This window comes from Metopolophium dirhodum, chromosome 1 (assembly GCF_019925205.1).
Source record: "Metopolophium dirhodum isolate CAU chromosome 1, ASM1992520v1, whole genome shotgun sequence".
NCBI classification, from domain to species: Eukaryota; Metazoa; Arthropoda; class Insecta; order Hemiptera; family Aphididae; genus Metopolophium; species Metopolophium dirhodum.
In genome coordinates, this window is record NC_083560.1 from 29,054,656 (window position 1) to 29,126,744 (window position 72,089).

The following is a 72,089-nucleotide window of genomic DNA, read 5'->3' on the forward strand; positions in this document are numbered from 1 at the left end:
CCACAGAAATAGCCAGAAATAGCGCTACACATTTTTTTGAAAGGGGGGGGGATGTATTCACTATAATTTGCCAACTATATTATTCAACATACTCAATGACTCACGTAGTTTACATACTTTAAGTAAAATTTCATATTCTGAGCGTAACGATGAATGTATTGATTTTATAACGATTTGTGTTTTTTATTTTATTTTATCTGTGTACACGACGAGTAGTCGAAATAATGCTTCAATTTTCAACTTCAGTATCTTGTTTGACGGGAAAGTGAATCTAGTTTGTACATTTGGGAAGTCACAATTTAAAATTCCCAATAATTTACAACATTACCCGGAAAAACAAAATTAAATAAAGGAAAAATTGATTTCTAACATACAACGGCGGTGTTACAGCATAGGACCCTGGTGGCTCGGGACCCAATTTACCTACCAATGTATCACAGTTTCCGTTGTTTTTTAGCGACTAACTATAGTGTCTTGATAGTCTTGTCTAAATTTATCTTTACGGACACCACTGCTAGCCACCCATCACGTTCTTCCCAAACGTTCGAAAAAAATAAAAAATATTGTTTAAAAATCACGAACACCTCTCACTTAACATTTTTACACAATATCCTTGACGAAGTTATTTTATTTTTTTCATAAATTATAATTAAAGAAGTTAACTAATCTTAAAACACTTTAACTGTATGTATTTTTCAAAAGTTCTTAATATTATACTTATAGTTAATACATTGTATGTTTCAAAAAAAATAAAAAATGTTCTACGTAGGTAACAAAGAAATGAGGATATAATTTACTCAAATTATGATCAACATTTCTTCTTTATAATTTAATACTTTTATCTTAGCATTTTATGATCGTGTAAAACAGTTATGTCCAACCACGTTTAAAGGTAAGTAAAAACAATTTCCAATCTACATCATTGTCATAAAATACTAATTTTTTTCTATGAATATCAATAAAACTTTATTTGTTGGGTAAAAAAGCTTGAAAAAGAAGGCTCAAACTATATTGTTATGATGAAATTTGAAAATTATTAAAAATCCTTCGACACAGTTTTTTATATAAGCACAAAATCTTTACAAAATACTGAAAAATCACCAAAATTTGCTAATTATTTTAAGTTAAATATTCATAAAAAGTTTTTTTTTTAATTTCAGATTTGAAAATGTAATACAATATTGTTCATAAGTTCGTCTACCTTTATCAAAGAAAAATGTCTATAAGCAAATAAAATAAACTTTTTTGAACGTTTGAAGTTTATATTTTTACAATATTGGATATTCACTCGATTTCTCATGTAGCGATTTTGATATTTTGTTGTTACTCAAAAACGAATAACTGTTGATACATGAAAATTTTACAGAGTATAATTATTTTTATTTTGTAATTTTATTTTTCTATAATTATCAATAAAATTTTATTTGTTGGGTAAAAAAGCATGAACATTTAATACAAGGCTCCTGATGTATTGTTACAATAGTTGTTGGAAAGTGTTAAAAATATATAGAATATAATAGGCATTTAAAGTTCGATTTTTACAATATGTATCAAATTTAAAATGTAATAATTCTTTTGTAGTTAAAAATGTATAAAATGTTCAACTTTTAAGGTTGTAGATTGAAAATTTAAAACAAGGTTCCACGTAAATAGGTTATTTATAAATTATTTTATTGACAATCATATCATTAAATATACTGAGAAATATACTAAAATCGTAATTCTCAGTTATTTAATATGTAATTTTTTTCAAATTATTTAAACTTAAAAGAACTATAAAAAAACTTGTTTTTATATTTATATGATTTTTTTGTCATAACGAAACCCACTTACGTGAAACTTTAAACTTTCAATCCTTAGCTATAAAAGTTGTACATTTTATATATTTTAACTACAAAATCAATTTTAAATGTTTGATGCACTAACTTGATTCACTTTCCCCTTCGAACAAGATACCGAAGCTGAAAATCGAAGGTTAGGTTATAAGTACCACGTTATAAGTACCACATGCAATAGATAACCGTTCTGATTATCACAAAAATAGTAATAATTGTTATCAAATGAATAACAACATAATGTTATTTTATTATTCGCCGACTTTTGAATCATTCGATTATTAAATATTAGGTAGATATTTGAAATTTCAATAGAAATACAACTCCGTTCATAAGTTTTAGTAAAAAATTACCATGTGTACTCTTTTTAGTAAAACATCCAAATTATCGCCTTGCCACATTACGTTAATTTTCATTTGTAAGTATTATTTTCTAGTTGTACTGATTATATTTCTTAATAATATGGGGTCAGACTAATTTGTTAATTTTTTCACAAATATAGATTTCTAAAATAGAAAATACAAGTAAATAATGGCTATAAATCTTCAAATTAAATGATTATCCGATTGCTATATTGTACAAAATCTGCGGTAATCATTTCACAACCAGTGATTATAAATAAGGCTCAGTAAATAATAGATATTATTGCCAGAAGCTGTCTCAAAACATAATCCAAACCACTTGTCTGGGATAGAGAAGTAATATAAACAATATAAAATACATTTTAATAATTTACAACAACACTTTTACTACTCTGAGCATGACTAGTAAATCATCTAAGAGGTAAATTCATTTAATATGATTCATGTATTAGGTATTTTTTACAACTTGACATTTTCAGAATATTATATTTCTTTGACGATCGGTTAGAAAAACATGAACAGACAAACTAAGGATTTGGAGACGTTACATTTGATGATTTTTATTCACCCAGAAGAGCCTCAGAAACCGAAAATGTCTAATTCACACATACTTATGTAAGTATATTACTCAAGTCTCTGATTTTAAATGTTTGCCAAAACCAAATGTAGCTTAGTTGTTTATCGTTTTCAGTCCACTGTATAAGACTATGCATATTATGGTTTTATAAACTGAAATATATGATGTACCACATACAAGGAACTAAGAAGTCGCGCCAATGTTTTTAAATAAAATTATTTGTCTATGACTAATTTATAATTATAAGAAAACTTAATAATAAAATGGCAGATAATAGGTTACCAAGTCAGAGTTAAATATTAATCAACGAATAATGATTTTAGTAATCTTGTGTTAATTTAAAAATACTATTTGTGGGTACTTGAATCTTTTAAACTGTGTTATTATTTTTGATCCCACAATGATTATTTAAAATGCTATTTTTTAGGCAAAAATGAACTCAATCTACTGTAATACTATAAATTATATTTTTAAGCTGTATACTCTAATAATGTACATCATAAAAATGATAATTCCAATTTTAGTAAACAGCAAAAAATCATTCTATTTTGACATCATTGTATCAGAGTATCATTACTCTGTATCATAAGATACATTGTGCCAGTTTTATATTGAATAACATATGTCAGATGAATATATTCAAAATTGTTTATGAAGGTTCCACTGAGGATGCATTTGCCTTTTCTAGTCATCGTGGTGGGAATGCAACACTTCATCTAATAAACCAGCAGTATTATATTATATTTGATGACTTTGGATACAAAGCAATACATTAAAAAATGTAATATTTGTCAATGTGTCAATCCAGCTACAACACTGAAAGTGATACCTGAACTATACCCAGTTCCTTTACCAAAAAAGGTATATTACTTTTAACTTTTAAATTAAAAATTATTAAACTAATTTGTAATTACCTAATAAAATATAATATTTAGGTTTTCAAGCATTTTGGAACAACCTAATTACATTGCCAGAAGTGGGTATCGGTATGCAGCAGTTGCCATTGATTATTGCAGTAAAAGGTGTGAGGTGTTGTCATTTTCCGAACAAGAGCAACTACTGTAGCTTATTATATTTATGGTGAAATAATAATAATTATTATTTGTTGACATTCCTACCAAAAATTGTGATTAGCGACCAGTGTCAGGAATTTTGTAATAATTGACTGGAACTATTCATAAAGTTAGTTCACCATACTATCCACAAAGATTGAATCGCGCCATTTTAAATTATTTGCTCAATGTATGTTAACTCTTTTTGTATAATAAATATAAAATAATATATTATTAAAACTACAATAATATCAGTTTTAGATATATTGAAAATAAAATTTAATGGCCTAACGTTTTACAAGGTGTTTTCTTTGCAAACCGGGCGTACTACAAACATAAACTAAATATTCGTCATTTTTTTTATTATTCCAAAGAGAGCCACTACTTCTAGTTGACTTCAAACTTTCCCAAATGAGGATAGTAGTATAAGCGAGGACAATATTTTTACCGGAGAATTCAACAAAAACAAGTTTTAAGAAACTTTGCAGAGTAGTCTATCAATGAGAGGAATGTCATATTTATACTATTTTTTTATAATTACAACATAATTAATATTTTGATATAAGAAAAAAAATATTTAATATAATATAAAAGTCTCATAGTAGGGTTACTATATATATCGTCCTCCCCACATATATTATTTATTTATATTAATTTATTATTACAACTAATTTGGAGGTCAGTTCCAAAATAGATTTGTTAAATAATCGTTAGAAGTTTTAATATAAATTAAAATATTAGGTTTTCTGTTGTTTATATTTTGTATAATTTTTATATCTTAGATAGTATAAGTTAGTAATGGCTTTTATAGGAATTGGTTGTTAGTATCTTTCAGAAGGTATTTTTAAATTGTTACTCTTTTTTGTATTATTATAAAAGCCAAAAACTTAAAACCAAAAAAGAAAACATAAGAACTTACACAATTTTTGAGAGATACCTATTATTATAACACAATAGGTAGTCCAAATTTAAATTAATTAATCCTCATTTTCACAACACGCTATGTATAATAAAATTATGGTGACATAAAAGTAATTTAATATTTTGATGATGTAGGTACACAAATAATTATTAAATTTTTTAAATGTTTAGGTAGAGAACAGTTGCAATCATATTTAAAACAAAACAGAATAGAAAATGTATGTAAATATTAATTATTCCAAATAAGTATTTACAAGTATACAACCATTGATAAAACCTATAACTGATTGTAATAGAAGTTTGCGGTACTGATACCGAAATAATTGCCGCTGCTATTTATTTTAAAACTTCAGTATATATATTTAGTAGTCTGACACACACTTAGTGGCTTTTTAAGAATATTAATTAAAAAGGTAACCCAAAACTTGGAGAAAAATGTTTGTATCTAATATACCAAAATAACACACACTATGAAGTAGACACAGATGTAATTGAAAGTATTGAAACGTAACGTAACGATATCGTCGTTCGAGATTTTTAAGATTTAAATTTTACTCTGAATTTTGATCGTCCATACTGTAAAATGTTAAAGCAAACCTTTGGGCATTTTTAACTAAAAAACACGGCTCAAAAATGTCATCGGAATATCTAGATTTGTACATTTCTTTTGTTTATATTTTTTAAAAAAAATTGCAATTACTATCACTACGTAATTGTATAATATTTTATTATTTACTACATAGATTTTTAAAAGGAAGGACCTAATAAATAACAATATAATCTTTGTAGTTCGTAATGGTTCATTCATTAATATTATTAGATACACTATGTTGTCATTTTTTTCCCGATTTATTCATCCATAATATTTTAATTAATAAGTTGCATATACGGCAGGAAAGTACAGCGTTCTGGGGATTTATAAAAACGTAAAATTGCAAACTTCTAAAATATTGATTTGCGCAAATTTGTTGTTGCGCCATTGGTCTTGACTTGTTAAAATAAATGTTTCAAAAAAAAAAAAAAACCAAAAAAAGTCAATTGGTAGCTATTTCCCCAGTAATTTAATAACTTAATTTTTTCAAAGTTAACTTTTAACTTAACAAGTTATCGAAAAAAAATTTTCCAAAATAGAAAATACAAGTAAATAATGGATATAAATCTTCAAATTAAATGATTATCCGATTTTTATCTGGCACATAATCTGCGGTAATTATTTTACAACCAGTGATTATAACCAAGGCTCAGTAAATCATCTAAGAGGTCAATTCATTTAATACGATTCGTGTATTAGGCATTTAGATAATTTTTACAACTTGACATTTTCAGAAAATTATATTTCTTTGGCGATGGGTTGGAAGAACATGAACAGACAAAAAAAGGATTTGGAGACGTAACAGTTGATGATTTTAATTCACCCAGAAAAGCCTCAGAAAACGAAAAATGTCTCACACATACTTATGTAAGTATATTACTCAAGTCTCTGATTTTAAATGTTTGCTAAAACCAAATATTACTTAGTGGCTTATTGTTTTTAGTCCACTGTATAAGATTATACTTATTATGGTTTTAAAACCTGAAATATATGATGTACCACATACAAGGAACTAAGAAGTCGCATCCAATGTATACACAAATTTCAGACAATGACTTACTTGAAGATAATTCTGGCGGCTGTATGGCTACATCATATTGGAATGAATAATGAAACTCAAAGAGAATATTATGAGAATATAATTGATAGGATTTTATTTCAAACTATTTTACTGTGCTATTAACGAACATACCCACCTCTTCACGGGACACATTGTATAATATTCTTATCGAAGGGCTCAGCACGTTTAGTCAATATAAATTAATAAATAAACAATTTTAGGTTACAATCTTAAAATATCCATAGCTTGCTTTAAAAGTAAAATACTAATAAAAGCTTAGGGCTACTCTATGAGGTTCTTTAATAATTATTTTTGTTTTTAAGTTTGATTATAATATTATGGTATTTTACTATACTATTAAACCTGACAGTACATAATTGGATCTACTGTCCTCACAATTGCATGTTGCTCGTAGTTCAATGAGAGAAAACAAATGGTGCACTGACATATTTTTAACAAAGTTTAAGTTTTTTATACAATACATTTTGTTTAGCAGGAATCCAATTTCAATTACTCAGAGTGCCTCAAAATATTTAAATTGCAAAGAGAATAGGTATACATAACTAGTTTGGACTATAGGGATAAGACATTTTAGTGGAATTACTTTGAAATTATTAGTTTTCTTTAATTACTGTAAAATCTCATACCTAATTGAAAAAATTGATGAGAATATACGGTTATCAACTACATTTGTTTTTAGAAACAAAAAGTTTTTTTCAGAACTAGTTCCGTCACTATTGATCTGATTGTTATAACAATTGGATCTGTATTTTGGTAGGTACATTGGGAGTTGTGGAAACTTGATACATAAAGTTTTATTGAGGTGTGTAAACATGTGAACATTCTGAACAGTGACTGTGTTCTGTGCAGTGACTGAATAGATTATTGAGAAATGAGAGGTCAGTTTGTTTACGGTCTTCTATTTGAAAGCGACTAATTATAAACGTATAGGTTTTTCCGTGGAGTACTGCATCTACCGACGGTCTGCACTCGGCTTATCTTAATATTAAATAAACACGATGTTTATGTATACTATTTATAACCAACCTATTAATGTATTTAATCATAGTACATAATATTTTGTACACAATGTTTTTGTTATATGAATAAAGAGGTACACACAAATAATTGTTATTTTATTTCATTTTCACTACAAATACAATTTTCAAACATATCATTATAATAAATAGATACAATCATTTTACTATGCCCCTAAAAAGATTCCTGTCGAGCCGGGGCTCAACCGGCTCGCCCCGTGCGCACGCCTATGGTTGTTTCAAGCAATGGTTATTGCTAGATTTCAATGTTAATTATAAAATTAAATCATAATTAAAAAATATATATATTTACCTTTCAAATACCTACTAAAAACATTGTATCAGCTATTTTATTATTATTATGTTTATAGATTTTACACACAAATTTGCCTGTGTCTTATTCTAAACAATTGGATCAAAAGACATCTCCAGCTGTTAACACACATATAATTTGTGAAGACGTGACTATTGTACAAGATTTTTTGCCTAATGCTTCTTCTGTCAAAATGGTTTTGGTGAGCTGATAGGCTGATAGTATGTACATTCATTGATAATACTAATATTAATTACCAAATTTAATTAAGTATGTAAATTATAGGTTTACTGGTCGTCAAACCTGTTCTCATTCATGGAACTTACATCTCAACAAGAAAAGACAAACTTCTTCGAAAGAAAAGTGAGCCAACACCAATTACCTTCAGTTAATGTAATTTGTAATTTAAAATTTAGAACTATATGACTAATGTATTGTTATTTATTGTTATACTTGCAGTAGGTTTTGTAGTTACTAAATAAAAAATAAAAATAAATAAATAAAAACATAATATAAGATGTAAAATTTTGTTTTATATGTTGACGCGGCTACGACGGTTGTGGTAGGTGGTCCGCGGAGAGCCGGTCGTTGGTGTGGTATGTTGGGTGGCACACTCGAGCGTAAAAAGAACAAACACAATTTCGGGTGTCGATGGTTGGGTTTATTTTTCCCGTACCGGGTGTACGTAGATATATATATATAAATATATGTAGCAAAGAAAGATATAAAAAAAAAAAGAACACAAAATGACGGCGGGCTATATGCAAAATATAGATCTCTCTCTTTGTGGTCGTGTGGCTGTGCTCACGACGTGGGTTACGTTGCTAGTGGTAGGTCTACGACGGCCGGTACTCGTTCTACGCGACTCGCCTTCCCGTCCCACCTTGTGCCTTTGTGGCGTGGTGGGGGAGTTGGCGTTGTCACGCTGTAGCCCGTAGTGGCGGTTGACGAAAAGTGTAGACTGGTCGCTGCGGTACCTGTACTTTGTACTGGTGGCCGCTGCGTACCGCGTCATACTCCCCCGCCAAACCGTCACACGGGGTACACTTGTACCGGTGTCTGTGTGCTATTAGGGGAGGGGGTGGCTTGTACTACCTCTGGCTTTCGCTTGAGGTAGACTTGCCCGCGCCCGTGTGTGTTACTGGGGGTGTTTTGGGGACCCTACCGGAGTGTAGAACGAGTGTGTGTCGTCTAACTCCGGCATCCCCTCGAACGCCACCAGCCAATCTGCCTCGGTTATGTCCACCGTGGCCTCTGATTGGTCTGGTGACTCCTGGCTGGTGGGCTGTCCCGGCTCCTCGGACTTGCCGTCCTTGGATGCCGGTTTGTCCACCTCCATCGGTGTTGGGTTGGCCGGAGGCGTGCCGGCTGCTTCCGGGTCTGAGGTTGGCGCGGGTTGCTTGGCAAGCCGACGTTGTTGGCTTGCCTCGCTTTCCCTGGCTTTCCTCTTTTCCTTTAGCTGCTGGAATTTCCGGCGGTTCCGTGCCTGCTGCGCCTCCGTCCTCACCTTTCCCGTTGGGCCGGGGAGTACCCCCGTTTGCCTGGGTACCGGTGCCGGCTCCGCAGGTGTTACGGGGGCAGGTGTCGTTGCTGGGGGTGGTGGCCTTGTCAGGGACGGTGTGCGGCTGCCGGGTGTTGATGTTGATGGTGGTCGGTGTGGCCGCAACCTCCGCTGGATGTCCATCGTACGGTCCGCCCAGCCCCGGTTGTAGATGGCCGCCCGCACTGGATCCTGCAGGAGTTGGCGGGTAGTCATCCTCGCGACCTGGGCGGCTGTTCGCGGCTCATCCTGGCCACCGGATACCAGCCCCAGCCGTTGGATTAACTCGGCCACCTGCTGCCACTTCTCCTGCTGTTGGCCGGTCATGTTGTCTGTAAATGATTATTATTACAGACAATTGTTTATTTAATGTTGGCCTATCGGTGCCCGTTTTAAGCATGACACATGTATTTTCCGCGGTGGTTGTTGGTCGGTTTGGAAGACTCCTTTCCCGACCTGTTTCGCCAGTCTTACCGGTCCCCACCACTTTGGTGCGAAACCGGCGTGAAAATCTTTGTGTGCCTTAGATAAGTGGTGTGCTTTGTAGTAGACTACGTCGCCCTTGCCGAACTTCACCGGTGTGCCGGTGTTCGTGCTTGGTTTTACCACTACCTTTTTGCCTAAAATACGTTTCTCCCGCTCTACCCTCTCTTCCTGTATTTTTTTGATGTGTACCGGCGCCGCTTTAGACAGCGCCCAGTCTCCGGGTCTCTTGCACTCTCTGCCGAGGACAAGGACCGCGGGTGGGTAGCATGTCTGTTCGTTACACCTGTTCCGTATCGAAAATAGGATTGAGGGTAGTTTCGTGTCCCAAGATTTATGTTTGCCCGTTACTAGTTGTGCGCGTAACCCTTTTTTTAAATCTTGATTACGGCGTTCGACTGGGTTGGCCCTCGGGTGGTAGATTGGGGTCGTCCAACCCTGTGCCCCCCAGCGTTCTAGCGCGTTCATCATTTCGTTTGACACAAACTGTGGGCCGTTATCACTGAGACACACGCGGGGGTAACCGAAACGCGAAAAGAACTCGCGTTCTAACGTTTCGATTATTGTTTTAGAGGTTGCTGTTCCTAAGGGGTAAGCCTCGGTCCACCTACTAAAACAGTCGGTTGCTACCAGTATGTACGATTTTCCCTTACCAGAACGTGGGTATGGGCCCATGAGATCGACACTGATAACTTCCCATGGTTCACGGGGGGTTCTTGGTTGCATTGGGTCGTTTGGACGTGAGTTTAGTGGTTTCGTGCACGCACATACGTGGCACGCACCGACATATAACCTGACGTCGTTTTTTTGACCTTTCCAATAGTACCGTTGTCGAACCGCCCGGTACGTCTCTTTCCAGCCCGGGTGGTTGGATAAGACGTGATCGTGACACCTCCAAATTGCATGTTGTGCTTTGGTTTTTGGTATCACGACGGGTGTGTGGGTGCCTACGTTTACGCGTAAGAGACCTTCGGAAAAAACGTATGCGTTTGTTCCCGATTTTGTGCTCCTAGTGTTCCGCGCTGGCCCGTCCCACCTGTGACCGGCGACTACTTCGCGGATTGTGGCGTCTTCGGACTGCCATTTTTCGAGAGTCGTCGCGGTGAGTGGTGTGTCGTCACTAACGTGGTTATCGAACATTGAAAATATTCGGTCAGATTCGAGGTCAACACTGGTTGTCGGCGCTGTGGGCGCCCCTACCAATTTTTCCTCAAGTCGATCTTCGTCTACAGGTGTGCCCGGTGCCGGGTCACGAGATAACAAATCTGGTGCTTCGTTTTGTATTCCCGGGACGTGTACCGTACTAAAATCTAAATTAGCTAGTTGTAGTGACCAACGTGTTAATTTTGAATTTTTGTCTTTAGCCCTGTGTAACCATGTTAGTGCCGAGTTGTCGGTTAGGAGTTCGAAACGTCGGGTTTCTAGGTATGGACGGAATTTGTCTGTCGCCCAGATTATCGCTAGGCACTCGCGTTCGACCGCGGCGTACCTTGTTTGCGTTTCGCTAAACTTTTTGCTTGCGTAGGACACTATGCGTCTTTCCTCCGGTCTGTCACCCCGTTGGAAAAGTACCGCACCGGCTCCTATTTCACTTGCATCTGTTTGCAGACAAAACGGTTTGCTATAATCGGGTGGCGACAATTTTGGTGATGTGACTAGCGCGTTTTTTATTGTTTCGAACGCGCGTTGTTCTACCTCTGTCCATTTCCACCGTACTCCCTGTTTTAATAAATTAGTGAGTGGTGCTATGGTATCCGCGTAATTATCTACGAACTGGTTGTACCAGTTGCACACGCCCAAAAATTTACGTACGTCCCTAACCTTTTTGGGAACCGGAAAATTGTCAATGCATACCAATTTTTCCGGTTGTTTTTGTATGCCCTCCGAGTCTACGATGTGCCCTAAAAATGAAATTTCGCGTAGACCGATTTTACATTTTTTTGTGTTGCACGTTAGTCCAAACCTCTTGAGCCGCTCGAGAACCTTGTCTAAGTGGGCCTGGTGTTCGTACTCGTCCCTTGAAAATACTACAATATCATCCAGGTAAACTTGTACGAAATCATCCTGGTACCCCCTCATGACCTCGTTCATGAGTCTCACGAAAGTCATTGGACTATTCTTTAGACCGAAGGGGAGGACTCTGAACTGATATAGACCTCTACGTGTTCGGAATGCCGTATATTTTCGTGCATTTTCGTGTAGCGGCACTTGCCAGTACCCCGACTTCAGGTCAAAAATGCTGAATATTTTCGCGCCCCGCATTTGCCTAATCATTTTGTTGAGATCTGGCATAGGGTACGCGTCGGATTCCGTAACGTCGTTAAGCCTCCTGTAGTCGACACAGAGACGAAAAGTTCCGTCTTTTTTCTTTGCCATTACTACTGGTGCGGCCCATGGTGAGGTGCTTGGTTCTACGAGCCCCTGGAGTTCCATATCGCGTACCATATCGTCGATAGCAGTTTGTTTCTGCTGCGGATATGGGTATGGTTTGAGCGCGATTGGGGACGGGTCTTTTAGCAGAATTTCGTGTTCAATTAATTTGGTACGTCCTACTTTTTCGCTGAATACTACCGCGTATTTATTTAAAATCTTGGTTAGTTTCGCGCGTGTTTCGGGGTCGTTTCCGAATTCTAATTGTGACAGGTCGGGACGAGTGGCGGGTGGTTGAGATTTCCCTTTCCAACATGTCGACGTACGAATTTGCTTACCCATGTGAATTGTGCACGCGGCGTAATCCCAAGAGACTTCGTTGTTAACAAGAAAGTCGTGTCCTAGTAACGCGTCGCAATACAAATTGTCTAGGATGGTCGCTTCGAATTTTATATCGAGTGTACCTATCCTAGCTTCGAATGTGGAGGTGCCACTGGTTGTTGCAGTGCGACCGTCCGCCATCCGGACTGTGTTTGTTGGTCCGTGGGTGGGTGTTTTGCCGTATTTACGGGCTACTGTCGGGTTTACGTATGATTTTTGTGCCTGCGAATCTAATAGGGCTGTTACGAAGCCTGACGGAAATTCGAGTTCGACCGCGGGGGTCGGAATTTTGTCTTGGCATGTTCGCGTACCGTTATTAGTCGTATTGCAATTGGTCGAGCGGGACAACTGGTTCTGAACCGCGATGGAGACTGTCTGGTCGGTGGTGTTAACCGCCATGACCATACTGTCAACATCGGTTGCCTCGTTGCTCGCCTGTTGCCTTACGTGCGCAGACTGACCTAATGCGGGGATAAGCGCGGTGTGTGTGCTTGTGTCCCCGTCACCTGTGTGGGTGAACACCCGTGTCTCTGTTGCCTTTGTCCCTACACCTGTGGCTGCCCCATAAGCCGGTTGTTGTTGAACACACGTGTCACCGGTGAGGTGAGTGTGTTCAATGGTGGGGTGGTGTAGGTTGGGGGTCTGTGAACGGGTGCCGAGTGGTGATTGGACGGAAAAAATGTTCGTAGTTGGTTGTTCTGTGTGTTGAATTACCGAACTACGCGCTTTTCGATTACGCTTATTTTTTTCGTGTGTACTACCGAGAGTGGGTGGTGATGAGTGGGGGGGTGGTGATGAGTCGATGAGGGGGACTAGTCCTCGTCGACTCCCCCGCCGTTTCCCGACGTGGTCGGTCTGTTTGGACACTTACTGTTCCAATGGAGTTCCCCACAATATCTGCACGGCCCCGGTGGTGTATTATCAGTTGCTTTCGCAAAAAATTTTTTTTTGACCGGGGGGGCTGTTTGTGGGGTTTCCACCCCTTTTTTAGTTTTAGGGGCCCATTGTTGTGGGGGCGGGTTGGTGTTGTCCGTTACCGGGTCCAAAACGCCTGCGATGCGTCGCAGCTCGCTGAACGTCAATGGCCGGTGTAGACGTATGTGTGTACGGAAAGTGTCACGCGTTAGTCCGGCGATAATACCTACCAACTCCGATTCGGATAGGCCGGTATTTACGCGGCGCGCGAGCTGGTTTTTAATCAGCACAAATTCCGTTAACGACTGTCTGGGCGTTTGACGTGTTGACACGATGTCGGCGCGCAATCGAGACTGAATTTCGGCGTTATTGAAATTTTCATAAAATTCCTCCCTAAATTCTGTCCAGGATAGGTCGAGTGCCCTGATAGAATTGTACCATGTACTCGCCGTTCCTTTTAATTGCGTCTCGACCGCCCTGCACCAACCCGATGGGTGTATACGCGCTTGCGTCAAAATCGACTCGGTATTGTCTATAAACCGTACGGGGTCCTCGGCCCTAGTTCCTGTGAACTCGGGTAACGAGGCTCTTGCTGTACGCAAGTCCTCGTACGGTATTAGTACCGAACGTTCCTGTACGCGTGCTTCATATGACGCGTGTTGTGACGCGTGTGTGGTGTGACCCGTATAGTCGTGTTGACCGTCGCGCGTGAAGAACGGTCGGTTGTTCGTGGCGGCAGTGTGGCTGGCGCTCGGCTGAGCGCCGCCTTCGTTGCGCTCATACGACCTACCCGACTGGTAACTATCGTGTGTGCGAGTTGTTATGTGTACGGGTGACGGGTGGTTGGTGTACCGCGGGACTGCAAAGTCGTGTGGCTGCTGCGTGGCGGTCGTGCGCGATTCCGTAAAGAACCGCGTCATGCTTGCCTCGAGCGCCATTAGGCGTGCCTCGAACGACGTTGTGTCGTTCGTTTGTGGCAACGCCAGTTTTAACTTTTGCAGTTGTTCCGCTGCGGTTTTGAAAATGTCGGTATCTAATGGGTGTGCGGACTGGCCCTGTTGCATGGTCAGCTGGTTGTCGCCGTCCTCTGGCCGATCGTCCGTTGGTCCTTGACTTGCCGTATGGCTTGTCGAGATACCTCTAGCCGATGGTCCGAAAATCTGACTGACGTCCGTGCTTAACAGCGTTGATCGAACGTGTGGTTGTTGTCCAGTACCGTCCCCTAATCCTGTGATTGGGGGCTGCACTGGTTCGAACCTCACGTTCTCGGGTACTAGTCCGCTTTCCCTAAGGTGCTCCTCTAGCCTGACATACACATCCGACTTCGACCCGGACACACTGAGTCCGCGGGCCGAGCACTCGCTACGCAGCTCCGCCGACGATAACTGTTGTAACGTTTTACCAGTCATTATGTATGATTTAATTACAAATGCTGTCGTTAAGCAGTTGGTCGGTGAGGTAGCTTGTGTTTGGTGTGTGTACGTGGTTTAGAGACTTTTTTTTTTTGACGTAAATTTTGTGCGCTGTTTACGGAAGTTTATCAGCGATTACGTTAGTAGGTCAGCTGTTGACGGTGCCGCCGTTGCGTTCCCAGAATAGCAGAACTGGGTCGACGTACTCGGCGGCGGCAGTTGACGGCTGCAGCGGCTGAAACCGGTTTTGGCCTGCGCGCTGTGCTGTTATCGACGGTAATGTCGCGGGACGAAAGGTAGGCGTTGCGGAGGGGGTGGCGGTTGTTATATAACTACTTCCCAATCCGTATCACGGTTATGCACGGCTGCGCGGGATTCCCTGTTACGTGCTAGAAATAATTCTTACGTAATGTTCACTGGGAATCCTAGCTAACCGGCAAACACACTCCTGGCTAAACGTCTTAATATTAACTTAATATAAGCAATCTACCGAGGTATGTGTCAGCGTGAAAAAACTCTTACCTTTACGCTGTCTTGAGGCGATGATTCCTCTGCGGGGAGCCAATTTGACGCGGCTACGACGGTTGTGGTAGGTGGTCCGCGGAGAGCCGGTCGTTGGTGTGGTATGTTGGGTGGCACACTCGAGCGTAAAAAGAACAAACACAATTTCGGGTGTCGATGGTTGGGTTTATTTTTCCCGTACCGGGTGTACGTAGATATATATATATAAATATATGTAGCAAAGAAAGATATAAAAAAAAAAAGAACACAAAATGACGGCGGGCTATATGCAAAATATAGATCTCTCTCTTTGTGGTCGTGTGGCTGTGCTCACGACGTGGGTTACGTTGCTAGTGGTAGGTCTACGACGGCCGGTACTCGTTCTACGCGACTCGCCTTCCCGTCCCACCTTGTGCCTTTGTGGCGTGGTGGGGGAGTTGGCGTTGTCACGCTGTAGCCCGTAGTGGCGGTTGACGAAAAGTGTAGACTGGTCGCTGCGGTACCTGTACTTTGTACTGGTGGCCGCTGCGTACCGCGTCAATGTCTGGATATAACAGAACTTTTAACCGAATCTTATGATTGATATGTAATTTCAACTTTTTAATTTAAGTTTTACTGTATTTTATTTACATTTTATAATGATTAGAGCGCATATTTATTCAGGTTGATGGTATATTATGCTATGTGAGTACAGACATCGTTTCATGAACATAACAATTTAAACTATTTAATTTTTGGGCTGCATATTTCGGCAATAAACTTTAATATTCATTATACCTATATCGATTCCTTTGATCTTATTCGTATGTCGTAGTTCAAGTTGAACAGATCTTCAATCCACAGCAAATAGTTAAGTCGGAACGGAATGGTTGGTACTAGTCCACCAATTGACAAATCCATGTCTAGCTCGAAGTCTTTCATCAACAGTATAATGGTCAACAATATGAGGCCGTCCTGATTTTTGAAGCCGGAAACGATTTTGCCGTTCAAACCCTGTAGTTAAACAAATCGGCAGAAAACACCGAATACCGGGGTGGAGGGGGGGAATTAATTCTTATTAACATAATATTGTTAATTATATTACGTACCCACGGTTTAAGTAATCATATATTAACTATGTACTGCACGCCACACGTTTCTAATAATATTTGACACTATAACTAATAAGGCAATTAGTATAGTATAACATGCGGAGGTCGTTGCAAAAGCGTAAAGAAAACAATTAAACTATAGAAGGTGTCGTCATACGTATCTTTCCTGGAATGCAAACCCCCATACGAAGGATACGAGTCGACCAGCATACCAAATACGAGACCCGAACTCTGTCTCATGACCAAGCTTAGCCACTACTACGACCACCCACTCTAAAGGACTCAATCAAAGAGCTCGTCAGACGGTTATACAATATGGGTTGAGCTAACCGTTAGACGGTTTAGGGACATTCAGAGTCAGGTCGTAACACCACTCACAGTTTAAATTTTCTTTTACACCATAAATTATAACATTGTATTTTTGTACATGATTAATAAACGTTCATCATAACGTACTTCATATCTGCGTTGATGTATATATCGACGTCGGTCGGGACGTAACAATTATTAGAATTTTGAAAAAACCAACAACCTTTGTTTTTTTACAACTGACGCGTATTTATTGAACTCTGGATACTTTACCGACAGCTCCTTTATTGCAGGTGGTTTACGGTAAATCTTTCGTGTGTAGCGTTTAAAAACTAGATAACTTTTTCCTCCAAAAATTAATAAATAAAATAATAAAATAGTTAATATAAATAATTTATGCATTAAAAAAAAGTCATATTATTTAATACAAATAAAATAATAATACCTAATAAAATATTATCACATTTTTACCATCATCATTAACAACTAAAAATTTTTCTTCGGAAGTAACCTCATCAAAGTAACCAAATGTACCTCTTCAATATTTTTTGGCAGGTTCAGCACCAAAAAATGAAGGGCTTTTTTTGAATATCAGTATTATCAAAATTTGAACAATCGGAAGAACTCTGTCCTAATTCCTTTTTTGGTCGTGAGAATAAATCGTCAATTGCTTTTTGCTTACATGCATTATTCACTATATTTTGTCGATACACTTTTTTTGGGAGATGACAAATGATTAGGATTTAAATGTTTGTGTAATTCATCGGCTACTATTTCTTCAGTTTTATTTGTGTATATAACTGCTTGACAAGTAGTCAAACATCATCGCCAACGTGATAATCCAGATTTTGACTCGTGCGCTAAAAAAAATTTGTAAACATCACGAATTTTCTAAGGTTTTCCGCGAGACCATTTAATAAACGTCACTTTTTCAGACATGTAAAATATTTAAATTTGATAGAAACACAAGAACTGTTAGCACATCCAACACTATTATAGACACTGGTCGACGTACAATGTTGACATTATAATTTTATCAAGATTAATAAAAAAATATAAAGTGTATTTGTATTTATTGTATTTTTTCTGTGGGAATTGGACCACCCCCCCCCCCCCCTATACAAAATTCCTGTTCACACCACTGTCGTATACATCCGTGTCTGTCTCACTCGATGTGTGTAATCATAATAATCAGTGACAACCGATACACAATATAACATATAAAAGTATATATTATGTATAAACAAGGCATGTGCCTGTTACAAATTAAAATGTTGTGGTTACAAACCTAAACAAATGATATAGAAATCGTTGACGCAGATTTCTATTCAAATTTCTGATATTAGCGTAACGGAGCTGAGTATCTTTACTAATTGATGGCTGATATAGATAGCCGAAGAAATCAGAATGTAATCATCAATCGATATAAGCAAAAAAAGGGATCCTAGCCTTACTCTATCTTTATAATACGGAACGTAATACTACAACATTGACTAAAATATTGGAGGAAATTAGACATTATTTTAGTCGAAAATAATGTGGAGGAATTTGGAAACCAACTTTTTTTGTGGTGGTAAATAAACAGTGAAGAAAAACGGTATCTCCGGAACTGCCCAATATTTCTCGGGTGCATGAACCGGTTGTTCGGTATCGTCGATACTTGATAAGACCCGTGGTGGAAAGCAACAGGCAAGCGGGGATCGGATTAATTAAAAAGTATATATAAATATTATTATGGATTAACGAGCGTTGCATTTCTCGTTGAATTCTCGACGGACGACAATAATAATTGCTTTATCTTTGACGATAATAAATAATAAAAAAGTGGGTCAGTGGATTTCGCTCTGCTGTACAGTCGGTTACAAGTGGATCATTGTATTATTCGTTTCTATGGTGATAAGCAAAGCGTTAATAATTAAAATCCCATTTTTAGCGGTTTTTCGTAGGTTGTCGGTGGTTTTTCCCGTGGCATCAAAAAATTATTGATAAATTCGAAAAATGACCTCTCTAAAGTACCATCTTGATCCAATTTGCCAAAAGATAAGGTACTATATGTTGAAATCATCAAGCACTCCTTTTGGTAAAAATGTTTTATATAGGATATAAAAAAAAAATTAAAAAATAAACACCATTGTAAAACCACTAGCTTACTAGCACTACGCTTTTTGAGCTTTTAAATTTTTTCAAATTTTTAAACTGTTTTTCAGTTAGAAATTCATAAAAGTTTTTCCTTTCAAAGCTAAGAGAAGAAATTTTAGTAAAAGGTTCTCAACAAAATGTTCTACTTATAACAATACTATTAAATTTAGTGTTAAGTAACAATATTTTTTTATGAGCGTTTGAATATATAATTTGTACAATATTGTATATTTTTGTAGTAATTTGTTAAATTCAACAAGACCTTAAATTATGTCCTTAGCTGGCTGGTATAAAATCATATCAAGTGTCATGACTTTTATTTTTTATTAACTCACTAACACACAGTCTTCACAGTATTAACTCATGTTACAAGTGCCTATGAGTATTAGGTATTCTATATTTTATTAGATAATAATTTTCTCGCTCAAAATAATTTGCACATTTTCAAACTTGAAAACTTTAAAACGAGCCACTAGGCGACGAGTGTTTATATGCCGTTAAAAATTTGTGAATCATGCAAGCGCTTCGGTGGTGTTTTTTGTCGTTATGGGACGACTGGTTGAGATAGCGGTGTGTTATCGAGCGTATACGGTAGGATTTTACAACGATAACATCTATAAATAGTATATAAAAATTCATTAGAAGACAATGCGATCACTATACGACAATGTGAAGCGGGCCTTTAAGTAGAACATAAATTGTACAGCTATGCGAGTACTTCAATGTGATAATTACAATACGAATTTCTATGTTACATCACAAACCTATATCGTATGCACTTCGATACTGTTATATCACATAAGCATTATTTTAAAATAAATAAATTGTCTATAGTCAATGAGATGTTGCAAATTATTTCTCCTATAACCAATAGCAACCATTGATAAACAAATATTTCCATCGTAAGTCTCAAAATCCTGTACAATATGGATACTTATCATGTTGAATGGGACCAATATTTGAAACAATAATCTTAATGATAACAAAAATCTATATTACACGTAAAAACTAAAAGTGTTTATTACACTGGTGGCGATTATGCGTGATCGATAGGTGTACAAATAATAATGTCAACTTCACGGATTACCACCCTTGAGCTATTGACTTCAATCCAGTGCAAATATTTTGCAACTTATTTCTCTGAAGGACTTAAATTATAACTATAAATTTAAATATAACTTTCCGAATTCCGTTTACTATTATTTAGTTCTTATAGATACACAATTAAGTTTTTTAAGGTTTTAGGAAAAAATATCTGATTATTAACATTTCATAGTACAAAAATAAATCTCGTGTTTACTGTCCTATGTTTATATAGTTGATACTTGATAGTAGTATAATACAAATTTTGTAATTACATTTCTACTCGGCCTATACTCGATAACCGGTTAGTGTTAAAATTATTATTCGGCCAATAATCAATACCCAGTTAGTATAAACAAATTTATATCAATAAAGACAATATAAATATACGACAAAAATCTATTATACACGTAAAGCTAAAAGTGTTTATGACATCGGTGGTGGTTATGTGTGATGGATAGTTGTAAAAAAAAAATAAAATTATATTATGTTGATGAGATCTTTTCTCATTCCGATTGGCCACCGTGTTTTAGGCGGCAGCTTGTCGTGAATGGCGGCGTAACGGCATGGGACCCTGGTGGCTCGAGACGTAATTCAACAACTAATATTATTATCGATGCGTGGTTTTGTGTGTAATAAATACACTATGCCGTTTAGAGTCCAACCCATTGTCAAAGAAATATAATATTCTGAAAATGTCAAGTTGTAAAAAATACCTAATACATGAATCATATTAAATGAATTTACCTCTTAGATGATTTACTAGTCATGCTCAGAGTAGTAAAAGTGTTGTTGTAAATTATTAAAATGTATTTTATATTGTTTATATTACTTCTCTATCCCAGACAAGTGGTTTGGATTATGTTTTGAGACAGCTTCTGGCAATAATATCTATTATTTACTGAGCCTTATTTATAATCACTGGTTGTGAAATGATTACCGCAGATTTTGTACAAGATAGCAATCGGATAATCATTTAATTTGAAGATTTATAGCCATTATTTACTTGTATTTTCTATTTTAGAAATCTATATTTGTAAAAAAATTAACAAATTAGTCTGACCCCATATTATTAAGAAATATAATCAGTACAACTAGAAAATAATACTTACAAATGAAAATTAACGTAATGTGGCAAGGCGATAATTTGGATGTTTTACTAAAAAGAGTACACATGGTAATTTTTTACTAAAACTTATGAACGGAGTTGTATTTCTATTGAAATTTCAAATATCTACCTAATATTTAATAATTGAATGATTCAAAATATGTCGGCGAACAATAAAATTACATTATGTTGTTATTCATTTGATAACAATTATTACTATCTTAGTGATAATCAGAACGGTAATCTATTGCATGTGGTACTTCTGGCCGATGTGGCGGGAATTAAAATTTTACTGAAGTCCTAAACTTCGTAAACGCTGACTCCATAAGCACGAATTCAGCGGACGTGAAACGTCACCTGGGCATATTATTGTTTGCGTCTTGTGTAGCCAGATTAAGGTAAACAGATCATATTTAGCATCGTTAATTTAATAAATAGAATGAAATGACCTATTATGAAACTATTAGCGAATTTATGATTTTTGTAATAATTTTTTTTTTTAATTTTTGCTGTCTGTATACAAGATAAGTAGTTTAAATAATGGCTATATCTAAACCTATAACCAGAAGTAATTTTTTTTTAGAAATATTTTTGAATGTTTTCACATTATTATGATTTTTCCTGAAAATTGTATGTACTTAAAAATATACATAATACGAAATATGCAAATTCAAACTTTAGTTTGTAGTTTTAGAATTTCTTAACTTTTATAGTAATCGTGTAACGGTTTATTTTTTTAATCGGATAACTATCATATATTATTATGAAGGGTTCGCGAAAAATAGTCGAAATATGTAGTCAAAATTGTCAAATATGATCAAATATATTATGCAGGTAAATTTTTATATTATTTTTGTAAAATGCATATAACATATTACAATTTTGGAAATAAAAATGTCAAAAATAAACATATATACATAAACATAATATAAATATATTTATACACGAGTTTAGTAATTGGAATATATAATATTGATTAATATGGACACAATTGCATGTTGTCTTTGGCATTTTTAAACTATCGTGAAATAAAATAAATTATTTTTTAAAAATATTACCACATAGACTGGGTTGAATAATAACGAACAATGTCATAATATGAGAACACGTATATCTACTGATTTTCATTTTTTCGTACAATCTAAAATCTATATGTAGATTTGTATTACCACAGAAGTGTCACAATGAGACTCATATAAAATCTGATGTACCTAACGTACCATATGCGCATACAGGGGGAATTAAAGGGCAAGCCTTCACCAGCAGTTTAACAAAGCCCCCCCACAATTTTCTAAATTTTTTTTAAGCTTATTCAATATTATAATAGTAGGGCTTCACCTAATCTCAACCTATAACTAAATATAATTTTTTTTAAGAAATATTTTTGAATGTTATCCAATTATGATTTTCCCTGACAATTTTACGTACATATAAAAATAAATTATACGAAATATGCACGAAAATGCAAATTCAAACTTTGCATTTAATAACGCCATTTCATAAACCAAATATATAACTTAGATAGAATAATCGACGTCCACCACAAAAAAAAACATTCAAATGCAAGAAGTCCTGAACCCTACAGTCATATATTATATTATAATTATTACGTTGTAACATTGTGGAAACGTTGAAGGCAGTTACGTTAGTGATGGACCTCATAAATGCGCGATTTCTTTGTCAAAAAGGAATGTTCCTAAATCCAACGATACGACGTATCGACAATTTTTTTATATTGGTTTATGGAACTCTCTGTAATCTAGTAGAAATATAGAATAACTTAATAGTAAGTTATCAAAAATGTCGATAGTTATTAGTAAAAATCACCTACTTAATAAATTATTTAATGTCTGTTACTAAATTATAATAAATAAAAGTCGTTTAATAAATTAAATTATCTGGATAAATTCATCTAGATAACGGTGATTTTTATCTTAGATAACTGTGTAAATATAATAATCTCTATTTATCTAGATAAGATAAAAGATAAAAGAATATTTATCTAGATAAACTCAACACTGCTATTATGTACAAACCGACTACGAGGGATCGATCGACCCACATTTTAGATTCTGAGCTGAGCGATGAATGTATATCTATCAAATTTAAAATTGATTTTGTAGTTAAAATATATAAAATGTACAACTTTTATAGCTGAGAATTGAAAGTTTAAAACTAGATTCTACGTAAGTGGGTTTCGTTTTAACAAAAAAATCATATAAATATAAAAACAAGTTTTTTTTATAGTTCTTTTAAGTTTAAATAATTTGAAATAAATTACATATTAAATAACTGAGAATTAGGATTTTAGTATATTTCTCAGTATATTTAATGATATAATTGTCAATAAAATAATTTATAAATAATATATTTACGTGGAACCTTGTTTTAAATTTTCAATCTACAACTATAAAAGTTGATCATTTTATACATTTTTAACTACAAAAGAATTATTACATTTTAAATTTGATACATATTGTAAAAATCGAACTTTAAATTCCTATAACTAAAAAATGATATTCTATATATTTTTAACACTTTCCAACAACTATTGTAACAATACATCAGGAGCCTTGTATTAAATGTTCACGCTTTTTATTCAACAAATACAATTTTATTGATACTTAGAGAAAAATAAAATTACAAAATAAAAATAATTATACTCAGTAAAAGGCTAGCAGTGGTGTCCGTAAAGATAAATTTAGACAAGACTATTATGACACTATAGTTAGTCGCTAAAAAACAACGGAAATTGTGATACATTTGTAGGTAAATTGGGTCCCGAGCCACCAGGGTCCTATGCTGTAACACCGCCGTTGTATGTTGGAAATCAATTTTTCCTTTATTTAAATTTGTTTTTCCGGGTAATGTTGTAAATTATTGGGAATTTTAAATTGTGACTTCCCAAAAGTACAAACTAGAGTTGAAAATGGAAGGATCATTTTGACTAATTCGACCACTCGTCGTGTACACAGACAAAATAAAATAAAAAAGACACATCAGTATAAAATCAACACATTCATCGTTACGCTCAGAATATAAAAATTTACTTGAAGTATGTAAACTACGTGAGTCATTGAGTATGTTGAATAATAAAGTCGGCAAATTATAGTGAATACACCCCCCCCCCCCCATCCTTTCTAAAAAAATGTATAGCGCTATTTCTGGCTATTTCTGTGGATTTTTGTTTTATTTATTTTGGTAATCACTCGGTCAGTACTCACTTTTCAATGTATCGTGGTGTCCGTGATCGTTGATCGTAGTAATATTTAAAACATTATAAAATATAAACCATGTCTTGAAAAAATACGTTTTCAAACGTAAAAAAAAAATTGTCAAACAATTAGTATAATGAAGCAGTTTGCTTAATTTGTGAAACACATTATGGTCATAGGCTGTCAAATTTACGTGAATATTTGCGACGAGTTCATTAAACAAAATTAGATACGGATAAACACAATATGGAGTTAGTGAAAGATTTAGATCAAGAAGAAAATAATGACAGGCCAAGTAATTCAAAAACTGTATAATTAACTCTATAATTACATATTACACACAAAACCACACATCGATTACAATACACAATATTGGTTGTTGAATTGCGTCCCGAGCCACCAGGGTCCTATGCAGTAACACCGCCGTTGTATGTTAGAAATCAATTTTTCCTTTATTTAATTTTGTTTTTCCGGGTAATGTTGTAAATTATTGGGAATTTTAAATTGTGACTTCCCAAAAGTACAAACTAGATTCACTTTTCCGTCAAACAAGATACTGAAGTTGAAAATTGAAGCATTATTTCGACTACTCGTCGTGTACACAGACAAAATAAAATAAAAAACACAAATCGTTATAAAATCAATACATTCATCGTTACGCTCAGAATATGAAAATTTACTTGAAGTATGTAAACTACGGGAGTCATTGAGTATGTTGAATAATATAGTTGGCAAATTATAGTGAATACATTCCCCCTTTCTAAAAAAATGTGAAGCGCTATTTCTGGCTATTTCTGTGGATTTTATTTTATTAATTTTGGTAATCACTCGCTCAGTGTATCGTGGTGTCCGTAATCAAATATCCAATCTTTTTATCCAACAAATACAATTTTATTGATATTTAGAGAAAAATAAAATTACAAAATAAAAATAATTATACTCTGTAAAATTTTCATGTATCAACAGTTATTCGTTTTTGAGTAACAACAAAATATCAAAATCGCTACATGAGAAATCGAGTGAATATCCAATATTGTAAAAATATAAACTTCAAACGTTCAAAAAAGTTTTATTTTATTTGCTTATAGACATTTTTCTTTGATAAAGGTAGACGAACCTATGAATAATCTTGTATTACATTTTCAAATCTGAAATTAAAAAAAAAAACTTTTTATGAATATTTAACTAAAAATAATTATCGAATTTTGGTGATTTTTCAGTATTTTGTAAAGATTTTGTGCTTATAAAAAAAACTGTGTCGAAGGATTTTTAATATTTTTCAAATTTCATCATAACAATATAGTTTTAGGCCTTCTATTAAATTTTCAAGCTTTTTTACCCAACAAATAAAGTTTTATTGATATTCATAGAAAAAAATTAGTATTTTATGACAATGATGTCGATTGGAAATTGTTTTTACTTACCTTTGTGTGGATGGACATAACTGTTTTACACGATCATAAAATGCTAAGATAAAAGTATTAAATTATAAAGATGAAATGTTGATCCTAAATTGAGTAAATTATATTCTCATTTTTTTGTTACGTAGAACATTTTTTATTTTTTTCGAAACATACAATGTATTAACTATAAGTATAATATTAAGAACTTTTGAAAAATACATACAGTTAAAGTGTTTTAAGATTAGTTAACTTCTTTAATTATAATTTATCAAAAAATAAAAAATTAAGGAAAAACGGGAATTTTCACGCTTTTCGAGAAAATCGATTTTGGTTTTTGGTGTAACTCTAAAACAAATGACCGTAGGTACATGAAATTTTGACTGAATGTTTATATTAGCATTTTCTATACACCATAACATTTTCCAAATATTTTGATTCTTTTTGAACTGTTTATGAACATTGTTAGTTCTCAATTTTTTTAGTTTTTTTTTCTATAAATATCAATAAAATTTTTGTTGAGTAAAAAAGCGTGGAAAACTAATGCAAGACTCCTGATATATTGTTACAATAGCAGTTGAAAAATATAGAAAATACATAGGTATGCACAATTTTTTTCATAAGCATTTAAAGTTCAAATTTTGACAAAATTTATCAAATTTAAAATGTAATAATTATTTTGTAGTTAAAAATGTATAAAATGTTCAACTTTTGTAGCTAAGGATTGAAAATTTTAAACAAGGTTCCACGTAAATAAGTAAATATATAAATTACTTTATTCACAATAATATCATCAAATATACTTAGTAATATCATAGGCTGACTTACAGTTTTCGCTTAGAATCGTTTTTCTTATACAATGATATTATAACATCCATTACAGTGACCCACTTGTAACGTACTGTACAGCAGAGCGACATCCAATTACGCACCATTTTTAATTTCTACCTTCTAAAAGTACTAACTAGATCCAATTTGCGTCCAAAAACATACTTCAGGCATCAAAGTTTATGATCAGAGCATTTTTTTCTACCAGAAAAGTCGAGAAGTTACAAACATTTTAAAATACCTCAAATAAACGTCTGAAATTAGTAGATTGGACAAAAAAAAAAAAAAATTGTAACTAATTTTCAAGCCCCCCCCCTCCCATTGAAAAATCCTGCGTACGCAACAGCAATATTACAATACTATCTACAAAAATAAAACAACTGGAACAGCCTGACTGCAGCCGCGAAGGCTATGAAAGTTATTTTAGATTCATTTTTGGAATTTATTGTGTAATGATACACGTCAATAGATTCTATTGGTAGAAGTTCCGGAACACTTAGTAATTTGTTTATTTTTTAAAACAAGGATAGTAATAAGTATTAAAAATAGTCTTTAAATTAAAAACATTAAATTTATTTGTATTGAAAAAGATTTAAGATTTTAATATTGAAGTAACTTGTTTTTTTTTATGTTAAACTTAGTTGAGTATAAACATACAGAATTTTTTTCATTTTGTTATAAGTTCCTTAATAAAAGTTGTAACATGAGTCTCTTGTTTGGTAGTTTTAAATATACCCACCTGGGTCTTCTGGGCCTCAGTCCGCCTCTAGAGGTAACATGTTTTATTGTCCAACTTTATTGTTCAAACTCTATAGGATGGTTTTGTACCATGTATAGTTCTGGTTCACGTAGGCCCCGAATTTCTGGCCCCTGTATGGCTGTATTATAATATTATTTTATTTATATGATAAACATGCGACGAGTAACTTTGTGCATGCGCAGATCAAGCACCTAATCAAAAGACTCGTCGCTGATATTGGCAACAACTTTTTGTATGGTCGTATGGATATAATACGCCGTAGCTCCATCCATAGTATATGATCTAAGATACTATCGTACAACCACTGTTAATAAGGCTGCATGTCGGCGAAGCCGGGCTTGAGCGTTCAGTCCAGTCCATCGATAACCGGGAAGTTCATTAGCCTGCCTAATATTTCCGTTCTCATTTTCAAGTTTTCAACTGTCATTAATATTAATTGTCTTCATAAATTATACAATACTAAATAGTATTTTACGCATAGACCTATAAACTAATGGACAGCGCTTAGAGAGAGAAGTCATGGGTACGATATAGAGTGAGCGAGAAAAGGAACAAAGTAGTAAAATATATCTTACGGTTCCTTATGTGGGTTTTATGCGGACTTCTTCAATACTTTATGTTCTTTCTATATCAGTTATATGGTTATAGGCGATCGCCTAGCATCGATGGCAGGGAGGAGTGGAATGTGCTGTATATTAGTTTATAGGTCTAAGATTTTACGTCTGTGTTGTGTATCTACTTATTATTTGTTTATTATAAAGCTTGTATTCACCCAAAAATGCGCGGAAGTGTGTGGTGAATGGTTTTAAATCAAAAGGTATGTAACGATTATAAAGTCAATAGCGTAATATATACATAATCATTTAAGAGACTATAATAACTTTTAATAATCAAACAATTTTTCTATAGGTACATTTTATTGATATTAAAAGTATATGATTGTAAATTGCTGTTTCATAACTGATGGCCAATTATGAAACAAAATGTTTCCAAAAAAAGAGTGATTTTTAAAGTCTACCTGATGGGTAAACCTATATTGTCAACTATAATATCATTGTAAATAGCATAGTAAAATTATAGCATTTTTCCATCTAATCACATTCTACACTAATAAAAGTATTTTTTGATATACCTAGGAAAGTATAACTACTTTCATACATTTTAAGTCAATCAGTATTATATTATTACAGAAAATGGGTATTTTCATTTTTATTTATGTAGAAAAAAAGATATGTTGGTACCTAGATTTACTGATAAATAATTTTGTAGTTATATTTAGTTATTACTTAATATTTTTGTTCAGTAGAATTGATTTATGTTGTTATCTTTAATATTGGAGTGAATTTACCTATATTAAAACTTATATAGCCTAAATGTAAAATATCTAGGGGATGAGATTCTCATAAGCTTTTATTAATATTGTAACTATAAAGTGGGTAATAACTTAAATAACTACAAATAATATTACTGGTTTAAAACGTAAATAGCAATAAAATCTTATGAGATACCCTAAATCGATTCTGCTGGATGAATATAATATTTTCATATGTTCTACATTTGTAAGATGGTATTATCAAATTCAGGTTTGGCGTCTTCTTGATATTAATGACTATATTAAAATTATATTTATGGCACAAATGTATAGTATAGAATATACTAGTACCTACTACCAATTTGTAGTTTGGTTTTGTAATTGATGTTATTTGTCACCGGTTCCCAAATCCAAGAACTGACATGCAAAGACTGGTACAGTGGATAAATATAATAGGTTTGAAGCACTTGGATCCCATAACAGTCGATAAAAAAAAATATATGTGTGAGAAACATTTTGCTAGTGATTGTTCAAGTCCTGGCACGAAAAGGCTTAATTCTAATGCATACATTACGATCAATTTGACAAGTATGTATTATAATAGCTTATATTTTGGGTGTTATAATTGGGTAAGTGTAGTAACACCCTTCATAATAAGAGAAATATTTAAATTTGTTTAAGACTTAAATGTCAAATCGCCTATTTGTACTCCACAATTAACAGAACATGTGTCTTCTGGCTCTGCAATTTTAGGAGACTCTTGTGAACGAACCAAATTCAATAATTCATGTTTATCTGGAATCACAATGATTTAATAGGTATGACACCTATATTATACTTTTTTTTATACAGTTATATATTAACATTAAGTCCACAGCTATAATCTATATAGCCTATATTAATAACGCTTTATGTAGATGATTTATATAGCTATGCTTTAGTTAGTAATGTTCCTTATGCTAATGCTGTTAATAATGCCAGAACTGTCACTAAAACTAATTAACCTAGCGATTCTCCAAAATATACCGTAGTGAAGAATTGAAGATGAGACCAGGTTAATAATATTTTTATTTTTATTAATTTTAGGTTTCTATGCAATGCATTACCTACTTATCCTTGTAATTTGTTTATATGGTTACCAATGTATAAGAAATTAATTCAAAATTACTAAATACTGATTTTAAAAAGTTAGATATTAGATAAAAATATGTAACTTATACATTGTATATTTGTATGCATAAATATAAATTTGAACAATTAGAATAAATAACCAAACGCATATGGAAAATTTGGTACTTTGTATTGCTTAGTACCATTTTATTCTTTTAGGATTATTAGTAAGCATTGGTTTTTGAAATTGCAAACAACTTACTCCCAGATGCAAATGTTATATTCTATCACAAACCAGATGGTAAAAAAAAAAACGTTGCTTGAATAGTAAGAAACAAATTATATAAAAAGAAAAGTGGCTGATAAAATTTCCCCAGCTGCCTCGTTGTTTACTTGTCTACTACTTTGAGAAACACAAAAATAGAAAAACAGTCATAGATATATATTGGAGGAGAAAGTGTTGAATCTTTCAATTTATAAAAATAGCCCAAAATGTTATAGATTACTATCTATACTTTTTACATTACCTAGCAAATGAACATTGAATAATAATCTTAGTTGTGTGCGTATTGGCCCAGGAGTTTCCTCTGTGATAATGCATGTTCTAAAAAAAAATGTTAAAAAACTGAAACCCATGGAGCGATAAATTACATTACAAGTATTCAAATATCAAAAACATTTTTAAAACAAATAATTTTTTTTTTAGGTACTGTTCTCTAATATTTGATGAAATTCAAGCCATTGTAAAATCCAAGAACTAGCAGATCACGCTTTAGTTTTTATGATCAGAGGTATAAAAAGATATTTAAACAGCCATTGTCATTTTCATTTTGCCAGGATGCCACTAAACAGAACGAGTTAGTGAGACAGCTTAAAAAAGTTAGTTAAACATTTAAGTAAATAATAAAACTTGTTATATTTTATATGTTGTAAAAGTGTTTTTAAAGGTTATACAGAAAGTACATGAAACAGGTCTTAGGATAGTAGCAACTATATGTGACTAAGGGAAAAGCAAGGAAGGCGCTATAAAATGGTTGAATAATGAGACCCGGGCATATTATCTAAGAAACCAAACTGATTAAGTTTATAGGGAAGAGTTTTATGAGAAAATGGAGATAGATTAAAAATTATTCACCTATTTGATGTTTCGTATCTCCTAAAATATACTAAGAAGAACCTAATTACTAAAAATTATTATTTTGAAATGAACGGTACTAACGAGTTGCCAAGGTAGAACATCTACAACATTTGTATAATGTTGATAGTTCTATACCAGATGCCAAAATGTTGACCAGGTTGACTGATAATCATGTGGTTCCCGAAACAATTTACAAAATGAAAGTAGGTTACGCAACTCAGGTCTTAAGTCAAAGAGTATCAGCCGTCACAAATTTCCTTACTTGTAAGTTATAATTTTTAATATCATAATTTTAAAATAATTATATTTTTTTTTTTATTTAGCAAAAAGTATAATTGAACCCAGTCCAATAGATATTGCAGCAGTATTTTTATTCTTTGATACATTATTTGATTCAATGAATGGTAGCTTCAGAAAAGTTGTGAAGGAATAATGGAAAAATTTATTGTACTGCCGTCACCAAAAATTCAGTGCATCATGAATTATGGTCAGATAGTTTGAAAGTTTTAAGTTCTAAGTGCTTGTATACACCAAATGGCAAACGTGTAAATGTTCCTACAATTAAAAATTGGATAACAACGATGAGGTTATGTTATATTATGTACTTTCTAAACTCATAACTAGTGCAGAGGATTTGTAACTCTAAAAAAAGCACTAAATATACAACCACTAATGCACTTAAAAACGCTATTATGCACTTAAAATATGCAGTAAAAAATGTTTTCTAGTGATTAATTTAAAAATATAAATAGTTAAAAGAATACCTAAAATAATATTAAAAATTATCTTCCTTTTTTATTATATGTTATAACATAGCTATATAAATAACAAAAACGTGTGGTCTTAATGAAACTCTACTTATTGAACAAATAAAAAAAGACTTCAATACTTTGTCTCATAATATAATAGAGTGATAGAAATTAAATAAATAAACAATATATTTACTATCTCCATAATTCTGTTTTTACTTACAGTATAAAAAACTAAGATTGTGTATAACTGTACTTAATTCCTGATAGTATACAATTCACAGATTATTAATATTAATACATTTTCACTTGTTTTGTTCACAAGGTTTCAAATATTGTCAAAACTATTCGTAGAAAACGGTATTAAATCAATACTTTCCAGACATTTGAACCCAGACCCAATCTAAAATTTGTTTGGTGGTGTGCGGAGTCTTGGCTTTGAAAATCCTTCCTGCAGCTCATTTATATCAGTGTACAAAATTATATTACTAAATAATCTTATCTCGTCTCAATCGCCAGGTGCCAACTGTGAAGAGTTCACTGAAAATACATTAATCTCTTACCAGAATTTCTTTTTGAGCAACCAAGAACCATGATGAATCATTTGAAAAAAAATTTCAAAATCCATTGTGAATTTTCAAAAGTTGATCGATCATTGCACTAGTGTTATCCGTGTACTGCATGGTAAACGTTCATTAACAAAAAGAGAGAATCTAAAAACTTGCACATGAATTGTATATTAAACACTTCAACAAGTAAATTAGTCGTGGTAAGTATAACCCAGTGTAATAAACTTTGTATTATTTTTTTTTAATAATTAATTTGACTTAACTTAATTGATTGAACAAATTCACTAAGTCTGTATTTTTAATACTAGTTGTATGATGTTACATGATTTCACTGTGTATATATATATATATTTGTAATAATATTACTAATATTATTGTTAATTTAATTAATTATGAAATTTTACTAAATTAATTGCATTAATATTGTATTTTATGTTGTATTTCTGAATGATAAATTATTTATGTTATGTTTCTGACACTATAAGTATGTCATCTATTATTTTTCTCATTATTTATTATATTTTGTATTGTTTTTTTTTTTATAACTTATTAGACTGAACTTAATTTAATAAATAAATTCACTAAGTCTGTATTTTTATTACTAGTTGTATAATGTTGCATGACAGTTGAAATATTATTACTGAATAATTTGCATTGGTATTGCACTGTATATATATTTTTTTAAATAATATTACTTATTGTTAATTTAATTATTTATACAATTTTACTAAATAAATCGCATTGAAATTAATCGTATTTTTAAATGACAAATCACTAATGTTATACTTTTGCCACTATAAGTCTGTCATCTATTATTTTCCTCATTACATTCTTAAAAAAAATTCTAAATCCATTTCTTTACCATCATTGTTAATCTTTAATAAATCTGTATTAACTGGCCATTTTCATTTAGCGTTTAAAAAATGTATAGTAAGCCCTTATATAAATCAGGTGATAAACTAATATGTGGAAATTATAGACTAATCTCACTATCATTAACTTGATCTAAAAATTTTGAAAAATATAAAAAAAATAATTTATAACATTTTTTACAAAAAAAACCATTCTTTTCAAAATCATAGTTTGGTTTTAGAACTGGATTGTCAACAAATGATGCACTTTTTAAGTTGGATAGCTTTGTTCCCAGATATATTTATATAAATTGTAAAGTTATTGGTATTTTTCTAACCATACAAAAAGTATTTGATTGTGTAAATCTTGAGTTACTAATAAAAATGTTAAAGTATTTTAATGAACGAACTGGAAAGTTTGGGTGTTGGTAATCCACTGTTATCTTAGCTTAAATCTTATGTAACTGGAAGGGAGAAATTTGTATCGATACATGTGAAAATATGTGAAGCAACCTCGAGCGCTTCTCCTCCAAGTATCTTGACCCAATAATATATTATAAACTTAAATGGGATAGCCTTATTAGTTATATTAATGGCATTTTACAAACATTTTTCTATATATGTAATGAAGCCAGTATAAATTAGATATAATTAAATAAATAATAAATTATAAAAGAGTTATTTATTTAGCTTTAGTGCAATCAACTTTTCTTTTATGGTATAATATCCATTTGAAAAGGAACTTTTAATTATTTTACTTCTAGGCTGAATGTTACTATAAATGGTATTATTAAATATTCATTAAATCTTCTTAGGCAAACTTGCTACAATTTGATTTATGAAAAACTTAATGTAAAGAAGTTTAAGATTATTTATAAACTTGCTATTCTAGTAGATTTATATACACATTAATATTCAATTCCTGTAGCAAATCATGAAAATAATACTAGATATAACCAGAATGTTAATATACGTTTACTGAATTCATAAAGTTTTTAGACAAAAAAGTGATCTGTGTATCGGTGTTTATTTAAATTGTTTATTAAATACTAACCATTTTAATAATTAATAACTATTCAAAACATATTTGTCATTTTTAGACTTCTCTAAGATAATAAATTTCTAGAAGGGTTAAACATTAATAAATAAAAAAAAAATGTATTATTTAATACAATAGATATTATTTTGATAAACATAAAATTGTTTTTTAGGTTTTTGTATTTTTTCTTAGAAATGGCTTTCTGAGCTTTTCTTCTTCTGTCCTTCTTTCAATTCCATTTCAGGATATTTGTATTTGTTAAGATATTTTTTCAAACATGTCAAGCAAACCTAAACAAATCACCATAATTTAAATCAAACTACCTATGTGTAACATTCAATTTGCTATGAACAATATTAATTACCTGTTTTCCAGGTTCGTAATCAACGTCATAGTAAGCGCACACCATTTCCACTGCAGTGAACAGGGTACCACCATAACTACAACGCTTGTTTATACATTTGATTTGACGCTTCAAGGCCTCCAATTCTTCAGCACCAAAATGATTTTTGTTTGATGGACCCAATTTTATTCTCTAGTCAAGAAAATACAAATCACAAATCAATAAACAAATAAAGCATTATATTATGTGTTATGTGATTATAGTAAACCCTCTACACATATTATAGAGATTCACAAATTATGTTACAAATATAACTCTGGGGTTGTTAGGTACGTACTCAAATAGTAAATACATACCTAAATACAAATTACAAATAGAATCATTTACAGGACTAACAGTTTGTGGAAAATTGAAAAAAAAATCTACAAGAGATGAGAGTATCAAACACTAAATTGTTTTGTGATTGGTTATCACTGAATAGAAACTAGAAAGTATCTCTAATATTTTTTAGAGTATAAACAGATAAACCAGAGTTGTTTTATTCCATTTCATTTCGGGATATTTATAATGTTTAAGATATTTTCTAAAAAATGTCATGTAAACCTAAATAAATCACTACAATTTAAATCAAACTACCTGTGTGCAACATTAAATTAGCTATGAACAATATCAATTACCTCTTGTCCAGGGTTCTTAGCTAAGTCATAGTAAATCCACACCAATTCAACAGTATCATCATAACTACAACGACTGTTTATTGATTTGTCTTGACGTCTTTGTTCCTTCAATACTTCGGCACTGAAAGTATATGGCTCCCAATTTTTGCTCGATGAGGCCATTTTTGTTTTCTAGTCAAGAAAATACAAATAACAAATTAATAAACAAATAAAGCATTATATTATGTGTAATGCGATCATGGTATACCCTCTACACATATAGAGATGCACAAATTATGTCACAAATCTAACTCTGGGGTTGTAGGTACTCAAATAGTAAATGCATACCTAAATACAATTTACAAATAGAATTATTTACAGGACAAGCAGTTCGTGGAAACTTGAGGCACGAACATTAGAGAAAGTACACCAAATGTCGAACATCGCCAGAATGCATGTTGGACAGTAGAGAAGTCGTTTCTACATGTACAGCATAAGGATTTTTTTTTTTGTTTTTTTATTATTATAATCTTAATGGTGCAACTTATGAATAATTACTATACAACATTTTTTAAAACCAAATTGTCCTCGGTTGAATATGATATATGTTTCCAATAATATATGACCATCTATATAATTGTTTAAAAAAATCATTCAAATTTTGTATGCAAAAATCTATAATATCAATGCATGCATTGTTGTATTACGATTCACTGTAATTGCCTACGAATTACGATTGTATGTCTGGCGTCATTATAACAAACTAAAGCCTCAAATGTCCACACATCCATAATCAATTCGCAGACTTGGGTAGTATTCCAAATACTTTTTAAATACTTTTTTTTGAAAGTATTCAATATTACAAGTATTCTGAGTATAGTATTCAGAATACTTTTTTTCTTATATAGGTATACTCTTATATATTACTAATTATCACTTATTAACTATATTTATTTGAATATAATTTATAACTAACAGACAGCCAGATAGGTGTGTACTATTGAGATTATAATAATATTCATTTACAAACACAGAATTGAAAAATATTTGGAATACTTTTTTTTAAGTATTTGGAATATGTATTTGAAATACTTTTAAAAAGTATTTTACCAAAGTCTGTCCATTCAGAATATAAAATAACATTTTATAATTTATTTAGTCATGATATTTACACTTAATACTAAATACTTACTAGATCAACGAAGTCGTAAAAATACCGTAAATCAGAAATTAAATGAAATTCATACCACAGCTAGGTTAGGATATCGGTCGAAATCTGACTTTTAGGTGTGTGGACTTGTGGAGAAAAAGATAACACTGCCGCAATACTATCACTACAGCGATACTCCGCAGTGTTACCACAACAATAATAATTTTATACTATGTAAGAATCGCAAAATTATTCCAAGTCCAAAATAATCTATTTATTTTAATATAACGAAAGACGAAAGGTTAAGTATACACTAATTATATTATTGTATACGATTTCACTCGTTCATTTTTGAAGTCCAAATTATCGCTGACCAAATGAATCTAAGTCCAAAATAATATTTTAAAAATGTGATTGACGTGAAGGTGCCCGGGTTTTTTTGAAACCTTTCGGAATAGACTCATTATTATAATAATTTCGTTTTTCCGACCGATTTTCACGGACGCGCTTGGCTTTTGGGTCTGGGAAAAAATTTGAAATATCAAAAAACGTCTAATAAGCTTTTTATTTGTACACCGGCATAGAAAAACGATCGTAGTCGGATTTTTGAGATTTTATCATTTTTTTTTTTGGTATGGAAAAAATACTGTATTAAATACAAGTTACAACTATCTATATTAATATGATATTCCCATAGTTATTAATGTATTTATTAAATTATTCCGGATTTTTTCTCCAGACCTAAAAGTTCAACCGGAGAACATTATTTTAACGCCATAAGAAGAGATTAACAGTAGGTACTTAAAACGTAAGCAAATGACAATAACCAGGACTTAACTTGTTTTGGTGCTATTTAATTAGGAGAAGTTAATATATTATTATAAATACACAAGTCACACACATATATTTTGTGCCCAAGCTCCGCGTGTACCTTTGTACTCTAATACCCGTTCGCAACCATGACCTTCATAATAGGTTCATTCATAATTTATAAACTAACGACATAATTATTGTATAGGTACCTAATTGTTTTCATAATTATTACGCAGTGCGCACACACATAGACTCGCTGCACATATTAAAAAAAATGCTTGTCAACAATATTATAATTTACGTAAACGAACTTCACTGATATGAACTTTCAACTAAAAACAATGTTATTTACTAACGGTTAAATCAGTGCACATCATGTCCCCAACCCCACTTATATCATTAAAAACACATTTTTTAAATGTTCTCCTACCATCATTTGGCAGCCACCAATTAGCAACGATTTGCAAGGTCACAATCGAATTTCGCAAACCAATATTTCGTTCGTAAAATACGTTTCCGAAATTCGTGCATGTCTCCAGTCCCACCCATAGTTTTTTTTTTTTGTTTTACGATTCAACTGAAGGCTTGAAAATTGTGAGAATAGTCTTGCAAATGGTTTCTAATTGACTGCTAAATGTTGACTTGAAAGAAATGTCAACATTTTTATTGGGTGGGGTGGGGACATGTACGTCAAAAATACTTCGCACAGCGTTCTCGCGTCACACTATTACTCGCCCACCGACCTGAGTACATTGTGTATGTATAAATATGTATAGCACTCAACAGAAGGTGAACAGGTTCGCCGAGAAAATTCTGTGAGTGCTAGTGTATGGTGATTGGTGGTGTGTGTAGGTATGGGTGAAGGCTTAAAACTAAGGACAGATAGGTAACTCAAGAATGGTAATACTAAATTTGAATGGTTATAATAATTTCTATATAGGTAATTCACAATTTAATAATAATTTTTAAGTACAAAACAAGGCGAATCACATCAATACAATTAATATTTATGAATTTCGGCACCTCCTGGCCAAACAGGTAAAAATAATATAATAATAAATATCTACAGCCCTTATGGCACAACAACAAAATGTATACCTAATAGTAAATAAATAATAAAAACTCACGATTTGGTCGGAGCACAGCTATAAATACTATGATAATAATAAAAATAATATAAAAGCTCGCAGCGATTACACTAACAATAAAAAGAAACAACGATCAGTAAAGATTAGCACAAACTAACAATAATATAAGTATTATACTTATATTATACTTAAAGTATAAACAGCGATTATATTTAGAGTATAAACGGCGATTATGGTTGCGAACGATATTATTTTTCTGCGTTGACGCTACGGAACGGACTAACACCCTGGGCAGCCCGGGTTAAATAATAATATAAGGTACGCAGCAGACACGGCGCGGCGGCGCGAGTTAACCTGCTGAGCAATCAATAAATCGTCGTTCACGGTCACAAACCTCCTATATGGCTATATGTGCCAAATTCATGATTTTGAGGTTTTGGTTTCCCTGCAGAATTCAGAAAAAAAAATTTTGCAAATCTCCTATGTGCACGGCTGGACAGCAGCTCGTCTATACTACAATAATAATAATATAAAAAATAGTTTTAACCTCGCGGCGATTAGCATACATTAACAATAATCACAAATTTCTATATAATACCAGATAAGGTATCCCGCATGATAATCATTGCAACTATGGAGCCAGCTGATTGAACGTCTGCCATGTTTTCAGTTAGCTAAACTTTACATTCATTATACAAATTTATTTTTTTTTTAATCAACAGGTTTATAGGCAATACAACATAATTAATATTTACCATATAAAATACCAAACAATGCCAACTGACCTTGAGGCTTCAACTGATGCCATGAGTACCTTATCTAGTTAGCATAGAAGTCTGTGACAGTAATATAATAAGTATAAACAGCGATTCGTGCCAGTATAGAAAAAACAAATATGACGTGTCGATTTGCGCTCACTCAAAATATTACAGTAGTACAATATAAAATATAATAAATGGTAATTACCGATATGCGTCCACACAACAAAATATAATACAAATATAATTTCTGGCAATTTGCGCCAACCACGATGAACAAAATAATAATAAACAATATGAATTCGCTGTATTTAAATCAATATTGTAAATTTCACACGATACAAATATAATTATTGCACAGTGGCGATTTGCGCAACACACTAAAGCCAATATGATGACTTTTCGCGCCACTAACTTACCCAAGTATAAACGGCGATTATGCTTGCGAACAATATTAATTTTCCGCGTTGACGCTACGAAACGGACTGAAGTCTTGGGCGGCCGTGTTCAATAATAATAATATTAGGTACCTACGCAGCCGATGCGGTGCGGCGGCGCGGGATAACACGCTGCGCAATCAAATAATCAATAAATTGTCATTCATGGGAACAAACCTACTCCTATGTGCAAAATTCATGATTTCGAGGTTTTCGTATCCCTGGATTCAGAAAAAATTAGCTATTTATTCATAAAATCTCCTATGTGCACGGTTGGCCAGCTGCTCGCCTATATTATAATTTATAAAAATAATAAAAGCTGGTGGCGATTACCACACACTAACAATAATATATTACCTAAGTATAAACGGAGACTCGTGCCAGTATAAAAAAAAACTATATGACGTGGCGATTTGTGCTCACTCAAAATATTACAGTAGTACAGCATAACATATTATAATAAATGGTGATTACCGATTTGCGTCCACACAACAAAATATAACCCAAATATAATTTCTGGCGATTTGCGCCGTCGTGATGAACAAAATAATACTAAATAATATCGTTTGGCAGTATTTAAATTAAGGGCGTCATGCATTTGAATTACCTTTTCATTTACATCATCGTACAAGTAATGTGTTTGAGCGAGTATGATACAATAATAATATAAAAGATAAAATTGTAAGTTTATTAAGATAGAAAATAATACATAAAATCTAAAGAGAGTTTTATATCAATCTAAATATGGCATATTATATCAATTTTTAATCACGCACACAAAAATAAAAACTGTCCAATTTTAATCATGCTAGTGGAATTCATGGACAACCCAAGACTGTCAAAATGAGAGAGAAAATGTAGTGATAAAAATCAGCATCGCAGGATATTAAAAAAATCACCAAAACACATTACAATGTTTTAAAATCTCTCGCCCAAACGCATTATGCTAATTTGCCACATGAATTGCATTTTTTTAAAATTCGCCTAAACGCAAACAGCCCTAAATTAATATTTAAATTTTGCACGATACAAATAAAGCTTTTGTACGGTGACGATTTTTGCACACTTAAAGACAATATGATAAGTGACTCTTCGCACCACTAACTTACCCAAGTATAAACGGTGATTATGCTTGCGAACAATATTAATTTTCCGCGTCGACGCTACGAAATGGACTGAAGTCTTCGGCGGCCGTGTTAAATAATGGTATTAGGTAACTACGCAGCCGACGCAGTGCGACGGCGCGGGATAACGCGCTGCACAATCAAATTATCAATAAATCGTCATTCACGGGAACAAACCTACTCTTATGTGCAAAATTTAATATTTTGCGGTTATGGTATCCCTGGATTTATATAAAATTAGCTATTTAATGCCCTATGTGCACGGCTGGTGACGTACTGGCACTATAATAATAATAAAAAAAAATAATAAAAGCTCGCGGCGATTAGCACACATTAACAATAATAATATATTAGGTATAAACGGCGACTATTTAGATCACAATATCGATTGGCAGCATTTAAATAAAGAGCGTCATGCATTTGGGCAAATTACCTTTTCACCTTCATCATAAAAGTAATGTGTTTAGCGAGTTTCTTATATGTGTTTGAGCGAGTATGATACAATGATATAAAATATAAAATTGTAAGTTTGTAAAGATTATGATAGAAATAATATATAAAATCTATAGGGAATTTTATATCAATCTAAATATGGCACATCATTTCTATTTTTTATTACACACACTTATAATCAACTTACATATTATTTTAATTTTAATAATATTTTAACTTGATTTTCAATCATGTTAATTTTTAATCTCACACCCATAAAAAAAAACATTCCACTTTTAATCTTGTCCGAGTAATTCATGGACAACCATGGTCTGTCAAAATGAGACATACAATGGATTGATAAAATACAGCTTCCTAGGATATTAAAAAAATTGACCAAACACATCACAATGTTTTAAAACCTCTCGCATTACATTTTTAATAAGTTGCCCATAAGCAAACCGCCCTAAATTAATATTGTAAATTTCACATGATACAAGTACAACTATTGCACAGTGGCGATTTTCGCACACTAAAGCCAATATGATAATTGAATTTTTGTTCTACTAACTTACCTAAGTATAAACCACGATTATGCTTGCGAACAATATTAATTTTCCGCGTTGACGCTACGAAACGGACTGAAGTCTTGGGCGGCCGTGCTCAATAATAATAATATTAGGTACCTACGCAGCCGATGTGGTGCGGCGGCGCGGGATAACACGCTGCGCAATCAATAAATCGTCGTTCACGGGAACAAACCTCCCATATGTGCCAAATTTATGATTTCAAGGTTTTGGTATCCCTGGATTCGGAAAAAAATTAGATATTTATTGTTAAAAACTCCCATGTGCACGGCTGCCCAGCTGCTCATCCATACTATAATAATTTTAAAAAAAAATAATAAAAGCTCGCAGTCTAAGCACACACTAACAATAATCACAGTTTTATATATAATTCTAAATTAGGTATTCCACATGATATCCATTGCAAGCTATGAAGCCAGCTGATTGAACGTCCGCCGTGTTTTCAGATGGAAAAACATTACATTCATTATACAAAATGCAGTAGCGAGGCATGAGGTTTTTGGTTGGGGTGACACTGAAAAAAAAATGTCACTTATATCCCTAGACCCCCCCCCATTTTTATTTTATCTATAATATGGTAAGAAATAAATGTTCAAAAACTAAAAACGAACTGAAATATTATATTAAAAAAATTAAAATTGATTCAACTTTCCTAAAATGATTAATTTAATATAATAACAAATCCAAATGTACACATTTTTTTCGTATGAGTAGTTAAGAATTCCATCGTTAAGAATGGCATTAATTAAATCATCAGCCCATGGCCCATGAGGACAAATTACAATATAAAACAATAAATAGTAAGAAACACGTACGTCGTACCTATCACTGTGCGACGGCGACATCGATAATAAATATTGAGGACTGACGTAATTACGAACAGAGAGACGTGTCTCATAGCGTACATAGTAAACCCCACTCACATTAGCATTCCCCCTGTACCCGCTCGTCCATATTTGCGAGACGTATAATTTTTTAAAACAAAATAATAATATTTATTTGTTCGTGTTCTAATTTCTAAGTTGGGAGACGTTGTCTCTTTGTCTCCTATGACGCTTGGCCATTGACAAAATGTATTAGGAAGACCATAGTTTTAAATTAAACAGTAAATGCAAAATCATTTATGAAAAATATATATTTTTTTTAAAACAACAGGCTTAAAAATATTAAAATGCAATACAACATAATTAATATTTTCCATAAAAAATACCATACAATGCCAACTGACCTTGAGGCTTCAACTGATGCCGTGAGTTAACCTTATCTAGTTAGTATATAGAAGTCTGTGACAATAATATTATATTAAGTATAAACAGTGACTCGTGCCAGTATAAATAAAAAACAATATGATTCGCATCCACACGACAAAATATAATATCTGAAAATTTGCGCCGACCACGATAAACAAAATAATAATAAGCAGTATGGGTTCGCGGTATTTAAATCAATTGTAAATTTCACACGATACAAATGTTATATTGCACAGTGGCGATTTGCGCACCACACTAAAGCCAATATGATAAGTGACTTTTCGCGCCACTAACTTTACCTAAGTATAAACGGTGATTATGCTTGCAAACGATATTATTTTTCCACGTTGACGCTACAGAACGGACTGAAGTCTTTGGCGGCCATGATATTAGGTACCTACGCGGTGCGGCGGCATGGGATGACTCGCTGCACAATCAATAAATCGTCATTCATGGAAACAAACCTACTCCTATGTGCCAAATTTATGATTTCAAGGTTTTGTTATCCCTGGATTAAGAAAAAAATTAGATATTTATTGATAAAATCTTCTATGTGCGGGGCTGGCCAGCCACTCGTCTATACTATAATAATAATAAAAAAAAAAATAATAAAAGCTCGCCGTGATGAGCACACACTAACAATAATAATATATTAGGTATAAACGGCGATATCGTGCCATAATAATGAAAAAAACAATTTGACGTGGCGATTTGCAATGACTGAAAACATTACAGTAGTACAGTATCAAATATAAAATATAATAAATGGCGATTACCGATTTGCGTCCACACAACAAAATATAATACAAATATAATTTCTGGCGAATTGCGCCGCCACGATGAACAAAATAATAAAATAATAAACAATATTGATTGGCGGTATTTAAATTAAGGACGTCATGCATTTGGGCAAATTACATTTTCACCTACATCATAAAAGTAATGTGTTTGTGTGAGTTTTTTTATTATGTGTTTGAGCGAGTATGATACAATAATATAAAAGATAAAATTGTAAGCTTGTAAAGATTAAGATAGTAATAATATATAAAATCTATAGGGAATTTTACATCAATCAAAATATGGCACATCATTTCTATTTTTTATTACACACACTTATATTTAACTTACATATTATTTTAATTTTAATAATATTTTAACTTGATTTTCAATCATTTCAATTTTTAATCACACACACACAAATAAAAGCTGTCCAATTTTAATCAGCCCGTGTAATTCATGGACAACCAAAGTGTGCAAAATTAGTCAGAAAATGGAGTGATAAATGACAGCATCGCAGGATATTAAAAAAAAATCGCCCAAACACATTACAATGTTTTAAAATCCCTCGCGCAAACGAATAATGCTAAATTGCTCATACACATTATATTTTTCAAAAATTCGCCCAAACGCAAACTGCCCTAAATTAATATTGTAAATTTCGGCGATACAAATACAACTATTGCACAGTGGCGATTTGCTCACACCAAAGCCAATAATATGATAAGTGATTATTCTGCCGCTGACTTACCTTAGTATAAACAGCGATTATGCTTGCATACAATATAAATTTTCCGCGTTGACGCTACGAAACGGACTGAAGTCTTGGGCGGCCGTGTTCAATAATAATAATATTAGGTACCTACGCAGCGGATTGGGTGCGGCGGCGCGGGATAACAAGCTGTGCAATCAATAAATCGTCGTTCACGGGGACAAACCTATGTGCCAAATGTATGATTTTGAGGTTTTGGTACCTCTGGATTCAGAAAAAAATTAGCTATTTATTGATAAAATCGCCTATGAGCTATCTGCATCGTAAAATTAATGAAAAATAATAAATAAATTCCCCAATGCGTAGTAGGTAGGTACCTACTTAAAACAAATCGTTATCGTTATCAATCGTTTATGAAATATATGAATATATCTCCTATGTGCTATCTCCACTGTAGAAAAAACCTCATATGTGTTACCAACTATAAATCCCTTATGAAACAACTCCTATGTGATTTCTTTATTTAAAACGTGTTTTGTGTTTCCCGAAAACTTCACTTTTTCACATATAGGAGTTTCGTTTTCCCGTGAACGACGAAAAACAAAAATAAAACAATATACATGTAGACAAAAATTGCGCTTTGTATGTGTGTCGGTCGATGGTATAGTATAATCAATATTACTAATACTGATTTCATATTTAATTCTGCAGCGTAAACACTAATAGTAGCTATAGGTATTTTACGATGTTATTGTGATTGAAGTAATTAATTTTAGTATTACACCACAGTTAACCAAAAACCACAGTAGGTTAAATACATTTTTGCCAAAAATATTACATTTGCAAATTTCATTGTGTGTATAAAATATAATAATATACTCTAAAAAGTTTCATTAATCCGAATAATATTTTTAAATTACACCAAAATAACGAAATTCGTTATTTTTGGTTTTAATATGTAATTTTGTCTAAATTTGAATTTAAACTGTCTGTCAAAATAATATTATATATCTTTTAGTTTTTTCTAAGATTAGATTTTCTTCAACAGTAACTTTTCTGATAGGAAAGTGAATCTAGTTGGTACTTTGGGGGGTCAAGGAAAAACGGGAATTTTTAAAACTCTAAAACAAATTTCTGTAGGTACCTACATGAACTTTGACTGAATGTTTATGTTAGCATTTTCTATACACCATAATATTTTCCAAATATTTTGACTTATTTTGAGCTGTTAACGGACATTTTCAGTTTCCTTTTTTTTTAGTTTTTTTCTATAAATATCAATAAAATTTTATTTGTTGGTTAAAATAGCTTGAAAATGTAATACAAGATTATCCATAAGTTTGTCTACCTTTATCAAAAAAAAAGGTCTGCAAGAAAGTCAAATTAAATTCTTATGAGTGTATTCATATTTTTACAATATTGGATATTCACTCGATTTCTCATGTAACGTTTTTGCTATTTTGTTGTTATACAAAAACAAATAATTGTAGATACATGAACATTTTACAGAATGTTTATATTTTTATTTTCCATACACCATACAATTTTGAAAATATTTTGACTATGTTTGAGCTGTTTACGGACATTTTCATTCTTAAATTTTTTTAGTTTTTTTTCTATAAATATCAATTACATTTTATTTGTTGGGTAAAAAAGCGTGGAAATTTAATGCAAGGCTCATGATATATTGTTATAATATCAGTTGAAAATATTAAAAACAATAAAAACACATAGTCACAATTTTTTTTATAAGCATTTAAAGTTCAAATTTTGACAAAATTTATCAAATTTAAAATTTATTAATAATTTTGTAATTAAAAATTTATAAAATGTTTAACTTTTATAGCTAAGGATTATATTATAATATTATTGTTTAAATTACTACATAAAAATGAGGCTGTTCATCATTTGTATGGAGTGGCTTTGATGGACTGTATTCTAAAAATGGTAGGAATAGGTATAATAATGAAACCAAGTTGTTATATGATTACCGGTTGACGGTCTACTATTGAAATAACATAAATAATATAATAATGGGGCACACTTGGTGCTGGCCAGCTGAGGGGTACTATAATTCTTATTCTTAATGTATAAATATATAACAAACATAACATAATAGTAAGAAAATACCACAATTTAGGTGGATAAACAATAATTAATAAAACAGACATATATATATTATATAAAATTTCGAACTTTGACCGTATAGTACGGCCCCGGCAGGGATGGCGTGGTACTACCACGGTGGTAGACACGAGCTGCAGTATGGACTTCGGTTGGTTCAATGGATGGTTGGTAGACGGTAGGTCGGTGTAGGCACACGGTGACAAAGAGAAAAAAAAACTGAGTTTCCCTGTAGTAGTAAATTGTGGTAATGTCCAAACTTTTGATCACGGTCACGGTATACTGGTCGGAAGGTGAATCGGACGGTAGATCGGAGGGTAGATTGGACGGTACATCGGACGGTACTGAACCTGCATCGCCAGGCGGCCTGCATACGGAGCAATGCCTTTGCCGAGAGAAGGGGAGACGCAGTATAACTGTTTTCTCGCCCGAACAATTTTAGATGATATTATATCATTGAATTCAAATTTAACACCATCCATTACAGTGACCCACTTGTAACCTACTGTACAGCAGAGCGACATCCACTTACCCACCTTTTTTTAATTGATGATTTTCGAGTTTTTCATAAATGTTATCAAAATTTAAACTTCAATATTTATAAAAAAAAGTTGTGCATATATTATGGATCTTTAATATTTATCAACTGCTATTATAACTTATAAGGAACCTTGTATTATTGTATTTAAATTTAAAATTAATCTATTAAAAATAATAGCACGGATATTTAAATATTTATAATGCGGGAAAGTGTATTCCCCTGAAAATAAATCACTTGTATTTTAGATTCTGAGTTGAACGATGAATGTAATGATTTTACAATGAATTTAATAATTTTACAATGATGTGTGTTTTTAAAAAAAATTTTTATTTGTGTCTGTCATCAACTTTTAGGACAGTAAAAATGCTTAGATTTTCTTCATTAGTATCTTTTCTGATAGAAAAGTGAATCTAGTTGGTACTTTGGGGGGGTCAAAAATACAAATTTCACAGTAGTTTTCAAAAGCGCCGTGAAAAACAAAAGAAAAATTAAAGAAAAAAAGGAATTTTTACGCAAAATCTGTTTTCGAGAAAATCGATTTTGGTTTTGATGCAACATTTGAACAAATTACTGTCGGTACCTGAAATTTTACGCAATGTTAGTAACTAATATATATATATAAACCTAACCTTCCTGTCGAAATTATGTTTACATTATATTCACATTTATTGAGTGTACACATCTCAAGTTTAAAACGGATAAAACATATGTTTTCAATAGTATAAAATCCAAATGGATAGTTTGTTATTTTTTTTTCAAAAACTGTATTTTTGTCTTAAATTGTTTTTTTTCTGTCGAAACTATTTCTTAAAGATAACAAATTGTTTGAGTTAAACCAGATTCAAAAGTAAAAATTTCCCAGTAGTTTTCAAAAGCGCCGCGAAAAATTAAGGAAAATCAGAAATTTTTACTTAAAATCTGTTTTTGAGAAAATCGATTTTGGTTTTGATGCAACATTTGAACAAATTATTGTCGGTACATGACATTTTGACTGCATGTTTGTATTAGTATTTTCTATACACCATAGAAATTTCCAAATATTTTGAACTGTTTACGGACATTTTCAGTTTCCATTTTTTTAGTTTTTATTTCTATAAACATCAATAAAATTTTATTTGTTGGTTAAAGAGCTTGAACATTTAATAGAAGACTCCTAGTATATTGTTTCGAAAGTAGATGAAAAAAAATGAAAATCCATTTTTTTTTATAAGCATTTAAAATTTAAATATTGACTAAATACGTAAAAATGACGAAAATTTGCAAATTATTTTGAGTTAGAAATTTATAAAAATTGTTCTTTTAAAATTTAAGATTTAAAAATATAATACATGATTCCTCATAAGTTTTTCTAAACTTATGAAAAAAAAAAAAAATCTAGAAGAAATTCAAATTAAATTTTTATGAGCGAAAGTTCAAATAATGACAAAATACGAAAAAATGACGAACATTTGCAAATTATTTTGAGGTTCTACGTAAATAAGTAAATATATAAATTACTTAAATCACATTAATATCATAAAATATACTTAGTTATATTATAGGCTGACTGACAGTTTTCGCTCAGAATCGTTTTTCTTATACAATGATATTATGTCATTGAATTCAAATTTAACACCATCCATTACAGTGACCCACTTGTAACCTACTGTACAGCAGAGCAATATCCACGTATCCACCTTTTTTTTTAATTGATAATTATCGAGTTTTTCATAAATTTAAACTTCAATATTTATAAAAAAAAGTTGTGCATATATTATGGATCTTTAATATTTATCAACTGCTATTATAACAACTTACAAGGAACCTTGTATAAAATATTTATGCTTTTTGACCTAACGAAAAAGAAAGCTAAAATGCATGAATTTCTTATGTTTGATAATATTAAAAACAGAAATTAACAAAGATATGAAATTGTCACGAAAATACCGAATACCTACATGCTATAACTTTTTTTTACAACGACTTAATAATTAATGTTAATTATGGAAATACATACCAAGCTATATTATATTTAATAATTATTTTAATGTACACAAACACAATACATTTTTGGAAGAGTAATAGAAACCACGTTCTCGTGGTGCTCTCTAGGTTACTTATGCAAAATGGCTTTAATGAACTAATTTTGAGACATAATAAATTTGTATTTTTAATATTTGTTTTAATTTGTCGATGTCAAATTTGTTCCTAATAAATTTGTTAACAAATTTAATTTAAGGTTCTTGTCGATAGAAATAAAAAAAAAGTTGAAAGTAAATCAATGATATTATTTATGAGTGCATGACGTTAGAATTTTGACAAAATTCATCAAAATCATGAACGTATAAAATTATTGTCTCCAGTTAGAAATTCATAAAAAATTTTTTTTTTTCTAACTTTTCAAAAATTGTATCCGTGTAATTAGCAATTTATCTTAATTTGTTTTTGTACTCTCTATAATTATTTAAAAAATTATATATACTAATAATCTTTACTGTAATATAATTTGTATTTATTTATATTAGTTTGCATTATTGTATCTACGATATTTTTACGTAATTAAACATAGTAATTACATATTATTTAGTCTATGCCCGTTTAAAATTAAAAAAAAAAAATATTTCCACTTATTTTTCATTTTTAAGGAGATGATGCATTTTTCTCTAGTTCAATTGTGTATTAGAAGGAATATATACTTTACAAAATACAGTATCTCCATAAAGACGTATTCTTTGGATTTATTGTCTCAATTCGTAGTCAGTACCTAGATGTTGTGATACCTGGGTAATTAATGTTAATGCAAATAGTGTAGTGTTCATAATGAAAACGCGTTTTAATACTTTTAACCAAGATTATTATGGGTAAATACTGTAAAAAAATGAAGGTTGATATGAATAAGAATGAAAATTAACCTAAACTTTCATTTGCGTTATCTTTTCCTGTAGGAGGAAGTATTATAATGAAGGGGGGTCGTAAATCCTATAACCTAGACAGTTGATTTGTCGATATAGATAAATAATTTCTTACCTGTCTTGAACTCAGGAGCTCTTTTCTCACTCGGCCGCACACCGAAGATGAATATTCTCAGAGCTCAGGAAAAGCGAACAAAATAGGAATTTGATAAAAGCTTAAAAGACACCTGCTTAGAAACGATTTTAGTTTATAGCCCAAATATTATGGCCTATGGAGAAAGTTATGTGCAAAAATAACGATGTGTCCACTCGTAGACACAGGAACACTCTGCTGGTGATGATGTGTTTGGAGGGGCGTTTTATGCTATTTTTTTCAAGGTAAAATCGTTCCTACCGTGTTTTTTTTTTTTTTATATTTTATCTATTAATTTTACATTAGTTGTTATAATCAGAGATTATTTTAATGTCAATGGTATATCAGTGGGAAATAGTACTTTGTACTTTGTACATAATGTTAGTGAGTATTTCTAATAATTTAATGTATAATAAGATTATTTGCTCGACATTTCAAATACATAATAATGCAAATATGTATAATGTTCTGATAGTTGATATTATGATTAAAAATTATTTTAATGTAAATAGTACATCCGTGGGAAATAGTACTTTGTACTTTGTACGTTATAATGTTATTGGGTATTTCTTATAAAATAAATAGTATAAGTACCCAAATAATGTAACTAGATATAATATAGAATAATAGTGTTGATTTATTATAAATGATGTTGATATAATATATATTGGTATCATGACAATACGTAGAATTTAGAGATATAGCGTTGGGAAATCAGTTTACTAAGAACAAATTATTACTGACAATCAATCTAGATCCGTTAATCACTGTAAAATAAAATAAAATAAAATAAAGATTTGAACTTTAAGTGCTTATAAAAAAAAGCTGTGACTAAGGATTTTTAATATTTTTTAAATGTCATTGTAACAGTATTAACAATATAGTAGGAGTTAGGTAGGTATTACATTTTCAAGCTTTTTTACCCAACAAATAAAGTTTTATTTACATGCATAGAAAAAAACCTAAAAAAGTTGTTTTAAAACTGAGTATATCCGAAAACAGCTCAAAACAATTTAAAAATATTTTGAAAATGTTTTCTGTATAGAAAATTCTAGTATAAACATTCAGTCTAAATTACATGTATTTACGATCTGTCAAAAACCAATTTTGCGTCAAAATTCACGTTTTTTCTTAGTTTTTATTTTGTTTTTCACGGCACTTTTGAAAATAACTGGGAATTTTAAATTTTTACCACACTAAAGCATTAACAATATTCACTTTTCCATCAAAAAAGATACTGAAGTTGAAAATCGACGCATTACTTCGACTACTAATCGTGTACAGAGACACAGATATTTAAAAAAAAACACAAATCATTGTAAAATCAAAACATTCATCGCTCCGCTCGCAATCTAAAATATTCTTTAACTGTTAATATTATTTGTATTAATTTATATTAATTTGCATTATTGTATCTACGAATTTGTTAAATAATTTTATATACATATTATTTACTCTATGCCCATTTAAAATTTAAAAGAAATAAATATTATTACTTATTTTTCGTTTTCAAGGAGATATTGCATTTCTCTCTAGTGCGATCGTGCATTAAAAAGAAAATATATATTTTACAAAATATGGAGTATCTCCATAAAGACGTATCCGTTCGATGTAATATCTTAATTCGTGGTCAGTACTTACTACCTTGGTATTTGATACCTGAATAATTAATGTTTATGTAAATAGTTGGGAAATCAGTTGAATAAGAAATAATTATGCAGTATTTCGATTGTCCGTTACTCATTATATAAAATAAAATAAATACAATCACTTATATTTCGTTCTCGAAGAGATACTGCATTCTTCTCTAGTGCGATCGTGTATATTAAAAGGAAAATATACTTTACAAATGGTCAATGGAGTATCTTCCATAAAGACGTACCCGTTCGATATAATGTCTTAATCCGTATAATCAGTACCTAGGTATTTGATACCAGATAATTAATGTTTATGTAAATGTACATAGTGTCCATGCTACAAGTATTAGTACTTTTACCTAAGATTATTATAGGTAATTACGCAGTATTTCGATTGTCAGTTAATCATTGTAAAATAAAATAAAATAATAGTATTAGGGCCCAAATGTTGGTGGCCCTAAAATATTTATACAATCGAAATGGCGTTGCATTAAATAACATTTAAAGGCTTTAGGGGTAATCGTGATTTAGCCTAAATAAACAAACTAAATCCATAACAGCAATAATCACGGAAATATTATTATGAAAACAATCAATAAAAAATCGAATTGGGATTTATCTTTAAATATAATTTATTGTATAATAATGTTATGGCTTAAGTGTGATTTTTGATTAATGTTGAAATTGCATTGTAGGGTGGGATACAAGAGATGATCCAATTCATATTTAATATCGTTATTAAAATACCCAGTTAATATTGGTTTTGAAGTCTAAACATTTTTATATTTTGTGGGTAGGTATATGTATAAACAATTGATTTTTTCGAGCATTTAATCATAACCAATGACATTTAACTTATCAAATATTTAAGTATAATAGAATCTTATTACAATAATTAAGTTTTAAATACTAATTTATAACTACATTTAGACAATCAAGATACTCATCACAATTATTTATTATTGTTCATTACACTTATTTAAAACTGTATTACCGAAAATAAAACCGCGTACAATAATGTTTTTATAATAATTACCTATTATACTTCGAATCTACACAACTGTGAATTGAGGTTTTCTAATAATATATTATGATCTAAAATCTAAACTTTTATACCCATAGACGGGAATCAGGGGGAGGGCTCGAGAGGACTACCCCCCATAAGTTAAAAGTACAGGTCTTGGGCCCCCTGGACCACAACATTTTAAAGTGACTAAATATACAATAATTGTTATAATTGTAAAATTCATACCTAATTAATAACTGAATTTTTTTATCCTGTGATAAAAATTAAATTAAATTCATAAGATTTTAGTAACTTATTAGTTATTATCATAACTTGGAACGATCGTAATTATGTAGTATTAATAATAAGTACCTACCTTATAATACCCGCATAGGTTGTTTATCAGCAATCGTCTGCGTCGAATCGCGCGTCGTCCCGGTTTCGATGAAATTACGTATTAATAAGCTATTTCAAACTAATTATGAAACTTTTACTATCATTATCACCAAAATCGCCATAATTGACAAATTTTAAGTATTTTTGTTTTTTGCCACATATCGAATTGAGTATTTGAGTGATTTACATTTTTACAAGTGATACACATTTTTTAATAAATTAATTATTATGTCTAAGAAATTATTTGATATTTTTAATGTTATAATATTTTAATGAATAATTGTATAGCTTCACATATTTTTTATATTTTAAAATGTTTTTTTGTCAAACTAAACTTTAATTAGTATCTACATTCTACACAGTAGATACACAGTTAACTTATTATAATTAGATGATTTGTTACGATAAAATTAATATTGGTTGGTCATTATTTCTCGCAAACGAAGCGAGCGGTTTAGTAAAATGGCGTTAAGTATGTTACTTATACATTTTGTACTAGGAATCTCTTATGGATTTACCGACGTTATTTGAACCCTTAAATCCGCCATTGGTTATAATTGTAAATTAAAAATGAATAACTTAATAATTTCTTAATAATTAGAATACTTCTAAAATGTTAAAAGATAAGGCACATTATTTTTTTTTGTACTTGATTATGGTCAAATTGTTTAGTATGTCGAACTTTGTAAATTGTCTTGTTGAAATAAATAATTGCGAGTGGCTATAGTACAGTGGTACCTATAGGTGTAATGAGCATATTATGCTCAGCCCCTCCAGTAATTTCACCAAATTTCCGCGTATGTGCCTACACGTCTTACACGTTATTTTATAATTTATTAGGTTGCATATTACTTCATTAGACTGAAGAGGACGCTACACGGTCATTTGTTGTCTCCGTCTTACAAGTGCATAACATAGCAAATTTACGCACAGCACATCACGTTTAGCTCTGTTAATTTAAAAACTAGAGTGAATCGAAATTAATTATGAAACTTTATAGTAAGAACATCTGTATTTCAGTGTGTTTGTATGTGGGTTTTTCACGATAGCTCAGTTTTTAAGTGAGTAATAATTATTACTGAGCATTTTTAATTTACGTTATACTATTAACGCATAACTTGCTAAAAAATTGAACTGATAATGTTCTAAACATCAAGTTCTATAATAGATCGATTCACTCTAGTTTTTAAACTAACGGAGCAAACGTGATCTGCTGAGCGTAAATTTGGTAGGTTATGAATTTTTAAGACGGAAACAACAAATGGCAGTGTAGCATCCTCTTAATAATAGCTCATATCTACCTACTTCAAAATATAATAAATACGGAACAAATAAGACGTGAATAACTCTGAGCAATAAAAAGAAGGGGGTCAAGAGGTATTTTAGGCACAAAAAATGTAATTTTATTTTGACCACTAACCAAAACAATAAATTCATAATTATTATAATATAAACATGGGCATAAAGTTACATATTTTTTTTTTAATCACAAGTCATAAATTGTTAATTATATAGAACACATTAATGTTAAATTTTTCAATAAATATTTTTTCCATCATTTTCAACAATAAAAACTGAGCAATAATAAAAAAAAACAGTTTAAGAAACTTCTATTTAATATATATTATCAGTTTTAAGTTACATACTATTTACATATTAAATTTACCTCATCTATAATATAATAAATCAATTTTATAATAAGCTGAAAATAGAATTGAAAGGTTAATACAAATTCCAAGTAAAATAAAAAGTAAGTTTGTAAATTATTGTTAAACATTTAAAACTATTTGGTAGCTATATCTAATTTTTTTTTGTAAAAATGTAGGTATATTTGTGTTGTCCATTTTTAATAAGGTTGTATAGAATATTAAAAATCTGGGTGCATTTAATTAACGATAAATAGCAGTATGCTCATAATATGTACCTTGGTTTTTATGTATTTACCTCTTTTCATAATTTCATTTATCTTCCAAAAAAGAAAAAAACTGAAAGTGTTACTGGTGACCCTCGGAAGATGTGAAAACATATATATCAGATTAGAATTATAGATTTATTATGTTAAATCTGAAGTAAATATTCTTAATTTAAAACTCGTGTTTTCATATTATTTGTAGGATTGAACATTCTTAAGAATTATATTTCTTCGAATTTTATTTTTCAGAACATTAATCGATAACTTTTAGTAGAGTAAAATATTTACATAATGGTAGGTACGCTACGTACATATTTACACGCATATATATAAAAGTTACAAACAAATTTAACTTAAAAAGAAATTGAATTTTCGGTATTAATCGAAAAATTTGAAGAAAAAAAAATTACCTCCATAGAAAATTCGCTGGACATGTATTCCGATCTCGACTTACCTCCATGGTTGACGCCTAATCCAAAGTCCAAATTATGCCGTAAGTGGCAAAAGAATTTTCGGCGTTTTTCGAAAATTTTGAAAAACCAGTAGAATTTCAGATATAAAAATCGCCTCTCCTTTTAATAATAATATAATAGGTATCGAATGAAATATAATGATTTGCCACCCCTGCTCATCTATGGCGTACATCGCTGCGTGGGATGTCATCCATGTGGACATTAATTTTTTTACCGTTCGTCGATTAATGTTCGTAGTATTTCATATTTTCATTTCGCGATCGTAGTCGATGGCATATTAATGTTACCTATATAATATTTCGTAATATAATATAATATTATCAGGCGTATCCGCTCGAAACCATTCGTTTGATCGATCGCCATCGTCGTCGTCAACATGATAGATATAATGATGATTTGCTATTTGTCCGCCGCGAAGAGTTTCGTCTACGAACACCGTTGGCACTTGTCGTTTGCCGTCGCGGCGTCTGTCCTGGGCTACCTGGCGGGCATGCATTATTGCGGCTTGCTCATGCCGTATTCTGGCACCGGTCTGTCCGCGTCCACCGCCTCGCCGCCGTCAAGCGTCCAATATTGGGGCGAGGTCCAGAAGAAAATTGACGAGATGGCCGGCGACATCCGACAGCTGCAGTTGTACGTGAACATGGGCCGACGGATTTTTCGCTTGACCAAAGTGGCGTAAAGTTTGGCCGATGTGTTTTTTCATGTTTTTTCGTGTTTTATATTACCTATTATAATATTAACTAATATACACGATGTTTAACTAGTATTAAAATACGATTATATTAATTTATGATGTCATACTGAAAAACGCGTTTTAGTAGGTACTTTTAGCTAAGATTATTATATGTACCTACTTATAAGCAGTGTAACGAACCCAACAATATACATACTATATTATTGTGATCGTTTCGCCTTAAGGTATAATTTTATTATATTAGACAACATAAAAGATTAGATAAAGAATAGCATGTAATTTAAATCAGTGTCATAAATCTAATTAAAACACGCTGTAGGTATACAACAAGAAAGCAAGGCAACCTTGAGATCGCATTCTAATGGGGATGAACAACCCCACCTTAACATGTTAAGAAAGTAATCAATGATTAGTCATACACGAGCAGATTCACATACAATAAGAAAGGGGGTGACGATCTACGATCAGATGGCCGAGCACGCATAATTAATATTTAGAATACAGTAGTTAAACCATAGTACGCATTTCTGAACAACTATATAAAAAAGCCGACAGTAGAAATATGAACAATATCATAGTCATGTGAATATAATATATAATTATTATTTATAATATATATATATATATATATCAATAACGCATAGTATCTGAATATTAACGGATGGCATATAGTAGGGTAAAGATAAAAATGGGACATGATTCTTGAAATAGCCAGGCGTGGGAATGAATAGATAATATTTTGAATCACGGACTGTGAGGTCCACAGATATGTCGATAGACTAGGGAGAAGTAGGAGAGCAGGAGGCCCTATAAAACCAGACCCGAAACGGCCTGTAGATTATACGTGATTTACCATCGTACATGCGAGCACCTTCGCGAGAGACAATATAACGATTTTGTCAATTTGGCTACGAGTATATTATGAAGAACAATTTTAAATATACAACTTAAACTTTTCAACAAAGTCTAATTATTTATCCACCTACCTAAGAAATCCTCCACCAACGGTCTTGTTACCTTGTTATAAGCTAAGCAATTAATCCAATTGCTAGTTTATAACGGCAGTATTTAGAGATATAGCGATGGGAAATCAGTTTCCCAAGAAAAAATTATGCAGTATCTCGATTGTCAGTTAATCATGGTGAAAATGAAATAAATACAATCACTTATTTTTCGTTCTTAAGGTGATACTGAATTTTTCTATAGTGTGAACGTGAATTAGAAGGAAAATATACTTTACAAAATGCAGTGTTTGAGTATCTCCATAAAGACGTATCCATTCGATATAATGTCTTAATTCGCGGTCAGTACTTGATACCTAGATAATTGATGTTTATGTAAATGTACAGTGTCCATGCTGTAAGTATTAGTACTTTTACCTAAGATTATTATTGGTAAATACGAAGTATTTCGATTGTCAATTAATCATTATAAAATAAAATAAAATAATAATATTAGGGCCCGAACGTTGGTGCCTTAAAATATCTATACAATCGAAATGGCGTTGTATTAAATAATATTTAAAGATCTTAGGCTGGCTTAAGGGGTGATCGTGATTTAGCCTAAATAAACAAACTAAATCCATAACAGCAATAATACACGGAAATATTATGAAAACAATCAATCAAAAATTGAATTGAGATATATCTTTAAATATAATTTATTGTATTATACTGTTATAACTTAATAAGTGTGATTAATGTTTAAATTGTATATTATTTTGAAACAATTTAATTCTGTTTGTGAAGTGGCCTATTTAGTAATTTATTGAAATTAAGATCAGTTTATTTGTATTTTAAAATAAATACACAAAACCCAGATAACCTTTTTTAAAATGAATTGTTGTTCCTAAATCTAAGATTGTGGGGTGAGATTCAAGAGACGTCCAATTTATATTTAATATTGTAATTAAAGTACTTAGTTAATTGGTTTTGAAGTTTCGAAATTTGTTTCTATTTTGTAATTACGTAACGTTGTATAAACAATTGATTTTTTTTGAGCATTTAATCATAACTAATGACAATTAATTTATCAAATATTTAATTATAATATAATCTTATTACATTTATTGGAACTAATAATTAACTTATAAATACTCATTTTTAACTACATTTAGAAAATCAAGATACTCATCACAATTTATAATTGTTCGTGACACTTATTTAAAACTGTATTACCAAAAATAAAACCGCGTACAATTAGTTTTTTAATAATAATTACCTATTATACTTCGAATCTACACAACTGTAAATTGAGGTTTTCTAATAATATATGATTTTAAATCTAAACTTTTATATGCCTAACCGTCCTACCCGTTATATTATTATATGATGCATATTACTTCATTAGACTTAAGAGGACGCTACACAGATATTTGCTGTCTCCGTCTTGAAAGTGTGTAACATAGCAAATTTACGCACTGCAGGTCACGTTTAGCTCCTTAGTTTAAAAATAAGAGTGAATCGACCTATTATGAAACTTGATGGTATGAACATTATGTGTGTTTGAATGTGGCTTTTTCACGTTAGCTCAGTTTTTAAGTGAGTGATGAGCATTTTTAATTTACGGTATATTATAAACGCATAACTTGCTAAAAAAATTGTACAATCGTAAAAAACCCACATACAAACATAGATAATGTTTTAAACATCAAGTTTTATAAAAGATAGATTCACTCTAGTTTTTAAACTAACGGAGCTAAACGTGATCTGCTGAGCATACATTTGCTGTGTTACGCACTTGTAACTTGTAAGACCGCGACAACTATAATGGACGTGTACTGTCCTCTTAATAATAGATCCTACCTACCTACTTCAAAATATAATAAATTCGGAACAAATAAGACGTGAATAACTCTGAGCAATAAAAAGAAGGGGGTCAAGAGGTATTTTAGGCACAAAAAATGTAATTTTATTTTGACCACTAACCAAAACAATAAATTCATAATTATTATAATATAAACATGGGCATAAAGTTACATATTTTTTTTTTAATCACAAGTCATAAATTGTTAATTTTATAGAACACATTAATGTTAAATTTTTCAATAAATATTTTTTTCAAACATTTTCATCAATAAAAACTGAGCAATAATAAGTAAAAACAGTTTAAGAAACTATAATATATATTATCAGTTTTAAGTTACATACTATTTACATATTAAATTTACATCTATAAATATAATAAATCAATATTATAATAAGCTGAAAATAGAATTGAAAGGTTAATACAAATTCCAAGTAAAATAAAAAGTAAGTTTGTAAATTATTGTTAAACATTTAAAACTATTTGGTAGCTATATCTAATTTTTTTTTGTAAAAATGTAGGTATATTTGTGTTGTCCATTTTTAATAAGGTTATATGAATAACTATAAAACATACTTTGACAGTTTAATATATATTTTTTTTATTGCTCAAAGTTACTCACGTCATATTTATTGAAATAGGTAGGATGAATAATAATTATTAAGCATAAAGAAGTAATATGCAACATAATAATATAATGGGTAGGCCAAATAGGTACATAAAAGTTTAAATTTTAGATAATATATTGTTTAAGTTTAAATAAAGTTTCTATAAAAAGTTGAGCATTTTCCATAATATTTTTTTAAGAGCGTCTGTAGTTAGAACTTTGACAAAAACATTTAAAAATTACATTTAAACAGTTACATTTCAAAAAAAAATTAACTTGAAAGTCAAATACATTTTTTATGAGCTAAACGCTTTTTATTAGCGATTAAAGTCAAGCTTTGGATAATTATCCGTAAAAACAAATTCTCATAGAACGATTTTCTTATTTTATTGTATGTAACTCATAAACTAGTAGGTAACTGTATAGGTACTTGACATTTTCACCAAATGTTTAATTTATCATTTCATATAGTTATCTACATGATAAAAATAAAAATATTTTGACTCTTTTTAAACTATTTATAGACATTTTAATTTTTCTATATTTATGTTTATTTTATAAATATCAATGAAAAAAAGGTGGGTAAGTGGATGTCGCTCTGCTGTACAGTAGGTTACAAGTGGGTCACTGTAATGGATGGTGTTAAATTTGAATTCAATGATATAATATCATTGTATAAGAAAAACGATTCTGAGCGAAAACGGTCAGTCAGCCTATGATATTACCAAGTACCTATGTTTGATAATATTATTGTGAATAAAGTAATTTATATATTATAACCTATTTACGTGGAGCCTTGTTTTAAATTTTCAATCCTTAGCCATAAAAGTTAAACATTTTATACATTTTTAACTACAAACTAATTAATAAATTATAAATCTGATAAATGTTGTCAAAATTTGAACTTTAAATGCTTATAAAAAAAATTGTGCCTATGTATTTTTAATATTTTTCAACTGCTATTAGAACGATATATCAGGAGCTTTATATTACATTTTCACGCTTTTTTACCCAACAAATAAAATTTTATTGATATTTATAGAAAAAAAAACTAAAAAAATTGAAAACTGACAATGTCCGTAAACAGCTCAAAAAGAGTCAAAATATTTTCAAAATTTTATCGTGTATAGAAAATGCTAATATAAACATTCAGTGAAATTTTCAAGTATCTACAGTCATTCATTTTTTAATTACAATAAAATAAGAAAATTGTTACATGAGAAATCGAGTGAATATCAAATGTTGTAAAAATATAAATTTCAGACGCTCATTAAAATTTAATTAAAATCTATTTTAAAATATAATCAATTAATACAAAATCCTAACCGTACTAAAATCCAATGAATAAAAAAAACCCAAATTTAACACTTTTTAAATTAGCATATCTTCTTCCCATAAGTAAAATGGGGACGTAGCCAAAACCGCGAACGTCTAACTCCAAAGCCAGCGGGGATCTCTTCCACGTCCCTTTGGGGGTAAAAGTTCGTGCGAGACGATGTTCAGCACATGAGAAAGGGGGGGGGGGGGGGGGGGTAGCCAAAATCACGAACTTCTAACTCCAAAAGTGCCGGATAAGAAATAAAACTGTATACTTCCTTAAGTTAAATGGCTCAATGTCTTCAATTCACCTAACTTCATTACACTTACACTTCACACTTCACTGAATTTACATAGGTATCCCTTAGGTCACAACTAAATAATACTGATAAATACGTCGTACCGAACTTCACCTTTATAACTTTGAAGATCGAAATTTCTTGAACGAAGCATTAGCGAACATTTTATACGACGTCACTCCCTATTCTCGATCATCGTGGATATTTTTAGAAAATGTTATAACTTTCTTTTTTAGGATTATTACAATAGTAAATATATAGGGCCTAAATCGAGATAAAAACTATCCTATCTTTTAAGTTGGACTAAATTACACACAGTGTAAAAAATGTCATCAAGATCGGTCCAGTAGTTTCGGCGTTCATTCCGGACAAACATCACGACACGAGATATTTATATATAATATGTACCTATAGGCTATAGGTTACTATAGTTACTATAGTTACCTATAGTATACTAAATACCAATAGATTAATATTGACTTATAAAATTTTCAAATAACAATAATAAACATTAGTCGCCCTCATGCCAAAAGTGGCCAAGTGTTTTTTTATAGTTTTGAGTAATGCCACTTTTAAAGTTGAGCACTTATTTAAAAATCGAGAATTTAACCAATGTTTATGAACTTGATACCAATAAAACCACAATATTTTACTTAACACTGAAGTATACTAGTTTTACTCAATAATTATTTCTATGATTACTAAATTATAAATTACTAACTTAATTTTATGGTAAAAAGCAGGGCCTTGCACCCGAATCATTTATTCGGGTTTCGGGTTTTGGGTGCTGGATGTATTTGGGTGTTCAAACACCCGAATAAAAAATTTAAACAAACATTTGGGTTTTTAAAACCGTTATTATTCGGGTTAATATTGGTTAATAGGGGTGCTGAGAAATCTGGATGAAACAGAACTTTTGATGACCCCTCCCCCCCCCCAAAAAAAAAAAAAACAGTAAGTGTTCACGTTTATGTTATTTATAATAAAATATAAAAGTTTTACCCAAATTCGCAACGTTTGTTTTTAACTAAACTAGGTTAATCAATGTACAGTAGTTACCTTTTTCTATGAACTTTAAGAAATAAGACAATGGGAAACTAATTATTTAACTACCTATTCGTTTTATTATAGGCATTAGAGTCCACGTAACTCATTTTTTTTTACTTTATAACATGTCTAAAATCTAAATAGGTACTGGACTTTAATTACATACTAGTATAATTAAAAAAAAAATGTACTTATTAAAAATATTCAGAAAAATTGTATTTGATAAGCAAACAAAAAACAGTCATCAAAAATCAAAATGTTTACAAGGCTTTCTGTGGTCAAAAAATAGTTAACTTGCTAGAGCCTAATCCCATTTAAAAGTAAATACAAAAACATAATGAATAGGTATATTTTACAAAATCAACAGTTACAACAGATTGATATTTTAATTTTGCATAATGTTACGTACCTATATAACAGAATAGGTATTGATTATTTTGTGATGACTTAAAAATTAAAAAAATTAATCTTTTTAAATATTATGAATAATATTATTATACTATAACTAAAAGGTAATATAAAAAATATATAGGTACTTATAAATTGTACGATGAAATAATAATACAAATGAAAATTGAGTAGGTACGTAGTGAGAGGCGCGTCGTAGACTCGTAGACCGAATATGATACAAATTACAAATGTACAATTTCCCACATACCAACGCCAAGTCGATGGATATAATAAATAATAAAATATTAAAATGTTTAAAATAGATGTCCATAGGGGCGCTGACTGTTGAGCCATAGACAAATAAAATAAAATATAAATTATGATTTCGTGATTACCGAAACACTGGTAAATAATAAATATAGCCGCGTATTACGATATTCGAGTTACTAAATTAGATATTATAGGATATAGGTAATTCCGCTTTGGAAGTTCGTCGCAAATAATGAAATAACACAAGTTATTATTAGTTATTAGTGTTTGGTATTTTGGTCACGGCTGTCAATACTTTCAGTTTTGTTGAGATCACGTCTATTTTATATTGCTATTGCCTATTGGCTATATTTGAATTTATTTTACTAATTAAGTAATAAAGTAATACATTATATCATATTATAATAGGTATAAGAAATAATTAAATACTTCGTATTTTAATCAGAATCAATTAAATTACTAAACATTTTAATGGATTTTATTTTCAAGAAATTACCTATGATTGTTTGTTAGATTGTTCCTGTTATTATTATTATTGATTATTTAACTCTACAAAATCGAACTCACCACAAGAAATACATACGAAATGATATGTCGCATGAAGAATGAGAAAAAAAAATTATTCGGGATTTCGGGTTAACCCGAATATTTATTCGGGTTTTGGTTAACACGGGTGTTTTGAAAACAGAATCATTCGGGTTATACGGGTTTCGGGTGTTTGATTTTTTAAAGGTGTTTAGGGGTGTTAGGGGTTCGGGTTAAATCAGGTGCAAGGCCCTGGACTAAAAAGTGACCAAGCGAAAAAGGGTTTTACTTGGTCATTTAAAAAGTGACCAAGTCACAAGTATAATACACTTGGTCATTAGTTTTTTATTATGTTTTAAATCAGAATAAATGAATTAATATTAAATTAATTTTATACATAAACATAATTCAAACAACAAACTTTTATTTTTACTTAATTGTTCCAATATTATAAAATAAAATAACAATATTTTTATTAAATAATCAAAAATCAATAAATAAAATATTATCTTTCAAATAACTAGAAATAAACAAAATAATAATATATTAATGTTATATCACTTTAAAAAAAAAATATTAGGTAATTAGTTATTTGAAAATAAAGATTAAAATTTATAAAATGATAACTAAAAAAATATCTTTACGAAAAACAAATTAATTTATTATAAATTAAGGTAATTACTTAATAAACTTAACAGCACCTATTTATAATATTCAGTCATTTATTAGAATCATTTTCAGATTCAGAAAATAAATACAGTAAATAAAATATCTTTCAAATAACTAGAAATAAACAAAATAATAATATAATAATGTTAGGTCACTTTTAAAACAAAATATTAATTAATTAATTGAAAATAAAGATTAAACTTAATAAAATTATGACTAAAAAAATATCTTTATGAAAAACCAATTCATTTATTATAAATTAAGGTAATTACTTAATAAACTTAACAGCACCTATTTATAATATCCAGTCGTTAATTAGAATCATTTTCAGATTCAGATAGTATCACAGTTTCTTTCTTTTTGGAACATGAGGGTATAGTTTTATACCATTCGTGGAATTCTTCTGGTATAGCTTGAGTTTTACATAGTTTCATTAAATCATTTTTTTTAAGTGCTGAAATTGGTAGGGGTTTGTCATACAAGTTTTTCAAATTATCAGGAAACTTTGTTGGTCTACCCCTTTCACTAATACCTATAATATTAAACTCCTTATCAGAATAATTATACTTGAACTGAATAACACCACTCATATTTTTTTCATATTTCAAAACTTTAATCTTCAACCAGTTTACTTTATTACCTTTTATATCCAAGGAACGATTTTTCATTATCATATTTGCTAAGCTTTTTAAATCCAAAAAATCTGTATACTTCAGTTCTTCCACTGTGTAGTTCGAACATTTTTTATTGTGTCTATTTGAACGAGCAAGACGACAAATAGTTAGCCAATCCTGCATAGTGTAAACGGGAACATTTTTTTTGGCCGATTCTATGGTGCTGTGCATGCTGTCTACTTCCATGTAGGAATGTCCGCTTTCCATAAAATTGTGTGTTATAGTTTCGATCCTTGAATGAGTGACAATATATTATAGAAATAAAGCTGCTACAAACTGGTTTCGATTTTGACCACTGCATGTATCGGAGTACAAGGATATTTCCGTTATATTTTCAATTTGCAACAAATGAACAAGTGACATAGTCAATTTTTACACGTAAGAATTATATTGAGATGTCGGTTAGCCAAAATTAAGTGTTCAGTGGTTCCTAAACTATATTATGTATATGTATTATGCAATAATATATTATGTATTATGTATATTAATAGGGACAAAATAAGACATTTAAACATGTTATTTCACTTGGTCACTTTTTGCACTTGGTCACTTTTGGCACGAGGGCGACTTAGTGTCCTATTAATACAAGTGTATAAAGTCCAATGTACCATCGAAATGTCGTATGCTTATTATCACCACAAGCTATTGGTGTAATTACTTTTTAAATGAAAAAAAAGCTATATATATTTGAAAATATATTGTATTTATAAGAACTATTATGATAGAATATTTAAAAATCAGAATTTGACCAACTACTGCATAATCCAAGGACAAATCGGGGGTGAGCGTGTTCGGCGAATCACCTTGTATAATAATATACAATGTTAGTAACTAATATATATATATAAACCTAACCTTCCTGTCGAAATTATGTTTACATTATATTCACATTTATTGAGTGTACACATCTCAAGTTTAAAACGGATAAAACATATGTTTTCAATAGTATAAAATCAAAATGGATAATTTATTATTTTTTTTTTTAAAACTGTATTTTTGTCTTAAATTGTTTTTTTTCTGTTGAAACGATGTCTTAAAGATAACAAATTGTTTGAGTTAAACCGGATTCAAAAGTAAAAATTCCCCAGTAGTTTTCAAAAGCGCCGCGAAAAATTAAAGAAAATCAGGAATTTTTACTCAAAATCTGTTTTTGAGAAAATCGATTTTGGTTTTTGGTGCAACTTTTGAACAAATTATGTAGGTACATGACATTTTGACTGCATGTTAATATTAGCATTTTCTATATACCATACCAATTTCCAAATATTTTGACGTATTTTGAGCTGTTTACGGACATTATCAGTTTCCATTTTTTTAGTTTTGTTTTCTATAAATATCAATAAAATGTTATTTGTTTGTTAAAAGAGCTTGAAAATTTAATAGAAGACTCCTAGTATATTGTTTCAAAGGCAGATGAAAAAAATTGAAAATCCATAGTCACAATTTTTTTTTTTTTATAAGCATTTAAAATTCAAATAATGACAAAATACGTAAAAATGACAAAAATTTGCAAAATATTTTGAGTTAGACATTCCTAAACAATTTTCGTTTTAAATATAAGATTTTAAAATGTAATTCAAAATTTCTCACAATTTTTTCTACTCTTATCAAAAAAAAAAAAAAATGTCTAGAATAAAGTCAAATTAAATTTGTTATGAATGTTTGAAATTCATATTTTTAGAACATTTGATATTTACTCGATTTCTCATGTAACGATTTTCTTATTTTATTGTAATTAAAACACGAACGACTTAAGATACTTGAAAATTTCACTGAATGTTTATATTAGAATTTTCTATACACGATACAATTTTGAAAATAATTTGACTCTTTTTGAACTGTTTACGGACATTGTCAGTTTTTAATTATTTATTTTTTTTCTATAAATAGCAATGAAATTTTATTTGTTGGGGAAATAGCGTGAAAATTTAATATAAGGCTCCTGATATATTGTTACAATAACAGTAGAAAAATATTAAAAATACATATTATGCACAATTTTTTTTTTTAAGCATTTAAAGTTCAAATGTTGACAAAATTTAATAATTATTTTGTAGTTAAAAATGGATAAAGTGCTCAACTTTTATAGCTAAGGATTGATAGCTAATTTAAAACAACGTTCTACGTAAATAGGTAAATATTTAAATTACTTTATTCACAATAATATTATCAAACATAGGTATTATGTAATTTCATAGGCTGACTGACCGTTTTCGCTCAGAATCGTTTTTCTTATACAATGATATTATATCATTACATACTTGTAACCTACTGTACAGCAGAGCGATATCCACTTATCCACCTTTTTTAAAATGGTTTTTTTATTCCTTTGATTATTTTAATTTTTAAGCTTAAATACAATTTTTTAATTATCCAAAAGTTTGCTTTTTTTGAATTTTCCAAAAACTGGTTTTTTTTGGAGATGTATTATTTTAATATTCTCCAATTTTTCAAAATTTTTTAATGCTCTGGGAAAAAAACGGTTTCTTTCTGAAATTTTCCGGATATTTTCCGGCATCTTGATGAACTACTTAAAAATCCTCAACTCCCTTTGAGGAGTATTGACGCCTATTTACGTAATTTAGTATGTATATCGTAATGAATATTGATGTATATTCACAAGGAGTAATAATATAATATTTACGTCATTGTTGATTTGTGGTGTTTATCGAATTTTAGTTATAGTAATAATTGTTTTTGTACAAATTTTGAACACACAATATGTGCTGCCATCTGTCAATGATATTTTGGAACTGTCTAAAATTTTACTTGATTAGAACATAAATGTAATATTGTTTAAAATTTATTATTTTGTTCTGTTTGTAATAGAGGTTGCCTATACTGTCATATTAATTCACTATGTGGGTGATTATGGTAAAAAAAATTCACTCGTCAAAGGGTGAAGGTTAAAAAAATGTTTATTTTTCGTTGTTGCTCGTAACACTAGTCAAATGTATACTTTAACGACTTAAAAACTTTTTTTGTGTCCGTCATCATCTTTAAGGACCGTAAAAGAGCTTCTTCAACCGTATCTATTCTGATAGGGAAGTGAATCTAGTTGGTACTTTAGGGGGGTCAAAAGTAAAAATGTGCCGTGAAAATCAAAAGAAAAATTAAGAAAAACGGGAATTTTCAAGCAAAATTGATTTTTGAGAAAATCTTATTTGGTTTTTGGTATAAATCTAAAACAAATAGTAGATTCCTGGAATATCGAGTGATGTTTATATTAGAAATTTAAATACTCCATAACATTTTGTTTAAAGACCTTTTCAGTTTCCAATTCTTTTTTGTTTTTGATTCTGTTAATATCAACACAATTTTATTTGTTTGGTTTATGAGATTAAAAATTTAATAGAAGGCTCCTAGTATATTGTTTTAAAGTCAGATTAAAAATATTAAAAATCCAGTCACAAATTTTTTTTATAAGCATTTAAAATTCAAATATTGACAAAGTACGTATAATTAGAAATTAAAAATTAGAAATTCATAAAAATTTTCTATTTAAATCTAAGATTTGAAAATGTAATACAAGATTCCTCATAAGTTTGTCTACCTTTATCAAAAAAAAATGTCTATAAGCAAATCAAATTAAATTTTTATGAGCGTTTGAAGTCCATATTTTTACAAAATTGGATATTCACTCGATTTCAGATGAAGCGAGTTTGTTATTTTGTTGTAATTCAAAAACAAATAACTTTAGATACATGAATATTTCACTAAATGTTTATTTTATCAATTCCTATAATTGATAAAAATTTAAAATATTTTGACTCGTTTTGAGCTGTTGACGGATAATTTAAAATTTTTTTTAGTTTTTTTTTTATGAATACCAATTAAGGTTTATTTTTTGAGCAAAAAAGCGTGAAAATTCAATACAAAGCTCCTGATATATTGTTACAATAATAGTTGAAAAATATTAAAAATACATATTATGCAAATTTTTTTTTTAATGAGCAATTTTTTACAACATTTATCAAAATTAAAATTCAATAATTATTTTGTAGTTAAAAATGTATAAAATCTTTAACTTTTATAGCAAAGGATTAAAAATTAAATAGGTCAATTATAAATTACTTTATTCAAAATAATATCATCAAATAGGTATACTTATAGTAAATATATATATATATATATATATATATATATATATATGTAGGCTGACTGACCTGAGTCTTCACTCAGAATGGTTTTTCTTAGACAATGATATTATATGATTGAATTCAAATTGAACACCATCCATAATGGTGCTCAGTGAACCACTTCTAACCTACTGTACAGCAGAGCGACACCTACTTGCCCACCTTTTTTAAATTATTAATAATTTTTGTTCGGGGAAAAAACTTGAAAATGTAATAGAATGTTCCTCATATGTTATTGTTAGTGGAAACTAGAAAAAAGTTAAGCGTAAAACGACCATAATTTGTATGAACGTCTGACAAAATTATTTAAATCACAAAAATCGGTAATTTGTTGAAGTAAGAAATTCATAAAAAAATGTTTTATTTATATCTAATAGCTTTGAAAATGTAATACAAGACTCCCCTTACATTTTCCTACATTTAACATAAAAAAAAGACTTAACAGGAAAGTAAAATACAGTTTTACGAGCAAACAGTTTATACATTGGATAATTAATAAATTCATGACGTTCATCTGTAAGCTCGTAATAACATAATACCACAAACGTTCTCTAAGTGTATAAATATATCGACTAAGAAAAAAATCTGGTTCTAAAAATCTATATAATTATATATATATACAATAAACTTTTCATGAAAATATAAATCAACGTTTAATAATATTTTAGGCTTTGAGAAAATACATAATAATAAACTTAGGTATATTGATATCTTTGTAATTCCAAAAAAAGTAAAATGATTCATACAATTAAATCTAAATTAGCTAGGTACCGTATTTATAATTTCTTCAGATGTTATACTTACTGACGTCAAAATGAATATTTAGAGAAGCTAGTGGCCAAAGAAATAAAATAAAAATACCGGAAACTCCAAAAAAAAAACAAAATAATAAATTGTTTTTACATACATAGGTAGTGTTAAACAAATCTGATGTTATGGATATTTTAAAATAACTATAAATATATATTAATACCTATATTACAGTTCACCACACGCACACATTTCACATCGAACTGCTCGGTGCCCGGTGTGATTGTACTATAATATAATAATAATAATAATAATATTGTTAGGTATAACTCAGTATAAGTACCTACGTCTTACGTCGCGGTCAATAATAATGTGACATTATTTATTTTATATCCGCTAAAATGGTCAAAATAAGAATTAAAAAATACCATTGAAAAGTACCTGTGGATTCTAATATTCTGTTGAATAATGTCATACATAATATCGAATATAAAACGATTTTATTTAAAAATAAATCTCAAAAATTATAAATTAACAGTAAGGGGAAACACGTGATTAATACGGGACAGACTTGAAAAACGGGAAAAAATGCGCCTCACGCATAACTTTTGTCGGGACAACGGGACACGGATTTTTTTTTCACACTGCTTTTCACACTATCTTAAAGTGGAATTATCACAAAATATATGTTTTTTGTTGCTAACAACAATTTGTGTAGAATTGTATTATTCTAAATTAAATAAATAAAAAAATATAATTTTATGTAGCCCATTATAGGTATAACCAGGAAATATCGTTAATTTAACAATTAAAGTTACAAATATTTGGGCATTAAAAAGCAACCAAAATTAAAAATCAATTGTATATCTACTTGCTATATTTTAGTTGATATTTTGAAAATGTTATTTTTATATAATTTTAGTACCTATAGACATTTATTTTTGTCGTTACTTAAAGGAGTTTTGAGTCAACATGATTATAGAATATAATTACATTTTGTTTTACGTTTGTGGTATTGAAAAAAATTTCATAAAATGGTCGGTTGAACATCAAATATAATAATACTGTACATAACTATATTGTTTACAAAACAAGTTGATAAGTGATATTCTAGGTATTGATTAAAATTATTTGTTTTTTTTTCTTCATCAAATAATGGATACACCGAGCTCCGTTTGAATGGAGATAATTCAATTGTATTGTACTCTTATTATTTACAGCATTACCTATATAATGATATATCATATTATCTAAAAAGTAAATATTCGACGTACCATCTTTTCTACTTAAATAATGAATAGATTTCATATTATATAAGTAAAATAAAACCACTTTAAACCTAACGTCCTTAATATGATTTTATTATAATGGTTTAGTGCAAAAAAAAAAACGCCAAAAAATGCCATTTTCATCGTAGATACAATAAAACATATCTTTTTATGGTTGATTTAGCATGTTTTTCTCGTATAAAAGATTTTGTCCACCTTTTGTCATACATTTTGTCAAAATACATAATATCAACCAACGCTACATACACGTGCGTAGATGGAATGACAAAATGATTTAGTTTTATCGGATCAACGGTCTCCCATCCGAAAATAAGCTCCAGCCGACCGAGACTGACATTAGAGGGTTTGTTATACTGTGCAGTCATTTAGGTACGGTAGTAGCTGGTACCTACCAATGAGTTTCGGCCAGGACTTGGCACCCGAATAATTTATTCGGCTTTTGGGTACTGGATGTATTCGGGTAATACCGGAATAAAACATTTAAACAGACATTCGGGTTTTAATAACTGTTATTGTTCGGGTTAATATTGGTTAATACAGGTGTTTAGTTGTCTAGGAAAAACACAACTTTTGAAGGTCTAAGACCCCCAAAAATTGTCTAGCCAAAAATAAATTTAAAAAATAATTGGTTCATGTTATTTATAATAAAATATTAATTTCTAACAAGAATTCGATATATTTGTTTTAGACCTAACTCGGTTAATAAATGTACAGTAGTTACATTTTTCTAAGAAACTACAAGATCTAAAACAATGGGAAACTTATTAGGTACCTACCTATTTATTTTCAACTTGTCAAGTCGATAGATATAAGTTGGCTTAAGTGTTAAAAATAGGTAGGAAGGCCATAGGGAAGTTGAACTGTAGAGAATAAAAATTATGATTTGGCGATTATCCGGAAAATTTGTAAATATAGCCACAAATTACGATATTTGTTACTAAATTATAATAAAACCGTTTGGGAAGTTGGTTGGAAAATAATACTATATAGGTATTAGTAATTGATTATAGGTATTATTACTTATTAGTTGTTAGTATATTTGGTATTTTGGTCTCGACTTTTAATACGTTGTTCAGTTTTGTATTGAGACCATGGTTCCGGTTAATTCGGGTGCAAGGCACTGGTTTCGGACTCGCGGCTGAAATGAGAAATTCGTTTTGCAACGTTGTGGTAAAATAGTACCATGGTATGTGACGAGTGATAAGTGATGACTGATGATGATGCCGTTTGATGGTCGTGGCTATTGATGGAAAACAAAATATAACATTAAAATATTGTATTGGGCATACATCTATCGTATAATATTTACGAAATAGCAT

At 30.8% G+C, this 72,089-nt stretch overlaps 2 protein-coding genes and 2 pseudogenes across 4 annotated transcripts; 2 read left to right on the forward strand and 2 right to left on the reverse strand.

Annotated features, from left to right (window-relative positions):
- Positions 1-8,536: 8,536 nt before the first annotated feature.
- LOC132936870 (proteoglycan 4-like) lies at positions 8,537-15,497 on the reverse strand. The gene is made up of 2 exons (XM_061003653.1): positions 15,373-15,497; positions 8,537-9,621 (listed from the first exon to the last, which is right to left on the reverse strand). The coding sequence occupies exon 2, from the start codon at positions 9,614-9,616 to the stop codon at positions 8,888-8,890; it is 729 nt and encodes a 242-aa protein (XP_060859636.1). The 5' UTR covers positions 9,617-9,621; positions 15,373-15,497; the 3' UTR covers positions 8,537-8,887.
- Positions 15,498-24,542: 9,045 nt separating this feature from the next.
- On the forward strand, positions 24,543-31,010 carry LOC132935694 (uncharacterized; annotated as a pseudogene).
- A 31-nt stretch (positions 31,011-31,041) lies between these two features.
- Positions 31,042-32,189, forward strand: LOC132935704 (uncharacterized; annotated as a pseudogene).
- A 1,841-nt stretch (positions 32,190-34,030) lies between these two features.
- LOC132937098 (uncharacterized) lies at positions 34,031-50,051 on the reverse strand. Of its 3 annotated transcripts, none has more exons than XM_061003926.1 (4): positions 49,851-50,051; positions 35,073-35,243; positions 34,417-34,587; positions 34,031-34,342 (listed from the first exon to the last, which is right to left on the reverse strand). In XM_061003926.1, exons 2-4 carry the CDS (start codon positions 35,232-35,234, stop codon positions 34,241-34,243), a joined length of 435 nt encoding a protein of 144 aa, XP_060859909.1. In that variant the 5' UTR covers positions 35,235-35,243; positions 49,851-50,051; the 3' UTR covers positions 34,031-34,240. The 3 variants fall into 3 exon arrangements, with proteins under 3 accessions (XP_060859909.1, XP_060859910.1, XP_060859908.1); XM_061003927.1 differs by lacking the exon at positions 49,851-50,051 and adding an exon at positions 44,219-44,256; XM_061003925.1 differs by lacking the exon at positions 49,851-50,051 and adding an exon at positions 36,244-36,343.
- Between the last annotated feature and the right edge of the window lie 22,038 nt (positions 50,052-72,089).

Coding starts and splice junctions, on each gene's coding strand:
- LOC132936870 (XM_061003653.1), bottom strand. CDS start 9,616: ATGACCGGCCAACAGCAGGAGAAGTGGCAGCAGGTGGCCGAGTTAATC.
- LOC132937098 (XM_061003926.1), bottom strand. CDS start 35,234: ATGGCCTCATCGAGCAAAAATTGGGAGCCATATACTTTCAGTGCCGAA. Junction 34,588..35,072: donor CTAAGAACCCTGGACAAGAG/GTAATTGATATT, acceptor TTTCTTGACTAG/AGAATAAAATTGGGTCCATC. Junction 34,343..34,416: donor ATTACGAACCTGGAAAACAG/GTAATTAATATT, acceptor TGATTTGTTTAG/GTTTGCTTGACATGTTTGAA.